General features: G+C 32.4%; 3 protein-coding genes across 3 annotated transcripts; all 3 read right to left on the bottom strand.

Moving 5' to 3' along the window:
- Window positions 1-3,417: 3,417 nt before the first annotated feature.
- On the bottom strand, window positions 3,418-11,079 carry LOC118201389 (protein lethal(3)malignant blood neoplasm 1-like). The gene is made up of 3 exons (XM_035373493.2): window positions 11,030-11,079; window positions 8,109-8,174; window positions 3,418-4,346 (listed from the first exon to the last, which is right to left on the bottom strand). Exons 1-3 carry the CDS (start codon window positions 11,039-11,041, stop codon window positions 3,780-3,782), a joined length of 645 nt encoding a protein of 214 aa, XP_035229384.1. The 5' UTR covers window positions 11,042-11,079; the 3' UTR covers window positions 3,418-3,779.
- An 11,127-nt stretch (window positions 11,080-22,206) lies between these two features.
- LOC118201386 (uncharacterized) lies at window positions 22,207-33,022 on the bottom strand. Its single transcript, XM_085817583.1, has 3 exons — window positions 32,947-33,022; window positions 30,475-30,540; window positions 22,207-26,884 (listed from the first exon to the last, which is right to left on the bottom strand). The coding sequence occupies exons 1-3, from the start codon at window positions 32,956-32,958 to the stop codon at window positions 26,090-26,092; spliced, it is 873 nt and encodes a 290-aa protein (XP_085673709.1). The 5' UTR covers window positions 32,959-33,022; the 3' UTR covers window positions 22,207-26,089.
- A 10,259-nt stretch (window positions 33,023-43,281) lies between these two features.
- Window positions 43,282-50,169, bottom strand: LOC118188214 (uncharacterized). Its single transcript, XM_035358594.2, has 3 exons — window positions 50,101-50,169; window positions 46,144-46,209; window positions 43,282-44,437 (listed from the first exon to the last, which is right to left on the bottom strand). The coding sequence occupies exons 1-3, from the start codon at window positions 50,110-50,112 to the stop codon at window positions 43,700-43,702; spliced, it is 816 nt and encodes a 271-aa protein (XP_035214485.1). The 5' UTR covers window positions 50,113-50,169; the 3' UTR covers window positions 43,282-43,699.
- Window positions 50,170-59,271: the final 9,102 nt, after the last annotated feature.

Consider the following 59,271-nt stretch of genomic DNA (forward strand, 5'->3'; position numbering starts at 1 on the left):
ATTAAAAATGGATGATAGACGGAGAGATTATTTGGTAAAAATAATATGGAATATTGGCATTCTAAGAAAAGTTTATCCTTACAACTCAGAAACAATAAAAAATTGATAGTGATTCCACCATCTCAAAGTCTTGAGGACAATCAATGTGGCATCAATTATCGAAATTTATTGAAAATCATTAAAAACAGTCCAATAAAGAGATGTAATCAGTGAACGATCCACTAAAGCAATATGAGGAAATTTTCCCTCAAGTTAATACATAATTGCGACTCTATTCATTTCATTCTAAAGTTCGTATGTAATTGATATATGTCGATTGAATATGCTATCGCAAATAAGCCCGATGTTAACGATTTTGCCAGAAGTCTTAGAAAATGTCTTAAATTCCTGTACCAAAATTGAAAGCGAGATTTTTATTTTATTTATATAGACGTGTTTATTAAAAATATGAAAATGCATAAAATTATTTATCGTAACTTTTATTTTCTATAATTCAAATTTCGTTCAAAACCTCTGTTATTGATTTATTGTTGGAAAGTTCGTTCGTACATCGCAGATGCATATTCAACTCATTTTGATGGTTACAGCCGAAAACATCGCGGCAAAAACATCGCGAACTAAAACGTCGCGGAGAAAACAACGCAAGGCGAAAACGTCGTGCTACAAAACATCGTGGGAGAAAATATCGCAAAGAGAAAACATCGCAGTTCTAAAACATCGTGGTAAAAAATATCGTCGTCGAAAATAAAGCGGTTCAAAAACTTCGCAGTTTAAAAACATCGTTGTCGAAAATATCGCGGTAAAAAATGAAGTATCGACAAATCATCGCAGGTCGATAACCCGGACATGCTTTTTTCAGGCTTTAGTAACTGTAAATGGATATTTTCATAATGATTTATGAGCGCAAGATGGAAAGAAAGATAATTTTTACTTTTATATTTTTATTAACTAATAATTTTTTGCTGGAAAAGTAAGAAGGAAATTTAAGCATAGAAAATTAAGGCAACTTATAGCACCTAATTAGAATTTTAAACTGACATAGTTAACTAACAAAAGTCATTAATAAATCATTTTTGATAAAGTTTTTACTGGTAATTTTTCATTAAAAGTATAATCTAAAAAAGATTAGAAAAAGGAAGATAAGTAATTGCATGATCTTATCTATTAAAAAATTGCGAAGTTAATTATGAGATTATTTTTTTCACTTTTGTTAAATCTAATAATCTTATAATGAAAATTATTTCTTGTTCTGCTTCAGTTTATTCTTAAGTTTCCTTCTTCGATTTTCAGCAAAATTTATTAGTTAATCAAAAATGTGAAAGTAAAAATCTTTCTTTCCATCTTGCGCTCACAAATCATTATGCGAATATCCATTTACAATTATTAAAGACTGAAAAAAGCATGTCTGCGATGTTATATCGTCCTGCGATAATTTGTTGACATTTTACTTTTTACCGCGATATTGTCAACAACGATGTTTTAAAACTGCGAAGTTTTTGAACCGCTTTATTTTCGACGACGATATTTTGTACCACGATGGTTTAGAACTGCGATGTTTTCTTTTTGCGATGTTCTCTCCCACGATGTATTGGACGTTTTCGTTCGCGATGTTTTTGCCGCGATGTTATCGGCGGACACCCATTTTGATAGTTGTTTACTTACTATTTGGGAAATAAACATGCTATTACTATTTGGGAAATAATGATACCATTTTGGCTCTTTTTTGACTGAAGCTATTCTCAGGAAAGTACTTTAGAGTTCTATTGACGTTTACGCATGCCATGCAATAATTTATAAAAAAAAATTATAAGAATTCCGTAATAATGTTAAAAGTTTGCAGATGTGTGAAGCTACGTTAAACTAAGGTGACTCGTAGAATATTTCTGGATTATAAAATCCTCGCCGTACACTTCACGTATACAGGAGAAAAGCTTCAGTCATATTGTTACTTTTGCGAATGTATAAATTAAATAATATCTAAAACGATCTTCATTGCTTATGAAATTTAATTCCTATGTAGGGATTTTAGGAAAATTAGCACTGTTAGTATTCTTTTATATCATAGCTAAGGTGCCCAACTAGTATTCTTTGATAGCATATATCTAAAAGAATTTGGCTGCCTTATTTAACTGATTATTACATTAAGTAATTAAATAAATCTTTACTCTAAAATGGCTTCATGTGCGTGTGTGTGTGATTATGGCAAAGCCTCGAGAGCTATCTGCCTAAGGGGAGGTACGTCTTTGTGAAGGACTTTCTAAGGGAAATTGGCTCGTATACACGTTATACATGGGGAAAACTACGAAAACGCCCATGCAGCCAGCCCGTTCGCGGGATTCGAACCTCAGACCGAATACCAGTGTTCAGCGACCGCTCGGCCGCTGGTGGGCAAATGGCTTCATGAAAAACTAGCTTTGAGAGCTTTCGTACTCACAGAATAATTTAATTATTTGTCTTATAGAAACAGCTCAGCTTCCAGAACTGGCAACAATGCTTAGGAAAGAATTCGCTGTTTCCAGATTTGGTATCTGGTCATCAGGCAGTTTGTTCTTTGAAAGCGTTTAGAGTTTGTTATCACTACATATGTTAAAATTCTTGTATGCCCACTAAAATACATATAACAAATGCAGATGAAACTTAACACTCATAATTAAGTTTATAAACGTAGTTTTCTAGACATTATTTTGCCTGTTTTCCCTCTCATTAATTCGTTAAGAAGAACTGTAAATATACCAAGTTTTGCATGTCGTTTGGAAAAGCTGAAAGCTTGTTCATATAAATTGTGTCGAAAATTAAACTAAGTTTTATATTAATCATAATTTCATATTTAATATAATATTAATATTTCAAATAGCCATTATCTTGATTTGTTATCAAGTGTTATTAGTAAGTGCTATTATGTTTTTAAAATAGACATCAAATTTTACCGAAATTTCTGATTCATTGAAAGATAATGTGAAAGAATATATTGTTTTTAACTTCGCATACAAAAGAGTGCATGAATGTCGTAATTCTAACACATACTAGAGGAAGAAATTAACAATATTCGAATGGCTTCGAGATAGAAGATAACTTTCTTGTCTTCCGAAACATACTTTCCATGCGTTATTCCCCCTTCTTTGTAAAAGTGCCTAATTCCTCCCTTTCTTCCTATTCAATTATTTCTGCTGCAGAAGTTTTAAACTCTCAAACTGCATTCTTGTTCATATTTCTGACCCCGATATTACATCAGATAGTGTTGGTATTAAACTTCTTTATTTTACTCTTTGTTTTTGATATTTGGTAATAAGATGTATTATATTTTAGATATGAAGTAGCAAGCTTATTAAAAATTTACTGTATAATCAATCTGGGTTTATTGAAATTTCTTTGTTTCTTTTTTCTGTTAGGAATACATTAATCAATGAATCAAGCAAATACGATAGCATCAAACATCTTTATTCATATTCAAAGGTTAAAGCAAAATCAGCGCATAGAAAAAGATAAACAGAAATTTCATGAACTTATAGCTCAGAATAGAAGTAACTGCTTTAGAACGTTGATGATAGTCTTTTCAGTATTGAGCTGATATGTATTTCTATATATATTTGCAACGTAAAGAACTTTCAAACTCTTTAAATGTGAAGGCATTGTTTTCGCTTCAGAGAAAGCAAGCTATTGAGCAGAAAAGCGGCAGGAAAAGAGTTATTTACAAAAATGTAACTTGCAAATCCACCAGAGAAGAGAATGTCCAGCGAAACAAGACACCAGGTTATGCAAAAATTTTAGAAATAGGATAATTATAAATAACGTCTGTCATAGTAGCCTTGAATGGATCCACCAGCCAATGGTATACCATAAACGATCGTTCCATCATTCAGGTAATTAGCGTATGATGGGCCACCAAGAATAACGTTACTTAACCCTAATCCTCCGTTTATTACATTATTGTAATTAAGACCTCCGTTCAATAAATCGGCGTTTAAGATTCTAGTATTAATACCTCTGTTCAAGATTTGATTATTCAATACTTGACTTCTAACGGCTCCAAGACCGACGGTGGGATGAACCTGTACGAAGCGAGGAGTAACAACAGGTTTTATCACTTTAGTGACCACAGGGGTATTGGATATAAGTTCGACATTAGCAGGATTTTGGTTCGCTGTGCCAGGTTCATTGGTCTTGACTTGAGCTCTAAACCCAGCATCGTCAGCAACATAGTTGACTTGTCTTTGTATACCATTAGCATCCGTGAAACCGTAACTTCCAGTCACGATACCAGCTCCATTACCAGCTTCTTCTCGATATTGTTGACTGTCCAGATCCTTGATATCATACCCGAATTTGTAGGGCTGTGGGTGGGAAATCTGCAAATGTAATAAATTGTTCTGTGAAGACAGTAATAAGAATCAAATCAATTGTATAAATAAATAAAATACCATAGATGTCAAATAGGAAATAGCGAAGGTCTCTTTCAGGTTTTTGGAGATAAATTCACTATGTTGGACTCTGTCTAAAATCTGAAGGAGACTTTGGCTAACTGCTAATTGGTGGTAATATTTTTGAGTAAGTTTTTAACTTCATTAGACATGTAGCCAAGTAAAATTGTGAACAAAATAAATGTTGCCATTCATCAATGATGAAACCACTCTACTTAAAATTTATGATTTACAAAGTCATAAAAAATTGTAAGTTAAAAACAGAAAATGCTGATATAATTTTAATGAAATTTGGAAGTAACTGGAATTTATGGATTTATCTTCCATCCTCTCAGAATAATTCTTGACTTTTGACTTTTTTCAGTAACTAAAATCGACTACATAGAGTCTTGCTTCGTAAATTAAACTTGTGCAAATGGCCTATCGCGGTTGTGAATAAGAAATGATATCCCTTGGTATCAACACCCTCATGCGGTACTAAAAGATTAGTATTGATTTAGAATAACTGCAAAAATAGCGCAATCATACTATATTCTCAACATGGCATGAGCAGGCATTCTGAGTGATAGCAATAAGTAGGCATAATATTACGAGCAGTCAGTTGCATAAAGCATATCATCAAGCGCAATCGTAACTTAACATAGCATAACCAGGTAATCAGCAATACAGGCATATATTCGTAAAGTTCGATAAGCAATCTAAAAGCATGCGATCAGAGATGAAAATGGCAAAGCATAATCTAAGAATGAAAGACAAGTTGCCGCAGTCCTACTCCGATGGAGTCGTAGCTCAGAATGAGCATACAAGCTTTACGCTGGAATTTTAAGATGAGGAACCCAGATAGTTATGTGGATGCTATTTAAATACACCTGCAAATAAAGCCTAGTTACTTTATTAATGATGTCTGGAATAATGCACGTAGCAACAACACAACAACAGTACAACATTTTTATAAGTTATACTTTGATAAATGGGAAGTGCATAAAAAAAGGACACCATATAACTTCCTTGAAAGACTTATTAAATTATGCATATTTTTTACTGGACTTAATTTAAACTTATTTCCTTGAAATATTCTAACTTAATTAATTAACGGAACCCACAAGGTAAGTTTATAAGGTATTTCTCCCACTTCCCTAGCGTGCCTTCGTGGTGTAACGGTAGCACACTGGGCCGGCATTCCAGAGGTCCGTGTTTCGATTCCCGGCGAAGGCGGTTGCATATTTTTCATCTTTTCTGCTTCCAATTAACCTAATGTCTCTACAAGTTGAAAGTAACATAAGAAATTGCAAACTTTGAAATTAAATATCCCACTCAATTTTTTCCTTGCGCGAGTCAAACTTCCTATAATTTTATTTTTCATATCGAGTATAAAACTTTTTCAGATATTAGTATAAGGATAGGAAGGTCGCGTTAAAAGTTAGATTTCGTTATGGGTCGAAAATTAATTTTTTTTCTAAATTTTATATTGCCAAAACTTCAATATTTTCATCATTTGGAACATGTATTTGGAAGTATATGACTTCGACCGGCGACTGCGAAAATAAAGGCCAGGTAAACTGGGTGTACGTACAGATGTCATGCAATCATTCGTCAAAATGGATTAGGAAACGGTTAAAATGAATATTTCCGTTGAAATATGATATCCGATTTTTTTTTGCGATTGCAGTACTTCCTTTACATCGTAGAAGGAAGTACAAATATCACATTGAGCATGGAAAACTATAAGGACTGACAAAGAGTAGAGTTTCGAATGCTGAATAAAAATGAATCTTGGATTCCCTAATGTATAGTTAGATAGAAGTTCTGTATTGATTAATAGACAAATGTAATATATAATGCAATTTTGATTTACATACGCTCTTATGATTATACAGTGGTGGTTTTTATATACTTTATTCTGGATTTGCGTAATAAGCAGATATTATTATTTCCTAGAATTATAAAATTTAAACACTGGAAAATCCCCCCTCCCCCAAAAACTTTTCTTGAAATTAGTATTACAAATACTATTTTTATACGATGCAGATATTTGATCATTTCAGTGGGGAAACGTTTATAGGAGATCACAGAGTTTTGTTCAGTTTTCATCGTTGAAGTTGAGATAATGTGATTATTAGCAAATTCTGTCAATTGCTCTTGAAAGAAATTTTTTAAACAAGAATTAAAATAACTGTCCTCTCATTAATATCACAAATAAAAGAATTAATTTTATTAAGAAAATGATTTCCTTCAACTGCATAACCTGGAACCAGTAACTAATAGCTGTATGATAACATCTCTGAATAGGATAAGTAAATAAAATTTAGATTATCATAGATGAAACAATTGTACAAATGTTTCGAGTGCAATTCATAACCGCAGGGAAATGATAATTGAACAAATTTGCAATCAATAGATATTTTTAGTTTACACAAATATATTTAAACATCCACTACATGTTATTATCATGACATTTCATCATCTGTTATTACATATAAATGCTGGAAGACGTAAAACTTTTAAATGCTCGAGTGCTTGTTTTTGAATTTTGTTTTTGATAATACGATGAAGTAAATAGAAAAGTCTTGAAATATTATTAAAAGTTACGTATTCGTTTTATAGGGTTATTCTAATTTCGCAATAAATGTTCAGCTGTAATTTCAAAAATAAATTAAAGGATTTATGATGCGTCGATTGGTAAAAGTTTTGCATTTCATGTCCTCCGATGATACCCGAGGAAAAAGAGCTTTTAATGATTCTTTTAAGATTAAAAAATTTGGTGAAAAGACTTTTATGAGATTTTTGAAGTTTTGAGCATTAGATGTTTTCTAATTGATGCAATTTAATATTTTTAAAATGATAATTTTCCATACTTTAGTACACTTTAAAAACTGACGACACGCAGTCATTTGGTTTTTAAACAAAATTAAACTTACATTTCAGAAATTTAAAACGTATTATTTCCCATTTGCAAATAAATAGCTGATTTTGACTAGAATTAAAACTTGTTATATGATATTAACGGAGAAAAATCTAAAAAGTATCTGGAAAAGTACTAATTTTTTTATTAATATAACAACAACTTTCATGACCAGTTACTATATCTAATAAAGTAATTCTTAAAATTAATAATTTTAAGATTTATTTTATTGGATATAATAGCTTTTTTAAATTTTATTTGTTTTAAACTGCTGAGTTTTTCGATTAAATTTTAAATACAAAAAGCTTTCACCTTACGAGAGTCAACATATTTCTTTCAAATCGATGAAATTCATAATTAAATTTTAACTATGAATATCTTGCGTTTCGTGTGGTGGCAACAGATTGCTATTGAACTGCTGAATTTTTTTATCAGATTGTTATTAAATGCTCGCAAGATATGAATTAAATAAAAAACGAATTCAAAATTCTACATTTTGAGGGCACATATTCGACGGGAAGACTTAAGTGTGTTCAAAATGTGGTGGCTGTAGGCGTGTGGTTACACAATGCGAGGGACATACGTACATATATTCGTCCATCCATACATACATATTTACATACATACAGATTCCTCATTATTTAATAATACGGATTAGGATGAAGTTTGAATCTACTGACTCTTTTGAACAAAATAACAAAATCATGATCTATTTATATGTAATGATGATGATCCATTTGTAGGTTACCTAATTATTGCATCTCAGAAATCAAATACATGATACTTACAGGTGCAACCTGAACAAATGAGCCATGTACGCAAGCCAAACTTGCGACAGCGATCAGAAGAATAACCTGAAATGAATAATTACAAAAAATTAATTAACAAAAATAAACTAGCACTCGCAGGTTATGAAACAAATAAAGCACAATTTTTTTCCATAATTTGATAATGCAGGTAAACGCAGTTAGCTTTAAAAGTAATTATTTTCAAATTTTTCATAATCATTACTTTTTTTAAGGGTAAAAAAATTCTGAAAGATACGTGGCATCGCCAAGTTATTACAATGCCACTTGATTAAGAAGGAATGTTAAAAATGTATTACTTAAAATCGTATATATGATCTTTTATTGCTGTTAAAAAGGGAGATGACATATATGTAGCTGTAACTGTAATGGGAGCATATAAGTGTAACTATGGTACAGAATAGTACCTAAAAGTGTAGAATAAACTATGTTCAACTGAGCTTGTGTAATACTATTTTTCACTTATTAATAAACCATAAATATATGTTTTAAAAAATGTCGGTCCAGTCAATAAATACTTTTAACTAAAAGAATTTTTCTTTTTTCGATAATTCTGGATTTAAATTGGTTGCATTCTCAAATGCGTTATAAAATTTCAGCCGCAAACTGATATTGGCAGATAATGTTTCACTTGGAAGTTTCAGTAGTTCTTTCAGCTACATTATCTAAACTACCATTATTTAAACTCGGTTATTGATTCTTATGCCTACAAAATTTTGTTTATCTGCTACAATTTTAAACAATTTGCTATTTTATAACAGATAATTGTTTTCGCTACGTTCTTCAGAGGAACTCCCTTCATGCTCATAAGATTTTTTGCTCATAATTACAACACTGATCTCTAATTTCAGTTTATTAAAAGGTTTCTTTTTTTTTCAACTAATTGCTTCTTGGTAATTTTCAGGAGCGTAGCTTCATTCTCTGTAGTCTGCGATTCCGGTAATACAGACGCTTTTGTACAAATACGAGATAAACTGCCTAACATTTCTTATTAAGCTGATTAAGGCATCCATATTTGGTAGATAAATTCAAAGAGACTAACACATTTGAAACAAAATACGCCTATAGATTTGGCACTTAATTTTAACGTCTTTTTATGAGCAAACCTTTTAACTTTAAGTCGTCTTTTCTTGGTATGAGACACCAGAAAAGGGAGGGTCCACGACCTAAATTTTACATTTAGTAATCACTTCAACAATAAGACGAGGATCTTCATTTTATGAATGCATCATCTTTTCCACAAATCTTTGTAACATTTCAGTATTGTCACGACAGTAAATCCAGCATACAAAAACGTCCTTATCTATATTGTACGTTTACCGTTACGTATTACATCTTTTAGTTTTGGCGAACAATGTCTTTTTCAATTTATTTGTCATTACCAGGTGACTGTAACTCGTAGCAGCTTAAACTGATGACCCACAAACAACACTGCTAAATGCAATTCTAAGAAATTTCTTAATATTTCTTTCACAAACTTTTCAAGCAGTGCTGCTGTCTCTTTCATTCATATTATTACTAAGGTTTACTTTGAAGCTAATAATGTTTAAAATACCAAAGAATATTAAAAAAAAAGGAGTCTTGATTTGTTATAAATAATTTTTGCCATTAAACTAGTAAGCCAGGTGTTAGTCAATTTTTTGGTATTTTATATAGTCTTGTATTCTTTGGTAACATAAGCTCACAAGCTGTAGAAAGACTGTAGAGGAATTATCCTCTGATATTAACAGCAGACAAAAAAAGTCACAAAGATCACAAAGAGTTCATAGTCGATCTCACATGGGCTAACATAAGCCAACATATCAGACTTAACTTAAACAAGTAATGTTGAACTTAAAGTAAAATGTAATTAAACCAGCATAACAGCTCACAGGATAATTCAAACGCGCAGGAAGACTTTGGCTCGTAGAAAACGACGGGACAAGCCTAATGTAAGCCTAATGTAAGCACTGAAAGCCACAGAATCAAATAGCTATAAAGTCAAGATAACAACGTGGCCTTTAAGCAGGCATAACACGCTCTAAACTCAGCTTCCGAAACTTTCGCTTAAATAGTACTTCTTTCTACCTTAATCTGAATAAACGCGCGCTATCTAATTTACATTCTGGCAGGAAAGCGCAGGTGAAAACAAAAGCGAGAGGAAAGTTGTTTTATCTAAAAATTAATTATTATTCAAAATAAACAAATAATTCCACATAACTTATAATACTACAGTACTAAATATATTATTATTTATTCAGCAAACCGTCAGTTTTTTAAATTAATTATTTGACTTTTCATAAATTAATTGAAGAGTATTTGAGAGATTTACTACTTAATAGCTTTCGATTTGATTTTAATAGAGGAAGAAATGTAATTCCTTCCGTAGCATGGCATTTTTCCCGCTCTCATTAGCCCATTTCTTATTAAGAAAAGTATTATTTCAGTTGAAAAATAATGAATGGGATTTAAAGAAATTGAATAATTTCATCAAAAAATAATGATATTTTCAGGCAGGAAAACCTTGAAGTATTAAATGCCAAGTTTAATCAACTCAGAGAGATAATTAAATGCGTGATATTCTAAGTATTAATTATGAAATAAAGCAAGAAACAAAAGTAAAAAATTATAAGAAATAGGTTTATTGACATGACAATATTACAACTGTCTTTTATACTTTACAAAAAAGTTTTATTTCAAAATATAAACCTAACACGTTTTGCTCGAAGTTAAACTGTAATTGTTATTGATAATAACTAATTAATTGAATTAAATTTTATCCATAAGGACATTTGACATGAAAACTTCAAATTAGATTTTTTACTATCTAATTAATATGTTCTACCAATTAAAATATTAAAGAAATAATTTTCTTTCTTTTTCTATTAGAATTAAATTATTTAAAGGAAAACCACTGCACTTACCTTGAGAGACATTATTACCGTAGAATGGCTTAGAAGAATATGCCAAGTTACGGCAAAATTCCTCCTTTATATCATTCTTAAAGGAGGTTAGAAAACTAATGAAATCCGCATAATCCATGAAAGAATTTCATTTACTATTCTGGATCACAATCATTCCAACTGTTATCTTGACTTCCAAAGCACTTTCAAACGAAACGAATATCTTACTAGACATCAACATTAATAAACATTTCAATGTTATTTAAATTAATAATGGAATTTGATTATGGCTATGGTTCGGTTGGTCAGCCTAGGAATTCTACAGATTATGTCACTCAAAAGTGTTTCTAAAGTCTGAGATCTTATCTTCTGTATAGTTCGAAAATCTCGTTCTCTTGTCATTTCACGTGGAATATGAACTTCCACTTAAACGTTTTAAGATGCATCAATACATTTTTTAGCAATATAAAAAACCCAGGGATTTTTATATTTTTCAATAATATAAAATTTTATGAACAGTAATCTCATTAATATAATTTAAACAAAATGTTTCTAAACCGTATATTTTGTATTGGGTTGGCCCTGGTGTTTTTTAAGTGAAACGTATGCTTGAAAGTAAAATGTTTTGGCAATGTGTTTCATATTATTCTCTAGAAAATTATGTACTGTACAAATTATTGCGTTTAGTTTTTTAATACTAATATACATTTTATTCTTTTCATGTTATTAAAATGAACTGTCAAATCGATAAAAAAAATTGCATTTTCGACACTTTCTGCTTTTTGAATTTAATCAAGGCGACAAAGCCATAGAATCTGTTTGAGAGATTTGTGAAGTGGATGGCAAAAAAAGCGATGTCTATTAGAGCGGCTCAAAATTGGTTTAAGTTGTTCAAACATAGTGATTTCTACCGTTGAGGCAATGAATAGCTTGTTGAATGTTGGGGAGAAATTGTAAAGACAAAAGGCGAATGCATTATTGATTGATTTGTTGTTAATTTATTTTTACTTCCTTGTACGAAGTAAAAAGGAAGTATTGTAACCGAGAAAAATTTCGGGTGTCCTATTTCAACGAAAATATCCATTTTGACCGATATCGAAATAAATTTAACGACATTTTTGCATGACATCTGTACATAAAGACAGAATTAAGGGCTCTTTTTCCCCCAAAAATTAAAATGAATTCTGAAGAGATTTTTTCGTGGCCACATACGCACGTATGTTTGTATGTATATATGTATATATGTGTGCATGTATGTAAGTATGCGACATACATCTCGCATAGCTCAAAAAAGATTAGCCTCAGAACGTTGAAATTTTGTAAATGGGACTAGTATAACATGTAAATGAGCACTTCCGTATTTTGGTTGCAATCGGCCGCACCAAAGGTATATAAATATATGTATATATGTATATCTACTCTGTCACTCGGCTCAGTGAGCTCAGTTCCCTTATTGTTATATGTTTCTAAATTGTGCATTTTTTGCTTTAAAATGATTGAATTATGTTGTTCTTATCTTCCGGTTAAAGTTTTTATGCCTTTAATTAACCTGCATGCAATAGTTGTGGAAATATCAACAATTTAAAAGTTTTTTAGGTGCTGCTACGCCTAATTTTTGTTTAGTATGCAGCCATATTTGTTTACATTTGAAACTTAGCAAAATTGTGGATTTGTTGCCAATCTAGAGAAACTAAGATTGCAAAGATATAATGGAGTTTGTTCAAGAATTGGAAATGCATAGTGAAGTGAATGGGATAGAAAGCATGTGCACCCATTCGACGTGTTGGACATGAACAGAGATTGTAGTATCTGGCGACTTTAATTATACGCTTTAAAATTATTTTAATAAATGTTCTGTTTCGTTTTGTCAAATGGTGCCTTTTTTTAATAGCAAAGCCATTACAACGGGCTCTTAAATACTGAACAGAAGGAAAACGGAAGTGGAACCGCCTCACATTTGAAAGAAGTTCGCCTTACTGAATCGAAACAAGCAGCATAAGTAATAATATGCAGAATCGAAACAAGAAGCATAAGGATCAAGAAATATTACATTCTGAAGTTTGAAAAATTAAAAAAAAAAAAAAAAATGTTCAAAAGTTTGAAGAAAGAGGATTTGGTAAATGTTTTATTGGAAACTGACGGAGAAGCAACTACAGATTTCAAACTGGCAGAACTTAAACACACATCACAGAATAGTACGGAATACATCAAATATGCTGATTTCTGTTCTTGTAGTTGTTGCTAGTCCTCAAGTAGAGCTTCTGCTAGACGAGATCCACGAGTTTATTCTCCTTCAATAAGTCATAGACTAGCATAGGAAACTTAACCAGGTCACCGTAGGACAAACCCAGACACCTAAGAATATGTGCCGGAGAAGCCTGCTTATTGCTACATTTCGGACAAATTGGGTGTGTTTTTTGACCTCTCTGGAAGGCAAGGCTTCTTAAAGGACCACTAAGAAAGCGGGAAAGTGCCGTCTGGGTGCATCTGCCACAGTTCATAGCGAGGGATCCACCAGGGGATTCAACCCGGTACCAAGAGTGTGCCGTAGGGACAAGCCAGGTCACTTTGTTAGTATGTTTTCTGGTAGAATACAGCTGAAGGTAAGTCAGACAATTAGAAACAGCCAGAGCCTTCTCGGCACCCTTCTTTGTCAGAGCGTCTGCCTCTTCCTTTCTCCAAATGTCCACATGTGAGGAAATCCACTGAATGTGCACATCACAAGAAGACGAGACTTGTTTTAACTTAGTGAGAATTGAAGTTCCAATTTTGACGCCAGCGTTACATTAGTTTGACAAATGTTGGATGGCACTACGACTATCAGTCATAATCCAGATGGCTTTAGTGTCTAAAAATGACATTATGTAGCTCAGTTCCTCATCGATATACTGACTTCTACAGTAGAGAACAGGAAAAGAAAGGAAGAAATGAAAAATGGAAAAAGAAGAGAAGAAATCGAAGGAATATGAATGGAAGAAGAGAGATGTGAATAGAAAGAGAGCACGAAATTGAATAAGCGAAGATTCGAGCAACACGAAATGGAGGAAGTAGAAGCCCGACACCTTCATTCCAAAACACCGGCCGAAGAAACCGAAAAATTTCCCTCGGCAAGCTTATCAAAGGAGTAGAAACATTATCTATACCAGAACCAAAGAGGGCGAACCAAAAAGCATGGAATATATTTTTAGACTCTATCGAAAGAACATTTAAGCACAAGAAAGTTCAAAGAGAATTCAAAATGGAAATAATCTTGAAACTATTTGTAGAAAAAGAAAATGTCCTCGTCTGCTATGAAAAAGTGAAAACACTTATTCTAAAGAAATATCAACACACTCGTCGAGACTACTTAGAAAATTTTAGAACAGCTTAACGTTATTCCGGTGAAACGCCTATCCAGTTTGCTTCACAATTGACAGACACATGAGACATGTAAATCAAGAGAAGAAGATTTCGAAACGCTCAAGGAAATAATTATTTCTGATAAATTGTTTCAAGCTTTGAGTGAAGAAACAGCATCACATGTCGCAATACGCCATGGTAATAAGTGGTTGAAATCGCACGAACCAACTAAAAAATGTGATATCCAAAATCTTTCGACTAATCAGCCAAACTAAAATCTTTCGACAAAGTCTGAAATGAAACTAAACGATCCCCGAGAGTCACGGATACAATAAATATATACAAGATAAATATATTCCCCATTCTTCCCGACAATTTATTGTCTTGATTGTTCTCACAAGAAGAGAACACTAAAGACAAGAAGGATTTTCCTCAAGGAGAAAGAATGTTATATTTGCGGAAGCTATCAACACGTTGCAAGGTATTGCGCAGCCAAAATAAGAAAGAACGAAGTTGCAGAAAAGAAGAAGGATAAATATAATCCCAGAATTCCTAGAAATTCAAATGGAACACCAAGAGAAGGAGCCGTAGTAGCTAAAGTAGGCTCCTCCCGTCTACCACCAGAATTCGAAGAAAGTATCGTCCAATCGTTGCAAAAAGTAGATATTTTTATTAACTCAGAGAAACTCGAAGCCATCGTAAACTTCAGAACTTAGATAACGATCTTCATCATTTATTCCAGGTTTAGAAACACAAGGAAGGAAGTAAAGTCACGCTAATCTCTGCTTTCGGACATCCGACTGAAGCAAAAATGTGCCGCGTACCTATTTATTATAAGAAATATGGAATTTATTTATTTGATTTTGTGGATACATTAATTGCAGTGACTGATGAGCTATTTAATAACTCTAGAAATACACGAACTGTTGATTAATCCTGTAAGAAAAGATTCAAACGTCGACATTTTAGAAAGAAGAAATAATTCCGAAGAAGAAAATTTGCTGTGTCTTTTCGCCGAAATGCAAACAAAAGAGAATGTAGAAACTCCCCCACCACCACCACCACCAACGTTTGCACAAGCTTTCAGATTTTTTTGAACATCCTGCCAGCATTTTCAGGATTTTGCATAAAAATAACTTAGTTTTTTTATGTGCAATTAATACGAGGACTGACATAAAAAGTAGCTCTAAATAATCTATTTAATTCTTTAGATACGCACTAGATTATCAGTTATATTTCGCTTCGTCTAAGGATAAGGAATCTGAATTCGCAGACCCTCCGGATTTTCAAAAAGCTTTGAATTTTAAAAACTTCAGGTTTAGAGATTTTCTTGATTGAAATCTATCGAATCCCAACCTAAGATATCGACAAAATGTTTAGCTCAAAGCTTTGGAGAGATTAGTTTTCTTGACGCTCAAAGCTTTCACTAAAAAAGAATACTTTTGTACTGTATATTCAATACTATCTGAAACATTAAGACCCTCTCTGTACAACCTTGAGAGCTATACTGTTTCAGAACGGCATCTAACGAAATCTTCTAGAATTTTCAATTAATCGATGTGCTTTCTCGAAAATTCTTGAAATGCTACGATAATTTTAGTGTAGGTAAAGAAATGCAAATACAGTTTGACATCTGACAATATAATCGTACTTTCAAAATTTTATAAATTATGTCTCATTTCAATGTTATATAGAATTAAAACCTTTTGCTTTTTTAAAATAACAGATTTGTTTTGTAGGTTATAAAAGGAAAAATAACTCATAAAATGCCCAATTAACTAATTGCTTGCTTTAAAGTTTTGGCATTGAAAACGCTATGTAGCAATTTTACATTTCATTTATATTTTAAATAATATCGCTTGTAAGCATAATAATTACTCATTATAAAATTATTGCACTGCGTAATAAAAGATTATCTTGCTATCAAATTGCTCTGAAGTTTTTCGCCGTTAGACGGTTAGGAAATTTATTAATTTACGCAACTTAACTAGAGATTTGGAAGATGGGAACAGAAATGCATGACCAAGGAAAAGTATGATACGAAATTTCTGAACTATTATATGTTTGTCTTCAAAGATCTTCTGATAATTGTGAAGATTTGAAGTGCCAGATAATTATTGCACTGTGTAATGAAGGGTTATCTTGCCATCAGATTGCTATAAAATCTCACTGGTCACTGTTTGACAGTTAGAAAATTCATTAATTCGTTCAATTTAACTAGAGACTTGGAAGATGGGAACGTAATGGGACGGCCAAAGAAAAGTATGGTACCAAACGGCCAAGCCCACCAGCGGCCGAGCGGTAAAGTCGCTGAATACTGGTAGTTCGGTTCGAGGTTCGAATCTTGCGAACAGGCTGGCTGCATGTGTGGGTTCGTGGTTTTCCCCATGTGTAACGTGTATACGAGCCAGTTTCCCTTAGAAAGTCCTCCACGAAGGCATCCGTCCCCTTAGGCAGATAGCTGTCGAGGCTTTGCCGTAATTAAATACCCTAACCAAACGGCCAAAGTCTTATTTTAAAAGGTCTTCTGATAGTTGTTAAAATTTGAGACAAATGTGCCAGGTAAGTTCTAAAGTGAATTATAAGTCAGATAATGAAAACAATAAGGTTTTAAGAGCCGCATAATTCCTGTGGAATTGCTTGCCTTTCGTTCAATGGTCACGTTATAATGTAGAATGGACTATGGATCAATGGCGTAAAATTGTCTGGAACAATGAAATAACGCTTTCTTTGATACATAGCAGAGAAGATACATTTGGGCAATGCTATTATAAGGGAAGATTTAAACCATCTTGGAATACAGCAATAATAAAGTATTCTACTGAAGGTGTGATATAAATTGTCCGTCAGCTTGTGGAGTGGGTTGACTTCACTGGTAGCAGGAAAAATGAATGCGGCTAAAATGCATTAATATGCCTTAAAGAAAAATGGTTCCTACAATTTATCAACATATATCAACTTAAGTGAGATCTTACAGGATGATAAGGCACCCACTATGTGATTGAGCATGAACACTAGGTTTTCTTCTAAATCATGTCAAGAACTGCATTCCAGTGTGTCAGATCTGAAGCTAGTTGAAATTATTTGGATAACACTGAAATCAGTTTAAAGTATCCAATCAATAATAACCAGAATGAAATTATTTGGATGATACTAGACTGAATGTCAGTTTTAAACATCAAACAATAATGTAAAGTAAACCGAAGCTGTGATTTCATGCTGGCGTAATCTAATTTCAATGAATGGCTTTAAGAAATTCTGGTGGATTATTAATAGACATATCAGACAGAGTGCGGTAAGATTTGATTTCACTCTGTTAAATTTAAACGAAACGAACAAATTCTATTCATCGGAGAGAAATTATGGTATTTAATGACCGGTATTTAAAAATTTTAGGATAGTAATAATATTTAGGATAGTAATAGTTACTTCAGAAATATTAGCCTTCCTTGTATTTCTCAGGATCTTAATAATGAGGAAGTTGTTACTTCCTTGCTTATAAATTATATTTTTGAACAACAAGTTAAAATTAAGATATTTAAAAAATTCTTGATTCATAATGAATGGAATTATTTTGCAATGGCCAATGAGGAATTGAGTGCCGCTTTGTACAGAAATAATTTATAAAATTCTCTGCGGCATTTTACTTCCTTACTTGACTGCTCTCAGGAAATAAGGAAATAATTTGGTAAACGAGTGAAAAAAACTTAATATCTTATAAGGAAGTTCTGTTAGTTATGTAAGTATAGTATTAAAATGTCAACGTGAACTGTGATAAAGGAATTTCTAGCAATGCAAGATATTTTTTAGTGATATTGAACAGAAAAAAAGAGAATATAGAACATGGATTTACTAAGAAAAATAACAGTGATTTTTGGAATTTATTGGTTACAAAATTGTTTCTGAAAAACCGAGAGATTTCTAACCACTGAGATTTTAATGTTTTAGTAAACTATCAAGTTTTTATAATGCTTCCTGAATTAACCTCATGACCTTCGTTTCAAATTCAGTTTCAATCAGAACTACTATTTAAATGTCTAATATTTTAGTAGCAGGGATTATGGTGACATGTTCTGACTGTAATTTCTAAAAATAAATTTTAATTAAGAAGCAAAAAAGAAAAAAAAAAGTGCTTAATCTCTCACGTTAAATTTTAATTTAGAAGCAAAAATTGTTTAAACATTCGCTCTATCGTAATATATTTTTATCTTCTTTTTGCTTAACATATTTTTATTAAATACCAATTATAAATTTAGAAGGCTTAGTTACAGTTGCTTTAAAAAAAAACGGAAGTAATGATCAATACTCAGATACTTCCTTTTGTGGCGAATATGTACGGATCTGTCTCAGATGTCACAGATACCTGTGACTCTGTTGCTTTATAATTCGAAATCTATTTAATGGACGCAATTAAAATTTGTATCCTCTGAATTTACTTTTTAAATCTATTTTTTAGAGACATTAAGAAATCCTCCGGATTCTCAAACAGATTTAGGTAAGGAAATCTAGCCAGCTAATTCCTGCATTAAAGCAATTAATAATAAGTAACAGGAATTAGTTGTTTGCAATACTTAGTTTCGAAGCCTAATAGGACCTTCTTACTCGGCCTCAGTTTTTGTGTATTCAAAGATATGTTTCCACAAAATAAATGGTTATTTCATGCAGTTTTTAGCGAAAGTTCAGATTTAAGTAATGACCTAAATGCGAGAAGCAATTACTATTATTTTACACATAAAAAGATTCTGAGCGTTCCTATAACCTTTTTTTCGAAAGATCGAACTTCTAAAACTGAAAAAATAACAGTAATGATATGGGAACACGTAAAGTTGAAATAATATGGAATTGATGACAGTGTTTTCAATCGTCGGAGGTTTAGATTTATTAACTTAAGGCAAAGCACAAAGCTGTCTGAATAACTGGAGGGATGACTTCTTAAGGATAAAAATATCGTATAAATGTCGCCCATTCCTCTGGAAATTAGTCGTGGAAGAACACAATGTCAGAAGCTCAGGCGAAACAAAATAAGGATTAGTAACAATAAGATTATTATACATGTTTCAGTGCTTTGTCTGAACCAATGTTGAAAGTCGATATTTTCTCTTCTCGTTCTGTTGTGAAACCTGTACTTGTGAATATGCTTGGTTTCTAAATTTCACATATCCCTCCCCCCCTCTACCGTATAGTTCTTCACAGATAAACAAAACAACTTGAAGATATTAAGTTGTATATTTTCAAGTTAAAAACAACAGTAGTTTATTATACAAATTACTTAAACTAGTATGTTGTATAACAAACTGTAGAGATTTATATTTATTTTAACTAACATGTTAAAGTTTTAATTTTAAACTTTCCTACAAGCCTTCATTCTACTAATTGTCAGTGCCAGAATATTTAAATGTTATAGCGCGCGTAAAAGAATGCAAATTTCTAATTTTCAGGAAGTATTTAAAAGCCGAGTTTCGGTAGGAGAAAAGGGAGAGTTAAGTTCTAGCCGCCAACCTCTGCCGTAGGTACGTTTGCTTATTCCTGGTTCAAGTGGCTTAATTGCAGCCGTTGGTTATGAAGGGGGTTTACGTTACGGGATCTCGGCGAGCCCTATAGTTTAGGTCTATCGTTTGTTAATATCTTCAACTTTTAGTTTCACTATCTGACTTTGATTTACCGCCCAAGCAGAGGCGAAGTTTGTTAGCGTCGAGTTGACGCATTGTAAGTTTTAAAGAGTTAATAAAGGACACTTTAACCCTTCTCTTGTGTGGTTTCCTGCTACTCTAGTTTTCAGACGGAAGTTCATCTACTGGGCCCTACAAAACTATGTCATACATTTCTGTATTCAGTACATAAAAGTTGCTTAACTATTGTTTCGCTTTTCGTTTTTCTTTATAAAAGCAAAAATCCTCTTCGAATTTTCTTTTAACCAAAATAAGTACTAATTTAAGTCTTTTCTTAAAATTAAAATTTTGTGAAGCAAGGGGAAACCTGCATTAACAGCTTCTAAACTGTAATTTTTGGGTCTCTAAGCTTTTATTCGTTCATTTAACCCCTTCGCGCCGACTGTCACGTATACGTGCCAGCAACGAACACACTTATCTACCGGCCGACACGCAGGCGTGCCAGAGCATTGTTGCATTCTCTACCGACTGTCACGTATTTGTGCCAGTACCTTGGAACGTTTTTCAAACTATAATTTCTGCCACAAGATGGCACTGTATGTCCATATGGTTTCAGATACATGTGCATTAGACCTTCTACTTGAAATGAGAGAAGCATGACTCACATACACGTGTTTTTGATTATATAAACAAACGGGGAACTAAATGTTTCCGAATGGCGTGATTTATGACGTCTCTTTAAATCGCACTTTATTCGCACGTGGTAGTTGTTTATTGTAAGTAGAAGTTTTATATGCGCTAAAGCGTTGAGTATTTCCGTTTACAGTTCAGTTTTTAGAAAATAATTTGATCTTTTTAGATGTGAATTCTTTCTGTTTTTACCGTTTCAATGTCGAAGCGTCGAAAATGTTTAACAGAGCATGAAATAGCAGAAATGATGCAAAATATTTCTGATATTGATTCTGAAATTCTGATATTCTGATATTGATTCTGAAAGATTAACTGAAAGACATTTTCCAAAACTTTGTTCAAAAGAGACTGATAAGAAAATGAGACGACAATGCTTCGTTTGTTCACATTCCCGGAAAAATCCTCCAAAACGGCAAATGAGTTATTACGAGTTCAAGGAATGTAACGTAGGACTGTGTGTAGATCCTTGTTTTAAAATTTTTCATACGAAAAGAGAATTTTAAGTAATATATTTAGTTTTCAGATTATAATGTTAAAAGTCATAAAATGGTGAGTAATTAAAATAAAATGTGTAAAATATGCATTTAAACAAGAAATAAGGTAATTAAAGTATATATATATAAATATCTATAAAGCATAAGCCGTTTAAATACTCTATAGAGCATTATTAAACAATGCGTTGATACTTCGGAAATTTCATGGATTTAGGCTTAGTAGCAAAGAAGCCCCCGGCCCTGGAGAGACGCTCGCGGAAGACACTGCCGGCCTCCGCGATAAGCGCGCGTTTTCGCTACCCGGCTCGAAGGGGTTAAAATCGAAATTTGTATAGAAACGCCACCCCTCCTCTTTCACTCTGAAGCTTGTGATGCACACAAGCAAAACCCAATATATAACGCACGAGAACGAGGTGACTGCAAATTTAGCTTAATATTTCCAATTTAAGTACTGGCATGGAATGAACAAAATGCATTATTCTATATAAAAACAAGTTTTCTGTAAATTAATCATGGGAGTAATATTTAATGTATTAGCTATGATAAGAATAACGTAACAATTTAAGTTGTTTTATAAAATTAAGTTTGTGGCTGCCGTTTAACAATTTATGATAATTGAATTGAATTTTATTTTAAATTTATATTTAATAAAAAGATTTCAAAGTTTAAGCTTTTAGCTTCATTTGCGGGACAAAACGTCACATTATGTTCGTATTGCATATGAAGAATGAATAAATTGCTTAAGAGTCTAGCTGTAAACTGTGAGCTAGAGAAACTTCATTAACTTTTTAAGTATATATCATTGCGTCTTTATTACTCATCTCATCTTCATTTGTCTTTATTACTCATCAAAATTTTTAAGCACTAGAAATCCCACACTTATTTTCTTGGTATTATGTCATTTGTTATTCGTTTTTAGTACTTGATAATGAGATATGCCTTACAAGCTGTATGTGAAGTAGAAAAGCTTAATTTTTTTTTGTTATAATTTTTTAAATGATTTATAAAATTTCATATTTTTTTTTTTTTTTCATTTGTGAAGTTTCAAATCAATGATTCATATAACTTAAACGATATAAACAAAACTTTATTGAAGATCAATGGGTAACAAAATCCTCGCAAAAGATGAGAAGAGAATTCACGCAAAATTTGTTAGAAAAGATGCAGTTTGATGGCAGTCATCTTTATATGAAGTCGTATTTTTTTCATGGACAAGCAGCACATATCTATCAAACACTTAAATTTTTAAGACATTTTTTGTTTTCGCGAAGGACACATTATTAAGCAGAGTAAGAAAGGAAGCTGCTGTTCGATTCCCGGCGAAGGCGTTGCTCATTTTTCACATCTGCTGCTTCCAAAATACCTAATGTCTCTACAGTGGCGATCGAACTAAAAGGGTGGTGGTTGATGATTCTCCATACCCAAGATTTGGCGATTGGGTCCCGTAAAAACCCCAGTCGCCCTTTAAAAGGGGAGTATATAAGGTTTGTCTCCCGCCTTCTTAGCGTGCCTTCGTGTAGTAATCTGCATGCTGGACGCGTATTCCAGAGGTCCGTGGTTCGATTTCCGAAGAAGGCATTGCTCATTTTTTACATATCCTGCTTCCAAATTACATAATGTCTCTAAAACATCCACTACCAAAAGCACGAACAGAACCACCAGACGATGGTGGTGAGAGTAAGTAAGTGACCGTTCCATCATTCAGGTAATAAGAGATTGCGGCCCACCCAGAAGAGAAATACTGTAACCTACTCTTTTGTTCAATATGTCATTATCATTGAGGTTTAAGTTTTCATTAAGAGTCCAGTATTCAAGACTCCATTACTCCTAATCCTCGCTTTGGTATATTAATTAGCTGGAGGTCAAAATAATTCATCTCCAGCTTAGATTTCATTACTGTGTAGATTCCTCACTCTTTTTGTCTAAAATGAACGTCTTGGAAACTAGTAAACTGTGTAGCGACTTATCTCTGAGTTCAAACATCGAGATTACAACAAAGCTTCCACTTCGTGTTTTAACGCAGAGCAAGAAATAACAAAACTAAACTATAACTTACTTAAGAAGACTTAGACGAAGGCTAAACACAAGTATCTAACGTAGTTGGCTTTTAATTTAAACTAGCCGGTGAATATAAAACGTTACGTAATAGACGGCCGGGCGTAACAGCTTCAAGAGACAGTTTCTTGTATTGCACGAAAGGCAAACATGTGCTATTTAGGATTCCTAGCCCTCTCTCACAAAGTAAGTTGAACCTTCCTTAAATACTACTTCTAACTCATTTACATTCAACGTGATTCTAAAAACTCATTAGGGTAGAGAGTTGTAAGTGAAAACTACAAGGGCTCTAGTGTAGAATTGGTTGCTCCTTCAATGAGCGACAATTTTATTTTTTTTTTTTTAATTTTGGCGATGAAACCTTCGACTTCTTATTTTGGTTTTGTGTAGCGGCCATCTTGAAATTGTGCCCTACGAGCGACGATCTTGGCGTCAAAAAAAGAATCGCCAAGAAACAAGGGGCAGCCAATTGTAAACTTTTACGAAAACAAGAATCGATAAGAAAGATTTTTCCAAATTAAAATAACTGTTATAAAATTAAAATATAACTTAACAACTGAACAATCTACTGTCCATGCTTCTACTATTCAAAAATATGTTACTTAAAAGCCCATTACCTAAGATTTTATTACTCAAAAATCCACTGTTCAAGACATTGTTGGTTAAGATATTCTTGTTTATATAACAGCTCAAAGTGGCACTGTTCAAGAGTTGCTTATTCAAGTCTTAACGTTTGATGGTTTCAAGAGCAATGTTTGGACTGGCAAAATATATGGCTTTTTTGAAATATGAAGGGAACAACAGCCACGATGCTTCTTCATCACCTTTCTAAATTGTGAAAGAGCTCTGTCTATCAACAATGGGACAACATTTCTGGCCATGTTGAGAGACATCAAGACACGCATCAGTATTTGTATGAATGAAATATAAGGATGGTTGTCAGTGCAGTTTTACATCTGACTACAGTAGCAAAATGATGATTATTGACAAATATGAACTAGGACTGCTTCGACTGACAAATGCGAAATAGAACCGCCGGAAATGATTTTTTAATATTTTTAAAATACAGTGAAGACCATCACGAGATACTATTATTGTACAATATTGTACAATTTAAAACAAAAATACGCAATATAATATATTTTCTAGTAAAGTAATAAAAGTAAGTATGTATTTCTTTGTATTTATTTATATACTGCTACTCTCTTGGTATGGCTAGTACGATAATTTTATGAGTTTCTTCGGCTTTAATGATGGTTTACGGCAGTAGGTCACCTTTTGGAAGAATACAGAATTTGATTATAATTAACTTCATAGATCTGACTGCAGTATTTTTTAAGGAGAATGTCGTGTGAATATGTCCTTGGCATAAAAAGGTTATATAAAGAAAATATTTTTTATGTCTTTGTTGTGTCCTATGTATAAGTTACGAGATCGAGCGCAATACGTCTTCTCGATTCGCATATGGCATTTATTTATTTAAAAGGAAAGCAAAAGTAAGAATGCATTTCATTTATTCAGAATGAAATTTAATTTATAACACATTGTATTTATGAAAATTAAATACAAAAATCAGGGAAATATGAAATCAAAAAATCGAAATTTGCCATTAAGCAGGAGCAATGAATCTGTCAGATCAAATTCAAAAGGAAATACATAATTAATGAAACTCAACAGTAAAATTATACTTACAATTTATTTCTAAAATATCTGGAAAGGTGGCATTATATAAAAAATTTTAAGAACGTAAAAGTAAATTTTATATAGTTTTGTATTTTTTGAAGCAAATCCTTAGAAAAAATTTGCATTTGGTGACTAAATTTAATTAATTTTATATTTCTTTAATTTTGTTCCATGTACAGGAATTTATCAGTTAATTTTATAAATATCATTACGTTTTGCAACTATATTCTCGCTACCAAACTCAGCCAGTTTTTAAATATGTACAGATCGCAATTTCATTGAAAAACTGATTAAAAGTTTTCGATAAATACTGAAAATATTAAAAATTCAGCAATGCATGAAAAACTGCTCATTTAGAAATACGTAATATTTTATCAAATTCAGTGTTAATACTAAATCGAAAATATAGAAGAATATAAGAGATATTTGGAGATGCTGCGTTTTTTAAGAGATTTCATGAAATTTTAAAATTTTCTCAGAACGCTTGGCATTGGTGTTCAAATTCGTCAAGAAAATTCACCACTGACGATTGAAAAATCCTGTTTTAACATTTTTTTCCTGATTTTCCATAGCATATTAGGAGCTAACATTTTTACTCTTATGTATTTCTAGATGAGTAGAAATCATATATAATTTTATTTTGAGAAAAATTGGCGATTCGAGGTTTGAAGACTTTCTTTGCGGGTACAAAGTCGCAAGCCAGTTTAGTCTTAATAAATAATATGTATATTAAGTAAATGCATTGCAAGTTATTTTTTTTTTCAAATATTTAACTCGTGACACATATGTTACATCATAAAATAATTTTATTCAGATTGAAATACTAAAATCTTGTTTCAGCATCATAAAGGATGACAAGAAAATTTATGAAAGCTACGAAGAAAAAGAAGCTGCTGTTTTAACAAGTTGATTTCGTCTTTTCGGCATAAGATTATACGTACTTAGTACTTAGATACGGCATAAGATTATACGTACTTAGATGTGAAACTGAAATATAAGAAGCTCATATAAGCATTTAAATTCTCAAGATATATTTTTCCTCTCGAGAAAGAGAGATTATTGAACAGTAAACAGAGAAGCTGCAAGAAAAGAAAAAAAAGAGAGAAAAGGGATTTTCCCCTAAAAAAAAATTTGGGAATCAACCCATGTAAATATTTCTCTTCATGATAAACGTCAACGAAGATCAAGTGCTCAGGAAATTATTTATGAAATTATACATTACTTCTACCGTAGTAACCTCGAAGGGCACCACCAGCCAATGGTATTCCATAAACGACTGTTCCGTCATTCAAGAAATCAGCAGAAGAGGGGCCACCCAGAAGGAAGTTACTGTATCCTAATGCTCCGTTTAATATATTCGCATTAACATTCAATCCTCTATTTAACAGACCAGTATTTAAGATTCCATTATTTAAAACATTGCTATTCAAAAATCCTGTGTTCAAGATTCCATTAGTGAACAATCCATTATTTAAAATATTGCTGTTCAAGACTCCATTAGCCAATAATCCATTATTTAAAACATTATTGTTCAAAAGTCGCGTGTTCAAGACTCCATTATTCAAGAGTTCTCTGTTCAGCAATCTGTTATTCAAGAGTCCATTGTTCAGTAGACCATTGTTTAAGATTCTAGTGTTAATGTCGCTGTTTAAGAGTTGGTTACTCAGCACTTGATTTCTAATGGCTCCAAGACTGACGGTAGGATTGACCTTCACTAATTGTGGGCCAACAACAGGTTTTATTAATTTGGTAGTCACAGGGGTGTTAGATATAACTTCAACATCAGCTGGATTTTGGTTCGCTGTGCCAGGTTCGTTGGTCTTGACTTGGGCTCTAAACCCAGCAGCATCAGCAATATAGTTGACTTGCCTCTGTATACCATTAGCATCTGTGAAGCCATAACTTCCAGTAACGACACCAGCTCCATTGCCGGCTTCTTCCCTGTATTGTTGACTGCTCACATCCTTAATAGAGTATCCAAATTTATAAGGTTGTGGCTGGGGAAGCTGTAAATAAATAAATTTGCACCGTGAACAAAAAGATATCTTGTATTTCGGAACAAAAATATAAGATAAAATAAGAGTTATCTGCTATTTTAGATTTAAAAATGTCTATATATTGAGGAAAACTTTAATTAGTTGAAGCTTAATGGAATTTTAGAACAAATTTTAATTTCAACAAAAATGATGCCAAGTTGAAAATGTATTGCTGTCATTAATAATGAAGAATGATGAAATAATGAAGGTTTTTTTGCTTAAAATTTTTAGTTAATTTTAGTTTGAGGATAAGAATTTTACGTTTAAAACAAATCATACTGCAAAATGCTTAGTGAAATTTAATACGAACAGAAATTCTATAATTACTGGCATAAATTTTTCATTTTCCTCGTCTTGTTTTCCTTTTGAAAATCCATGGAGGGAAACTATGCGGTGTATACTAATTCTGATCAGGTAGTTGAAGGAACTTAAAAATGGTTAAAAATGTATACGAAGCAGATACAATGTTATTAGATACTGCATTAGTATTATATTAGATATTGCTTCAGTGCTATTTTTTATGTTTACATTTATTACTCACAACTCAGGTTACTGGTGAAAGCAAAATTTCTGATTAAGCTCCATAGTCTTGTTAGTCTGGAGATTCGAATTTCTGGTAAATCCTGTAAAAATAAATTTTAAAAGGATTTGACAAAAGAGAAAACTTAGAGTGTATCTTTACTGCCTAAGTATTTTACTGTAAATAAGCGTTGAAAGTAAACTCTAGGGAGAAAAACAACGAAGTGATATCCGACCTTTTCTCTTATTTTTTACTTTCCAGAAGAGGAAAGATATCAGTTCCCATTGATTATCAACTTTCCAGACTTTCCAGTCAACTTGCTATTTATCGTGCTACTTAAAGTCGCCTTCATGGGTGGTATCTTTATAATTGTGAGCATTTTGTTTCCCTGTTTATTTTCAGAGCACTTTAGGCCTTTTTCGCTCAGGCGAACTAGAAATTCGAAACTATTTTCTACATATTTGATGGAATTTCTTAAAGCTGCAAATTTTCGATCTCACAGAAATCTAATGGTTCTTTTATGTCTAAAGATACCTGCAGTTCTGCCCTTCTTTCGCCGGCATTTCTTCTAATTCTGTGTACGTTACCCATTCTGAAATTTCTGTATCTTCTGCGCACTTACTGTCGCTTTCACGTTCACTATCTGTCACCCTGATATTACTCTTTGTTATACCTCTACTTCATCGCTATTGTCATCGTTGCTTTCATCCTCTTTATCATCAGATAGACGTAATTTCGCTCTTCATCAACGAAAAATTTAACTAATCTTCATTTGAACTGATTCCTTCATTGTATTCCAGGCTTATTGGGCTTAGTAATTAAAAAAAATAATATTCCTACTTTTACGACTGTCGAGTTCAAACTAATGCCGAAGACGCATATAAAGCGATAAATTTGAAACACATTTATGATTAAAGATTGGCAACCTCATGAAACGATAACGATAACCTTCCCTAATCTTATTCACTACGAACCTTTTCAATGGGAAATACTTTTTCCTACATCGTCACGTTTACTATGCTATTACAAAAAAAAAAAAAAAAAAAAAAAAAAATATGTTTACCATCAACATGTCGCCCCCCTGGATGAGGCTTAACTATTCCCGTGTAATCAATATGCCAGCGAAGGATAACACCCAAACCAAACCTAAATAAACATCATTACCGCATGAGTTATCATGTCAACTGAGTAGTAATCGAAAGTCACCGCGTGAAATCAAGTGGTGACCGAGAGTTACCCCTCGAGTGCATAGGATTAAGTAGGAAATTTAAGGAGTTAAATGATATATGAGATATGAGACTTACTCCTTTTTACATTAAAAAAAGTAACATCCTTAAAAGAAATTTTTCTATGCTGCGTCAATTGAAAATAATATATCATATGTTTCTTATATAACATTAATGACAGAGAATCCATATATTGCACAACTTTTCATCCAGTAATAATGCTAAAATTTCAAACTGAAACCTAAATAAACCAATGGAAATAAAATCAAACCAAACTTCTGATCGAATATTTATGGTAAAAATTTCGCATTTCCCTTCTCTTATCTCTACCGGTAATTGGGTTTCCATTGCTGGTATTTCTTCCTTCAAATAATTTAGAAAAATACAAAAAATAGCAGTATAATAATTCAAAAATTGGTGCGCCTTTTGAGCCAGGCTAGTTGTGTCTCTATCAGAAATATTGTATCAAGAATAAAAGAAGGATTCGGCCAGCTAACGATTGCAATTATGTCTTTAATTATTATCTTATGAATCGGCTTTCATCGTTAAAAAAGGTTTCCATGTCATCTTCAAAAGTGATTCATTACACATATGCTTATACGATCACATTTAGTTGTGTTGTGTACTTCGTTCCATACTTATTTATTTGTCCACTGAAATGCATTAAAGGGATTTTATAATTTTACTGTTGTAAGTAACATTCCCTTAAGATGCGTAAATATTTCAAATAAAAGTAGCTGAATATTAGTATAGTATAGATAGTATCTGAATTTCAAAAGCTAGAATACTGCATCGGACTATAGAAGAAATGAAAAATACCAAATTAATATTGAAAAATAAACATTGATTTTAGAAAACTTTTTTTGTTACATGGCTAAATAAAATATAACGCTGTAGTTTCCTTTTCTGTGTTTTGGATATGAAATATAAGCGAATCCAAGCAAAATAATATCTGAAAATATTTTTCGTATATTTTAATATTTAAGGAAATATTTTCGAGTTAGATTACGATCTGATAAATTTGGTAAAATATAGATGAAGTTATTTTCAGATAACTTCAAAAGCTATCAAATAAATTTATAAATATCAAATAATTTATAAATATTAAATATATTTTTTGATAATAAATATCAAAAATATTTCTAGAAAAGAAATAAACAGTTGATATTGATTGGGATTCGATAACATTATGCGATTTAAAAACCAGGATATTTTGAAAATGCCCCAAAACTGCTTTTTATATTATTTCAACATTTTTATTCTTGCCCAGGTACATTCTGCAAAAAATATTCCCTTTTGAAAGGGATTGCATTTTCAACTTAACTTTTAGCATTTAATTATTTTCCACTATTTTTTTTTTAATGTATGGAGAGTTTCTTCTGTTCATTTATTGTTTATAGAGTTAAGAAATACGTAGTAGATTGAGTTTTTAAAAACTAAAAGAATTTTTCGAGAACTGGAATCGTTTTAGAGGCGAATCATTTCAAATATTGAATTTCCATAAAAGTTTTATTTTCCTTCTTTTTAAAATGTCTCCAGTTTCTACATATGACACTACTAAATGGTTATTAGTTTTAACTGTGTATTTGGCTTGTATTTGTGAATTATTGCATCATGAAAATAATATGTTGTTGAATATAGTGCTTAATTTTATTTAAATGGAATATATGCATTCACTGTGGAAAGAAATTCCAACTCCATTTCAGTACTTCCTATTAAAATTTCTTTTGTACTTCCGGTTCTTAAAAATATTAATATTTTCGAAAGTAATATCGAAATTAAGCATGATTGTTAATGTGCTGCATCATACTTACAGGTTCAACCTTAACAATTGAGCCCTGCACGGAGGCAAAGCATGCAACAGCGGCCAGGAGAACGATCTAAAATGAATAACAGAAAGATAAATTACATTCCAAGTGCATTAAAAGAGATTTTCTGTAATGAAATGTAGAATTTGGAATAAAGATAAATATAAAATATTTGAATAAATTTAATTAAATATAACTAAATTTGAAAGGCCATATCGTCAGATTTAACTAAATTGCAGAATTAATGCTTACTTATTCCTTAATAATTTAAATAGCATTTGAGACCTATATAATATGTGTTTATATATTATGTATGTTTTAAGATGTGTATATTATGTAGGTTTTAAGACATATAAATTCATGTAAATGAATTTTCTAAGACGTATATAACACGTATGTTTTAAGATGTATTATATATGTAAGATATGTATATAATACGTGTATAATAACGTATATATCACGTATGTTTTAAGATGTACATAATATGTGCGTTTTAAGACGTATATATTCAGGTAAATGAATTCTCTGAATATGTTTTTGACGTTCGTAGTATATACTGCCAAAAGCAAATTGATGAAATATTTGTGCTTCATATTTTATTACAGTTAAGCTTCGTTTGTAAAGAACTATTTATTAATCTCATATTTAAGTACTTAATGAATTCAGGAAATTTACTCTGACTTCAACGATTCAGATGTACCGATTCGTAATGCGCGGAAAATTTATTATTAAGATTTGAAGTATTGCGTAAATTGTAAAGAAAATGAATGATGAATGTCAAATATAGAACTCTTCGGCCATGGAATGCATAATAAATAAAATTACTGATGTGACTTAATAACTTCTGACTTACTAATTATTGCTTGTGACTACTAACATCTGTTCTTAAAATTTACGAATGCCTTAATATGTTGTTACTTATATGTTGTTACGTTATTACTTTGTTGGTTGTGTTGTAGAAAGTTAACTGTGATTGAGTAGTTACGACTAGTGAAGTGGGGAAATCGTCGGAACTTCGAGTCCCGATAAAAGATCTGTTTGAAATAGGATTTTCATGGCTTTCCGTGACTGATATGAATACAAAGCAGTTTCTGTTAAAAAGTCTTCCGTGAAGGCATTTGTACTTCTGAGGATTGCATTTGCACACATTACCGCAATCGTACCTTGGATACATTAACGTTATCTTTGCCTAGATATAGAAGTTTCGAATGGTATCACTATTGCACAATGTAAGTTTACATCTTAGAATTTTTATGAATTAATAGCCCAGTAAATCGCAGTTTTTAAAGTTCTCTTATAGTACAATTGAGACAGTATATTTTAAGCAGTCACATGCTTCAGTATTATTTCAAATAATGCACATTTCAAGTACTACTAATATATTTTCTCTTCTTCTCCTTATTATTTTATGGTTTTATTTTAAACTACTACATTTAGATAATTTTCTGAAGAGTTTGATCAGAATTTAGACTTTTTTTAAATCAGAGTTTCAATAAAAACGAAGTTACAGTCAGCTAAAAATAGTTATGTAGACAGGAAATAAGTAAGTATTTAAACATACGAGAAACTCAAAGGAATCCTGAAGCAGACCCATTTTTCAATGAAGTAATTAACTGAGTTTTCAATGAAATAATTAACCGAGTCTTAAGTGAATTATTTAATATATTTTTGGGCCATATATTGGTTGATCATTTATATATTAATAATTGACTTTTATGACTTTTAAAATATTTATTTTATTTTACTTTATTTTAACCTAGGTGAAAACAATTGTTTGTAATAAATCAATTTCCCTAATTCTAACCTTTTTATCAACAATACCTTTTATCTAAACGTTTTCTATTGGAAAATATTTATGCATAGTTAAATGAAATTTAAATTAATCATGGTTTCAGTTTTTTTTATGAGCAAATAATGATGCTTTCCAATGCGTAAAGTCTTGCAGAAATCCAGAGAAGTAAGCACCTATTAGCGGTAATTAATTAGTGACTCATTGTTTAGGTGATTATTAGTCACTTATATGTTGTTACGTTATTACTTTGTTGGTTGTTTTTGAATTAAAAAAAATAGAGGAAACGTTATTCAGGGAAATAAATGGTATTATGCTATGGCAACATAACATCGCTCTTTTATCTCTTCAAAAAGGTTTTTAAATTTCTATCGGCAAAGATTTTCTGAGGATAAATCATAACATTCAATTACTACTAATCTCATATATCCTTTCTTAACAGGTTTTGGTGTTTAAGTTTTATACACAATTGCCTCCATTTCAACAGTTTTGATATGTGAGAAAAAATATAGCTAATTACATTTGTTTAAAACTTTTCATAAGTATAGTTTAATATTTTTTAATCCAAATACCTTTCCAATCTCGAAAAAACAATTCAGTTTTCCTTTAGGATAATTAGTATTTTTTTAAAGAAGGAATCGTTTTTGATTTCTATTCATTTGATGGATTAAGAAAAAAGGTGAACTTACCTTTGGAACCATTATTCCTTAGAAAACCTAACTCAAATAAGAATGCGTGATAAAATGGGGAAAATGCTCCGTTATATAGTGTACTGGAAGTAGATTAGAGTAAAAATTAAATGCGTGCTTAATCCTTTCAAACATTTCATTTTGTATTCCGGATCATAATCTTTCCAACCTTTATTCTTGACCTTTTCAAATCGCGTAGAAAGAGATATCTTAACTGGGAATTAAGATTAAAAAATGGTACAACGAGATTTAAATTAATACCGAAATTCACGTATAATATTGCGTCAGCCACAAATATTTTCAGATTTTTTTAGGGAAATTCTGGAAGTTATGCTCTCAAAGAATGCCTTAATATCTGAAAGAAGTGCTGTTTCACGGAAGAACATATTTGACAGTTTGCAAAATTCATAATTTTCCCAGGTTTTTCCTTGTAATTTATTACAAGGAACACGTAATTTATTCCTTGTAATTTATTACAAGGAATCCCCCAACACGTTTTTACTATTTTTAAAATGATGTCTATCTTCCTGTGTAGGTGTATGTGCATGACAATTTTTTTCGTAAATGACGATGTCGCTGTTGTGAATTTTCTCACTTGTGTCACAGTAACATCAGAACTAACCCACGAAATTCATACTGGCAAGGAGTGCAAGATTGCGTCTGTAGTTGGCAATAGCCTTTATAAGGCGTTTCTCCCGCCTTCTTAGCATGCCATCGTGGTGTAATGGTCATCACACTCGGCACGTGTCCGAGGTTAGAGTCCTGGCGACGGCACTGCTCATTTTTTATGTCTCCTGCTTCGAAATAACCTAATGTCTCTACAGGGGTACCCGAACTAGAAAAAAAAGCACGGTGGATGATGATTCTTCACCACCAGTATCTGGTGACTGGTCCTCTAATCCCCTGTCGCCCTTTAAAAAGGGAGAGTATATAAGATATTTCTCTCGCCTTTCTTAGCATTGGTGTAATGGCAGCACACTCGGCGCGTATTCGAGAGGTCCGTGGTTCGAGTCCCGGCTAGGGTCTCGGCTCATTTTTTATATATCCTGATTCAAAAAATCCTAATGACTCTACATCATACAGGTGACAGCACGACTTTGCCCCCAAATTTTATGGAGAGCACTCTGGGGGGGGGAGGGACGGGCACGAGTTTTTTCCACCGCTCTTTCCCCACCAACAACTTCTTGAGTAGATTTTCGGCTCGTCGCATATTTAGAGTGCTCCAATGCCGCACAAACACTATACATTTACAAATATCCCCGCTTTCTCCGGGATTCGAACCAGAGTCCTTTGGTAAAACAGTCACCGTCACTAACCACTCTACCGTTTGGGCGGCATTTATACTTGTTGATACAAGATAGATAACAATGACAGCTGACTAAACTAAGTGACTAAGTGGCGCAAACAGCCCTAATGGGCCAAGACCTGTAGTGCCCCAAAATCTGCTTTCTTGACCGTGTGCCCAGGGGTGCGTAAGCATATGTCCTGAACAAATGTTCAGCTTGTTGCAGGATCCCCAGTGTTTAGTCCCCATGCGAACTTGGTATCCATTTTATCGATCCAAGAGATAGCAATTAAGGAATGAAGAGCTGAGTCGACCTCGCCCAGCCCGGGGTTCGAACCTCGGACCTGCGGTGTTGCTGCACGATGCGCTAGTCACTGCGCCACCGAGCCTCAAGTATAAAGAAAAGAAAGGCTAAATATTTAAGCTTTCCTTGTGGTTTGTATTTCAGCTAAGGTCCGCTCATAGAATCCTTAATTAGTAGTTAGTTTAGGTATCATACGTGTTTGAAATGAATGCGAATATGTACGTTTCCTTAAAAAATAGTTTATTTTTGAATTTTTTTAATGAATTCTTTATCAGATTAGAAACATTTTTTTAAAGACTTTTTAGAGACATTTTAGAAACGTCTCCTTTTTATAAATTTTAGAATGTCAAAAAGTTTGGAAAAACTCTGATAGGATTACGTGCGTTACGTTACGCTATGCTATCGAATAGTTATAGCTACTACAATGGAAACAACTGCCATTGCAACAGCTTTGCACTATCTATGCCAGTGAAAGATTACCAGATTACCAAAAAGCAGTGTCCTTGACAGTCACAGGTGACTACGGATTTGACGGTCATTGACGTTCTTCCGTTACGGTTGACGGTTCGTTCGACTTCAATTAATTTTAACAATTTTATCTGAATTTTCGGTATTTCTTATTCTTCCTGAATTATATAATCTTCAGATTTGAATTGCGTCAGTATCTTCTCCTCCAACAGAAAATTTAAACAGTTCTAGTACTTTTCTTAAAAGAATGCAGATAATGTGACCAGCAAAATATAAACTAATAGCTAGAGATATCAGTGCCCACAGCATAAACTGGAGCTAGTCATGTACAAGTCTTAATTGAAAATATTTAGAGGATTACCTTTATTTATTTATTTATTTATTTATTTATTTATTTATTTTTTTTGTTATTGATGCTGTAGCCACATTTTTTTTAAAGTTTGCTTTTCATGGTATACCCACATAATATTTTGTCTCTTGATGCTATACCCACATTTCAAACTGCTCTTGATATTCTATCCACATTTATTTTCTTTAAATTTTGCTCTCGATGCAATGCCCACATTTTTATTTTAAATTTTTCTCTTGATGCTATACCTAAATTTTAAACTGCCAATGGTAAAGATTTACAAGCTTAATTTTCACCTCTACGCATGCTACTGGCCTCATTCAGGACTGGAAAATGTGAGATGAAATAAACGTCTCTGATCATATGTAGATCAGCCATTTTCTAAATAAAACTTCGGATACTGTAGTCTATTATAGTACTACTAGGAATATCACTTTCAATAGGATTATCTCTGCTGTTTGGCCAAACTGTAACACCATGATAGCTTACGCGGAGGATATAGTATGTGTTGTTAAAAGTAACACTGCTGAGCAACTTGAAAGTCATTACAATACTATTATGCTAATTTATTCGATACACTCTGTTACAAATACCAGTTTGTCATCTCAGGAAATAAATCTTCTGCTCTGATACCAATAAACCCGGGTAAAAAAAAGCGTTACCCTATTTTCAAATTCACTAGTTAGTTAATTAAACGTGTTAAACAATTAAAGTATTTAGGTTTAATGTGGGATGAAAAGCTCAGTTGGATACCATATATGCAAAATTTAAAATTAAAAATGTAATGTATTTCAGGGCATATATAGAGATGTACATATATCGAGTACATATATAGAGATGGAGAACATTGAAAGAAAAGACTGTTATGCAGCTGCTGTTTGACCTTTAGAAGAAATATTAAACATCTACTAACCATTTAGCGCCCATCTGACCCTTACAGTTGACAAGACTTACCTTACTACTTCAACTGCTACAACTATTATTGTTGGAGGTTTAGTTTCATATACGTTTACAACATGAAGCATGAAGCATGTACAGCATGTCTGAAGAAGCAAGTACAGCATGAAGCCATTATCATGCTATGCTTTTTACGTTCTAAGGCAAGCATACTTACCTTAAAAGGCAAGTAAGCTGTGCCGAAAAAGCATTTAACCCACTTTATTATGAAAATGCCACAACTTCAGGTAACATTTATCCACACATAAGGAGGCACCTAAAAGAATTTTCTTAACAAAATAATAAAAAGACACAACCTGAATATTTATTGCATTACAATGGAATGTGCATTGCAATTTCGATAATACGGGATGCATATTTGTTCTACTGGAGGCTTTATTCTTCTGTACATTTCTTTTAACTTCTAACTAAAAAGAGTGTAAACAAAAATATTGTTCATTCAAATATCCATACTGGGAAAATGTCAGTACTTCTTGTAGTTTCAAATTATTCACGGAAATCAACATTAATTCATAATATTCAACATATAATAAGAAACAGAAATACTATTTACTGCTAATATTCGTTGGTTAAATGCTCATTCGAATCACATGGCAATGTGTTGGTGGAGCAGTTGGCAAGAGACAGCACCGAAAATCATAATGCGAAATATACTGCCAATTTCTTGACTTCATCTTATCTTAAAAATATCTCTTGCCAATCTCAATAAAAAGTTGGCAAGAAGATTGGAATATCTGTTCCAATCTTCTTGCCAACTTCTTCCAAGAGAGGACGCGCATCGAATTATTTTCCAACAGTTGATGTAAATCACAAAATTTCGATTCCACTGCTATCAAGATACATAAAAGGACATGATCACATCGCAACGTTTTGCAATAATTATGAATTTACCAAAACTGACCATTGAATCTGTGGAAACGTAGCATCTCCAGATTATTTTTTATAATGAAATGTTCCTTAAAGAAGCAAAACCATATTAAATTTTCTGAAACTAACGCAATTTCTCTCAAAAGATTCATTATTAAACAAAGGCATCTTGTTCTTTAACTTTTATCTTTATTAATATGCAATACTTTCTGCAATACAAACTCAAGCATAGTAACTTTCTTTTACGAGCATAAGATGTAAAGGTCTAATATTAGAGCATTACGACTTTTTTATTATGACGTTTGATTTTAATGAATGAATTACCAAATTTTATGGGCGCCATGAACTGTGGAATTTATGAAATTTATTTTCAATGCAATTGCATTTAATTTTAATTTTAATTTTTAATCGTGTTTCATACATGCGGGTTTCAAAACGTATACATTTAAATTACGTAGGAAAATGTAAAAAATGCTGCTATTATAAATGATGTTATTATAATTAAAGAAATTAACTAATGATGAATGTGGAACAATACCTCTTGATAATTGCTTCTAAAGACCATATTCAGGTGTTCCCAAACTGACCATATCGGCTAACCGCCTGTAACCATAACTCGTCAATGACACATGTATTGGTCATCACAGACCAGTACCTTTAATGGACACCAGTGTCCTTCGGTTTTATTTTAATTTAAAAATGTATTCCATTGCTCCACAATGATCCAAGCCTCAATGGGTTGTAGTGTGTCTGATGTGATTTTCCTTTTGACTTAAGGATTTATTTGAATTTAATACATTGAACGATACTGGTGAGCCACTGGTTATTAGTGTGAGGCTGTGACTCATTTTACGCCGTTGGAGAATGACCATAAACGTGTATGTAACCTGCAATCAACAGGTATTTTGGGTAAAATTATGCTTCCATGTGATTTTGATTTAAAATTCTGCCAAAATTAACTGCTTCACGTTTCTGCGTCCGTCGCACATTTTCATTAAAAGATTTTGGTGCCCCATATAAGAAGCATAGAACATCTAAACAAAAGAGAGAGCCCTTACATAAAATTTTAAATAAAATCCAGTTAAAATTCGATTTTAAAAATGATATAAAAATAGCAGATAATGCACTACATTACAGAATAACAAATGAAGTACAGTAAAAACAAACTCGATGGAGACCAATTTTTCTCGAAGAGAACAAGGGTTGCTGGACAGTGTCTGGCGTCAAACAAAATAGGGCCGGAATCGACCAACTTGCACCCAAACTGCTTATGTAGATTCAAAAGCTTGCAAATCGTTTATATTTTAAAACGTTTATATTTTGCATAGCCCAGGTGTTGAGTGTTAATATGACAGCTTTGAAGTAATTAGCGTAATTATGAAAATTTTAGGAAGATTTCAGGAGTCGAAATTCAAATTTAATTTGGGATAAATTTTATACGTTAGACATGTTTAATAAAAGGGAGGCATTTCCACATATCGAAATCTTAATTTAAAAAAAAAATTTTTTTTTGTTCTGTTGGGAAATTTACATTCCTCCCTTGGCGGTTGCACTGATCAGAAAAGGGCAAAGTATATAATCCCGCAGAAGAATCCACAAGCGATGGTGGAGAAGACTGTGTGCCTTATTGACGTGGCATAGACTGTATGTGGAGTCAGAATAACCAAAACATTTTACGAAATGTGAGGGGAAGTACATTCGTGATCCTGCCTCGTCACCTTTCTAAATTGTGGCGGAGTTCTGTCTGTCAACAAAGGGGACAAATTTTCAACCATGTTCAGAGACATTAGGACAGCATTCCTCTGAATGAAATATAGGTATGGTTATCAGTTCTACTATACATCTGTTTAGAGTAGCAAAATAATGACGACTGGCAAATGTGAAATAGAATTATTTGAACTGACAGATGCCAAACAGGATCGCCAGAACTGATTTTTTTTTAAGTGTTTAAAGTACTATGACAACCATCACAAGATACGATGCGTCTTCGTTAGGACCACATCAGTACATTGTTTTGGTAATACTGAATAATAAAAAAACAAATGGTGATGTAAAAAATTTTCTAGTAATGTAATAAAAGTAAGTACGTATTTCTTCATAGTTATTTATTTATGTTTGTTATTTAGCTGCTCCTTTTGTATGGTTTAGTACGGTAATATTATGAGTTTCTTTGGCTTTGATCATGATTCACGGCTGTAGGTAACTTATTGAGAAAATATATAATTTGATTATAATTAGCTTCATAGATCAAATTTCCGTGTTTTAGGAAAACGTCATGTAAATAGTTTTTTGCCATACAAAGGTTGCTGAGTAATTATGTTATTTTGAATCAGGAGATGTGAAAAATGTGCAATGCCTTCGCCGGGACTCGAGCCCGGATCTCTCGAATATGCACTGAGTCTGCTGCCCTTATACCATGATGGCATGCTGGAAGGAGGGATAAAATACCTTGTAAGGTTATACAAAAGAATGTCTCATCTGTCAATTATGAGCAATATAAAAGTTACGAGATTAAGCGCAACGCATCAACTCTATTCGCATATGACATTTATTTATTTAAATGGAAAACAACGAGAAAGAATGCATTTCATTTATTCAGAAGGAAATTTCATTCACAATACATTGTGTTTATTACAAAAGTTAAACATAAAAATCAGAGAAACATGAAATCTCTAAATCTAAATAATATTTGCTACTGAACAGGCGTAATGATTTTGTTAGATTAAATGTAAATTAAAATACCTTATTATAAACTTCAGCAGTAAAATTATATTTATAATTTATTCTTGGAATGCCTGAAAATATAACATTATACAAAAATATTCTTTTGAAAAAATAAAAGTACATATTATATAGCTTTTTTTTTTAAAAAAAATATTTTACGGGGATCCTTAGAAAAAGTTTGGCCACTAAAACTCTCATTTCCTTTTTAGTTCTCTATTTTTAGTTCCATATACAGGAATTTATCAGTTAATATCATCGCTTTCTTCTTGTAGTTGTAAAATTAATTATATTCTCTCCCTTCCCAAATTCAGTTGGATTTTATTGAAAAACTGGTTAAATTGTAAATACTAAAAATTCAGCAATGGCCAGAAAATGAATAATTTGGAAGGACATAATATTATAAAAAATTAACTGCTAAATCAAGTAAATCGAAAATATACAGATTTATAATATAAGGAGATGTTGTGTTTGGTAATAGATTTTAAAATTTTGTCAGAAAGTCTGTGACTGGTGATTAAAAAAAATCCTGTTTAATTTTTTTTCTGATTTTCTACAGAACATTATCAGTTAAATATTTACTATTATTTATGTCTAGATAAGTAGCTTTATACTGTTACGCATTTGGTATTTAAATAGCTTATGTTAGTTGAATTGTAAATTAAATGGTTTTATTTCCTGCGCAGTGCAGCGCATGATGAATATTAAAAGAAAGCTAAGCCTGAAAATTGAAAATCCAAGAGCGCGTGCATGTAACATTTAATAAATATCTCTTTTTGATTTCGAGAAAGTACTAGAAAATTCTCGCGCGCGATTTTAAAATCTTATAAAAGGAGGAAAACCTCTCAGTTTGTGGTGGTAGAGATTTAACGTATTTGCGTCCTACTGATTATTATTGAGTTTTCTATTGCGTCTCTGAGCGTGAAGGTGCTCTGTACCCTGGCTCTTACATTTTGATTACTTTGCGTTTTGCATTTTACTATCTGATTTTATTTGTACTAAAAAAAAAAAAAAAAAAAAAAAGGTTGGCATTCGTTGAACTATGTTCATCAGTTTTCCGTAAAAAGGCCTTGCGACGTACTGTTTTATTTTCACAAATGGGTCGATTTTTCGACTTCATAGATTCGGAAATCACGAACCTACAGATGATTCAGGAAGATAGAGGCTATCTGACTGAAAGAGAAGCTCGTGACCTGGCCCTGTTCTGCAAATTTAGGGCGCTTGCCAATGATGAATGCAGACCACTAAAAGATGACAAACCAGAGGATGGTTCTAATGATTCTCCTGCTACTGCTGCGGTTCCCCCATCAGCAAACAGCATGAAAAATGATTTTCCTCCCCGTCCTAATATTAAAGCTAATGTCAGAAGAGCGGAGAGCCCAGGAAAGTCTGAAGAAGATTTTACGAAATATAAAGCACTAGATGCCAGTTCGGACTCTGACGACTGCGCTCCCAGAGGAGATACCACCCGGAGACCCCGAAAGCAACCAATCAGAAAGCCGGCACCACTCCAAGCTGCCGCAACGAACCCTAATTCGCCCATAGATGATCCCAGCACTGCTGAACCAGAATCCATGGAAACAGCACCCATTGATGATAGAAAAATAGATGAAATTCCACCGGAATCAGTAAATCCTAACAAGAATGGCGGACGGCTTCCGCCCTTCATTGTAAGAGATATCAACTTCAACTGGAATAAAGCTAGAGTGCTCTTAAAGAAGCATGGACTGTACTCTGAAAGTGACTACTTCGGTCAGCAAATCCAGGACGGATTCAAGATATTGGTAAAAATACCAACTATTTTTAAACAAGTCCAGAAAATTCTGAGAGATGAAAAGGTGAGTTTCCACTGTTTTGAGCTACCTGCACCTAAACATTTAAAAGTAGTAATCCGGCATTTACCAGCTTACGTGGACATTAATGAAATTGCTGAAGAATTAGTCGCTAAAAATTATGACGTCATCTGTGTCAACCAATTGAAAAGACGAAGAAATGGTGACGTAATCAACCTCCCCCCTCTCTCTCATTACTCTTAAGAGAAATGACAAAAATAAGAGAATCCATCAAGAATCTTTCCTTATGGGAATGAAAATCAAAGCTGAGGATTACAAGGGCAGAGCAGGACCCTTGCAGTGTTATCGCTGCCAAGGGTTCCACCAGTCGCAAGCGAGCTGCAATCACGAGCCGCGTTGTGTTCGTTGCGCTGAGGGGCACGAAACTTTCAATTGTTCAAAGGATAAATCTGAACCTCCGAAATGTGCCAACTGTTTGCAAGTTACTATAGAGGACTATAGAGGATGTGAGAAAACTATAGAGTAGTTTTCTCACATCCTCTATAGTCCTATAGGATAGGATATAGAGGATGTGAGAAATTTCCACAGCAGAAAGTGACTCCCAAAGCTAAAACGTTCAATGAACGTATAATGACGAATAAATCATATGCTCAGGCATTAACTACGGGACTCGCTCCGGAAGCTATGAAAATGATGACAGAGGCCAAACAAATGTTCCAACAACTAAGTAAGTTGGTGACCTTCATTAAAGAATCTGGAATTCCTTTTCTGTGCAAGAAATTAATTGATGAAAACTCAACTACACATCAGGAACGAAATCCGGACTCCCAAATTCATGGATAATTACACCAGACGGCTGACAACTATCCGTAATTTAGAAGACTGATTTTTGAAATTAATTTCACTATTTCTACTTTCATATATGTTTTGTACTGTATTTAATTGCAATTTTAGCGAGGTATTTCTCAGAAGACCCGTAACCAATGATAAGTCAGCTTGCAGCCCACATAACAACTGGTCAAGCCCCTTCGCCATTAGCTTCTGCCCTTCTGGACTCACACTTCGAACTTATTCTCTTTTCAGCGCCCAAAAAGCAAACATCTGATCACAGCCGGAACACATCAAGCAGAATGCTTGATAATCTCTGCATAAGTGTAACTTGGAACTTGGAAGTTCGTGGTAGTTACTTAGTTTGTTGTTGTTTAGAAAACTGCTCTTGTTGACTGTAGCAAATTCGCGGATTAGCTTTCTCTAGCTGTTTTGAGTTAAGTTCTCTTGAACGTTTGAGTACTTAAAAGATAACTACTGTGAGATATTGTAATACTGCACGAATATTTTAGGAAATTTAAGCATATTTGTTGTGATAATAATAAATTTTTGTTCATTTTTCATCGGATTTGTGCATTCATTTCGTAACGAACCCGTACGCAGGCAACAATACGTATTTTTTTGAAAAATGGGAAAGTTTTGAAGACTATTCTTATGGGTACAATGTAGCAAGGCAGTTTTAATTCATTAAATAATCTGAATATATGAATGTATTGCAAGTTATTTTTTTCAGTTATTTGATTCGTTGAAAGAATTACACAACTTTCGCAGCATTAAATAATTTTATTTACACTGAAACACTAAAAACACATAACAGCATCTTAAAAGATGAGAAGAAAATTTATGGAAAAACGAAAAAAAAAAAAAAAAAAACTGTTGTTTTAACAAGTTGATTTGGTCTTTTCGGCATACGCTGATTCGCACTTAGATGTAAAACTAAGATATCAGAACTCATAATTTAACAAAAGTCTTAACTTCTCATGATATATTGTTCTTTTCGATAAAGAGTGATTATTGAATAATATGCAAGAACAATAAGCAAGCTGTGGAACGAAAAAAACATTACAGGCCTTTTTTTTTTTCCTAAAACTGAATTTGGGTGTCAGCCCCTGTAAATACTTTCCTTCATAATAAATGATTCCTTCATAATAAAGATCAAATGCTCAGAAAGTTATTGCTAATTATGCATTACTTCTACCATCATAACCTCGAAGGGCACCACCAGCCAATGGTATTCCATAAACGACTGTTCCATCATTCAAGTAACTAGCCGAAGAAGGGTCACCCAGAAGAACGTTACCGTATCCTAATCCTCCGTTTAATATATTATTAGCATTAACATTTAACCCTCTATTCAAAAGTCCAGTATTCAAGATTCCATTAGTCAATAATCCATTATTTAAACCATTACTATTCAAAAGTCCTGTGCTCAAGACTCCATTGTTCAAGAGATCTCTATTCAGAATGCCATTATTCAAGAGTCCTCTGTTCAGCAGCCTGTTATTCAAGAGTCCACTGTTCAGAAGACCATTGTTTAAGATTCTTGTGCCAATGCCCCTGTTTAAGAGTTGGTTATTCAAGATCTGACTTCTAATGGCTCCAAGACCGACGGTAGGATTGATTTGCACTAATTCAGGAGTAACAGCAGGTGTTACCAATTTAGAGACCACAGGGGTTTTGGATATGACTTCGACAGCAGCAGGATTTTGGTTTGCTGACCCAGGTTCATTGGTTTGGACCTGTGCTCTAAATCCTTTATTGTCAGCAATATAGTTGACTTGTCTTTGTATACCCTTAGCATCTTTGAATCCATAACTTCCAGTTACGATACCAACTCCATCAGCGACTTCTTCCCTGTATTGTTGACTACTCTGGTCTTTAACAGAATACCCATACTTGTAAGGCTGGGGCTGAGAAACCTGTAGATAAAGCAAATTAAAATGTGAACACAAGAAGCAATGTTTGAAATAAATGAATAAAGAAATTAGAAAAAAAATTCAACTAGCTGTTTCAGATTCAAACTTAATCTCTCAAACCGAGTTTTGTTTGTTCACTTGAGATTAATGTCTTGATGCACTTTTCGACTTCATCAAAATCGTTATTAGTTACAAAATCGTTACATAAAATACTGAGGACTTTTAAAATGTGGAGAATCTGCTTAAAATTTATATAAGAACTAATAAAATTTAGAACAATAACAGTACAAATTGTATAGTAAAGCAGAATACATATAGCAAAAGTATATTTTTACTGAAAATTATGCCAATAGTTACATGAACCATTTTGAAAATGACGTTAAAATATAAAAATAAAATTTATTTTAATTTCAAACATTTCTGGCTGTCAGCATTTCATTTTTAAAGCCAAACTGCGGATAGAAGAAAGTGCCAAAATAAAATAGGTTTCCACATTGCCTAGATCAATGTTTCCCAACCTTTTTTTCCTCGCCAACCGAAAGAAAGGTCCAAAAACATTTGACGAAACCCCTATGTAGTCGTTAATGACAGGTAAAAAAAAAGCAATAAAATTTGATAGAATATATATTTTTCATATTGCAGAATAATTGATTATATTAATCGTGAAACATTTAAATAAAGCATTAATAAGACTAAAATGATGGCTATAAAAGTGTAAAACAAGATAAATTTAACAGGTTCTTATGTTTTACATTTGGAAAAACTCTTAATGGGATATTTGTGGCTGTTTTACAGAACAAAGCAGTTCAAAGTTAAGCTCAATATCTGACAATTTCAGTCTTAGATCAGGTTCTGCATTTAACTTGTTTCTTTATTTAGCTTTCAGATAAGTATATGTTGAAAATCCTTTCTCGCATAGATATGTTGTGCAAAATGGTGATAGAACTTCAATGGCTTTTTTTGACAGAACAGGATATTCATTTTGTATACCGAGCCAAAAGTCAATTAAAGATTGATCTTTAAAAATTGCTTCTAGAGAGCTGTCATAAGATAACTCTATGAGGTTTTCTTTTTCCAGTATATTTAGAGAGGTTTCTGAACTTACATTTCCTTGAAATGGATTACGTATCCAGTTGTTTGAGATGGATATGTTGCATCTGTTGGGAAAATAATCATCGAAAGTTAATCGAAGATAGGTCAGATGTTCCCATATACTCTTTTTAATGTTGTCGTCAAGTTTAATTGAATTTTCTGATAAAAATGTGCTGACAGAATCCAAACATCCATACTCATTCATCTGCATGCATTGAATCCAAAAATTGATTCTTTTAAACATAGCCTCAATTCTATCATGCACACTGAAAATGGTGACACCCTTGCCTTGTAAAGGCATATCTAATTCATTCAGTTTAAAGATTTTTTGTTATTTATAATTTTTCTTCTTTCAAATATTTTTCGTTTCTTCGATCGATTAGTAGTTTAAACGTTAATTTAGTTTCAGCTTCGTCAATAACTGTTATTCTACATATATTTAATATGCGCATGGAAAATTAGAATTCCACCTTTTGATACTGTTTTCTTATTGTTGGATATATTAATAATTTTAACAAAATAACAAAGTTTGAGCATTTTAGTTACTTTTGTTAAAATTTTAGGAAAACAATTTAGTGTATACTTTATATGTTTTAATTCAGAAATAAAATACTTACAGTTGCAACTTTGACATCTGATCCTTTCACACAGATCAGGCAAGCAAAAGCTGCCAGAAGAGTGATCTAAAATTAGTAAATAAGATAAATTAAACAGTAAATATTATCACAATACAGAAATTTAAATAAAGTCCAAAATTTTGATTCGTATAATAACTTGAATTATAAAATTCTACTGTTTGCTATGCGTATCACACAACAAACAACGTATTCTGTGATTGACGATATACAGTAACCTCAAGCAAACACTAAAACAAAACGAAACTAAAACAAACTTGAAACACCTAAAATAAAAACTTGGAACTCTGTCTTGAGAATAGCTGAGTTTAATTACAGTTGCATCATGTTACATAATCAAGATGATAGCTGGTGAATAGAAACATCCTTTAGCAACGTATCAATTACAGTAATATAGAAAATACCAAAACTTTGCATTCAATTTTACTAAGCTAAAGAATGCATTACTCATTTTCAACTGAACTTTTTAAACAATACTGCTGTTATTATTTTTATTAAGGCTTTAATGCTATAACATTACTAAGAGAGTTTTAACTTTCTAAACGAAAATTAAAACATTCTTTGGTAGCATAAACTAAATTAGAGACTTGAGCTGAGCTTAAACGACTTATCGCTATGTCCAGTAATCAGACAGAGAACGCAAGAAGGATGTAAAAGATTCTTTTATTGAAACTCGGTAATTTAACAGAAGACACTTCTGGCACAAAACCTGCCAGCATTAATGGTGTAACTCGAAAGGTAATGAATTCTACTTTAAAACAAAACTAAGTCATCGTAAGTTAGTCAAAGGCTACATAGAATAAATAACTCACAAGTTGGTTCAAGCCTAGGCCGATGTGACAGGCCTAATGGCAAGAATAACGCAATGCTGCAGACTGACAACCATTTAAAAGATTCAACTAGTAACGTGGCCTTCAGCAGGAGGAATATGCTCTGATTCAACAATTTAAACCCTTCCTTTAAATACTGTCTTTTTCTGCCTCCCTTGAATATGCGAGAGGTAAAATTTGAATCCTGGCAAGAAAACGGAAAAGAGAAAGACAATAAAGCTAATTAACATAAAATAATTGGTTAAAAAAAGTAAATAAACCCTTATAAGATAAAATGAAATAAAATTATTATCTTAAAATTATAGTCTAACTCCTCGAAGAATTTCAGTTAAAATTCCAAAAAAATTAAACAGTTTAGATATACTAGCTAAATTTTTATACTCAAAATGGACTGTTGAAGATAACGAAGACAACTGGTAGTAAAAATGCTTTTATGGTATTATTTCATTGCAAATCGAAGATTCTTCTTTATAAACATTTTACATTCATTTCCGTTGTAAAATTTCATTGAAAACATAGAGACGAACGTTGTACACTTATTCAATAAAGAAAAGGCTTAATTATTCAGGATATAGCTGTGCATTTACTTCACTGAATCGTTAACACGCGAACATTGCGACAAATATTTCCCTCATGTGGCAATAATTTCTACTTTCCAGGCTAATAAATATGTTGACTGAAAACTTAGAAATATCTGAAAGAGTTTTACTTCGAGGTATTATTTAACAAAAAATTTTAAAATATTTAAAGTACAGTATAATAATTTTAATGATAAATATTTTAATGTATAAAAGTAAAAATCTGCTTAAAAGTTTCATAAAACCTTTATACATCTATTTTGTAAAGGATTTGTAACTTTAAGAACTGAAGGCAGAAACAGAGGAAATCACAAGGGATATAAGTAAAATATTACTTTTAAAGACCTATTTGGAAGAAAAATATACCAGTGTAAGCTTCTTGATTTAATAAATTAGATTCCCTTGTAGTCATGTGTAACGTGTATACGAGCCAGTTTCCATTAGAACGTCCTCCACGAAGGCCTCCCTCCCCTTAGGCAGATAGCCCTAGTGTGCTTTGCCATAATTAAATAAACCAAACCAAACTCTTATAGTTTTTAATGTTTATAAAATTTTATTTTCTCTTGTTAATGATATTTATGCCAATCCAGTTCTCTCCGAGTTCCCTTTCAATATTTTAATATCTTAACTTTTTTCATTTCATTACTACTTTAGTAGACAGATCATTTTTGCTTTGCTCTGTTCATTGATTTCTATACAAAATATGTGTCGATTCTCCCAGCTTAGAAAAAATATATTCATCCTAAAGAAGAGGGAACTATATCTGATTCTCTTTGAAAATGATAAAATTTTGTTCAAAATATACGTAAATCTAAGGTTGTTTTTGGTGCACTTTTGAAATATTAATAATTTGGTAAAAACTTCAGAAATGTCTGCTAGGAATTGATGTGATGGCGTTTTGTACTGAGTGGGGATACGTATACCGCAAATTATTGGCAAAAATAATTGTTATTGCATTTCAAGTTGCCTTTTCCTAAATTCTAAATTTAGTGTAATTGAAGAACAAAGAAACGCAACTTAATAAGTTCAGCAAGAATAATTTCTGTATTAATAAAATGCTTAAATGAAACCAGCATCCAAAAAAAAAAATTAAAAACATTTATAGAAAAATTTAAGTAGGTTGTTAGAATTTACGTTCTTTAAAAGCTGTGCATGTAGGAGCGAGCAATTGTAACAAAAAATAACATCATCCTCATCTAGAAAATTGGCACAAATGAATTTGCACTCGAATCAGTTTTTCAGTATTTTCAGTTACTTATTTTTAATCATTAAATCATATTCTGTTATGTTAAGAAACTTTTTTCTATTCAATGCAAATGTTTCATAATTTAATTATGATACTTTTTCAGAAATGAACTTAAAATATGTTATTAATGCTCGTATTTTAATTTTATTTAAAAGTAAAACATACTTGATTTTAATAGGTTGGCATTTTTTAGCAAAAAGGGGCAATTTGCCCAGAAGGACTATTCAAGTTTTGGCATTTTGCGTTGATTTTCTATAAGTTTTGATTCCCTTTTTAAATTGTTGCCACCAAATATTATCGCCCTGTATTATATTTGAAGAAATGAAATAATCAAGAATCTGCATAAATGTACGTATGTTTCCGCATTGTGATAAAGCAACGGTACCTAGAGCCATCAAATTTTGAATTTTGAATTTGTTTCATTATCGATTTCATATTTTGAAGTTTTGATTAACAAACTAAAGGACTTCATAGCGAGCAATGGCAACGTTGTACAGAAAAAATATTTTTATGTCCAGCGCGCGAGACTGCGTATCGGAAAGTCTAAAGATATGCTTATTTTAAAATTATTTTGCGATATTGCTGTTAAACTGAATTTAACGGTTTAAATGCGAAGAACATGATATTTAATAAATAAAGCTAACACACAAAATGTTAAAAAAAGGCCCCTTTGGACGTAGTTTAAAATCTGAAACCTTGCAGATTTCCTTTTTCTTTTTTCGTTTTTGGTCTTTTCCTCTTTTTCCAATGATATTTTCACTCGAGAAGCTACTTAAGGAAATAGATATCAAGTCGGTTAAGTTTCTTTAATAAAATGATGACATTTTTAAAAAGAAATATCTTAAAAAAATCCGAAACAATAGTCTCTGGGTACCTCATCAACATTACTGTAAGCATTCGTCTTTGATGAAGGCTAAGATGGTAAAGAGGTTTGCATGAAATAAATTCTGTACTTCAAAATCAAGAAATCTAGTTAAATGATCTAAATGCAACAATCTAATGTAGGTTACTATGTTACGCTTTTCAACTTAAAAAAGTTATATATTTTAATGTAAATATTAAGAGATAAGTGATAAAAATATTCCAATATATTTCTTAATTTACATACTAAGCTGAGAATTAAAACGTATGGATGTGCATTTTAATGTAAAAAACATTCCTGACAGTAGTATGTTCTATCATTTAAAAGTATTTTCGATTTTTGCATGAAGATAAATATTTGCTTTTTAAATAGAAAGAATTAACTTCCTCTAATTAAACAACTAAGATAAAATTCTAAACTTACCTTGAAGACCATTATTCCCTTAGAATGTTTTCACAGAATGTACTAAACAGTTTTGAAATTTTCCCTTTATATAATAATCCGAAAATAGCTTAGAATAAAAACAAAACCTACATAATCCTTTAAAACATTTCATTCTTCAACCTGAATCACAATCTGTTTGGGCTTTAATTTTGACCTTCGGAGAGCTTTCAGAAGGAGGCGTATATCTTATCGGAAATCAGGATTAATAAACCGTTTAAAACGATTTGAATCAATTGTGGAATTCGTGTATATTATTGCATCATTCATATAGTTGTTCAGTATTTTTTGCAATGAGAGAACTAGAAGTTGTGCTACTGAAAAATTTTTTTAATATATGAAAGAAGTGTCGAAATCCTCAATAAGGGAAAATGATTTCATCCTAAAAAAAATTAATCTGGGTTTTTTTCAGAGAAATTTCGTTGAAAGTTACCTAAGCTAAATTCGAATTAAACGTCTCTAAAGAATAATTAAAGGGACAACGGACAACGATTTAGTATTGATTTTCGGTGTCCCCCCCTTTTTTTTTGCTAATTTGGAAAACTGATATCAGTTCTGTTAGCACTGGAGTTATATTGAGCTACATCGAGTTAGCGTTATATCGACAACTTATGTAATAACAACTTGCTTCACGCAGACATATTTTGTGAAAAAAAGCTGCATATTTTAGTATGCTGATGCATTCACTCACAAATCAAGCAACACAGAATACTAGATTCATCAGTAATATTCCTTAAAAAACATTTCTTGGGCTCCAATTTTTCTATGATTTGAATCTCATGTAATATCTGTGCAATAACTTTTTCCTTGTTTATTGCAAAGCTAAAAGCAATTCAAGCATAGGATGACATTTCTCTTGAAATCTTGGTACGCTTATTTCAATATTATTTGCGTAGATTTAGAGTATATTATAATTTTGTGCTCTCTGTAATTTTTCTTCCGCATAATCTTATGTAAATACAAATGAAAGTTTAATAGATTTGTGAAATAAAGATTTAATTTTTGGTTCTGTTTGATGGTTATTACATTGTAGGGACATTAGAAGATTTTTGAAATTAGAAATTGAAGAAATGTGAGCAATGCCCTCGGACCTCTCGAATACGCGTCGAGCGTGCTGAGCACTACACTACGAAGGCATGCTAAGAAGGCGGGAGAAATATCTTATATACTCCCCCTTTTAAAGGGCGGATGGGGTTTTGGACACCCAATCGCCAAATCCTGGTGGGGAAGAATCATCATTCACCACCTTTTAGTTCGGGCGCCACTGTAGAGACATTATGTAATTTTTTTTAAATCAGGAAATTGAACAAATGTGAGCAATGTCCTCGCCGGGACTCAAACCACGGACCTCTCGAATACGCTTCGAGCGTGCTGACCACTACACTACGAAGGCATGATAAGAAGGCGAGACAAATACCTTATAGCATTTTATAAATTTATTGCGAATATTTTGATTTTAATTAATTCATTTCTCAAATTTTTGCTTCAGAAAGTGTTGCTAGATAACTGATCTAAGGAATACTTTGAGTTTAACAGTACCGAGGGTTATCCGTAAGAATATAAAGACCTTCTTCAACAAAGTTTGGCTGCATGACATTTAGCCATAACTAGGTGCTATTACCGAACACTTGCAGTTACTTCTGAATAACATGCTCATAAATTCGTCAGATAACATTCCTGTTGGATATATGTAAGCCAGATTGTCGGTGTACCCAGTCATTGGGAAAACAGATGTTTGGATTGTACTATAATTCGAATTTCACAAGAAAATTACAATAAAATTTAATTTTATTGTATCTTGAATTTTGCAAGATATAAAAAATACTTGCTCGAAGAAAAATATTTTGCAGAAGTGCCGATTCTTTAGAATGTTCGTTTTTTATATTCCAGGATTCCTGTGCCTAGATAAAAATTTTTAGAATTTTCACTTTTTTCAAATTCTAGTTTCCCAACTTCTTATTTCCTTCAAAATCAGGCAAATGAATCCCAGTGAATTCATTATGGCAATAACTCGGTTTTTTTTTTGTAATGAAACAGAAGAAGAATATAGAAAAGTTTGAACACTGTGATTCACTGATTTAAAAAAAACACCAAGAAGGAGAAGAAAAGAAAGAGTTAGAATATTACAACAGACTATTAATGAATGGTGATCTCATTTCTAAGATGGAGAGCTGTAAAAAATCTGCTGTCGAAAGTTGAAATTATATTTCAGATATCTACCACTTTTTGTATTACATAAATATATCATATATATATTAGAGAGTTTGAGTACCTTGTATATTGCCATGGGATTTTATCATGGCCGTAATATCTCATTTTGATTTCCGATGCATACGATAGTGCGCATATAAAAAAATCAGAGGAAACCTGGCAACAGAAATACAGAGCGTATGAATGTAGAATTAGGATATGTTAAAAAATGCGGTATTTTGCGAAAGCCAAAACGTAGTTTCGGAAGGAATTTGGTTATCGAATGAATTAGTATCTTGTTACCTAAGAGCATACATGTTGAAGGATTATAATTAATGCATGAAATGTTTGGATAGTTTCTGCAGCTGTTAGTGCATGTTGCGCACATGTAAGAAAAGAAATATTTTATTAGCTTTTGAGTTCTACTTTTGAGTCCTAACCATTCTTTTTGTGTAAGATGTATAAATAAAAGAATAAATAGAATATATTTTATTATTTTTCTATCTTAATTTTTTTCAGGATTTTGTTTCCTTCTGAAAGAGATTTTTTTAACTGAAAATTAGTGCTAGATCTTCCGATTCTCGTGATTTGGGGAATAGGAATCTCGAATCTTGAAATTTGAACTAAAACCTAATTCATGAATTCTCGAATAGCAAACAAGAAAAACCTTCGATAAAGCATAATGTCCACACTCACAAGAAATAACACAAGCAATTATAACACAATTATACCAAAAAGCAGTTATACAAAGGATAAAAAGCATAACACATCGCAGTTTGTACTATGTCATCGCACTTCATCTTGAATTTACAATACCTCGTTTTGTCCTATCATAGTAAACATCGTTTCTATACTTCCCCATAACCTAATATCAGGAAGTATAAAAATAAAAAAAGAATTACCTACACACTAAATCTGAAATATTAAATATTTATAAAAGCGACTGAAGTATCGTATTCATCTCCGTCTGTTGGCTATTGTCTAAAAGTAGCGTCAGAAAAGGCCCACGAAATTCATCGTGACAAGGAGTGCAAGATTGCGCCTATCTTTGGTAAGAGCAGCCCACCAGCGGCCGAGCAATAAAGTCGCTGAACATTGGTAGTTCGGTCCGGGGTTCGAAACCCGCGAATGGGCTCACTGCATGGGGGTTTTCGGGATTTTCCCCATGTGTAACGTGTATACGAGTCAGTTTCCCTTAGAAAGTCCTCCACGAAGGCATACCTCTCCTTAGGCAGATAGCCCTCGAGGCTTTGCCATAATTACACACACACAGTTAGTAAGAGCCTTGAGCACCATACTGTAGACAATACAACTTCACGCAGTTCCACCATGTAATTTTTAAGGAGACCGTCTCGGGAGAACGCGTCCCAAGTTCTCCCACCCCTCTTCTCCTACCAACAACCTCTCGAGAAGACTTTCGGATATTTAGAGTGCCCCCATGCCTTCTCCGGGATTCGAACCCGGAACCTTCAGTACCGCAGTAGGATTCCCTAACCAGTATAACGTCTGGGAGGTCAATGTTGGGAACTTCAGTGACATTAGAACGTATTCGAAGATTTAAACTCACTCATAGAATGAAAAATGCAAATTGTTTTTTAGTCTCTGAGATACATAATCACATTTTTGAGGCAGCAGCAATTCGGCAGCAGCAATTTAGTTGGAGTTTCGTATAATTGAGATGCGGATAATCAACATTCGACTATATTTGGAGTTACTTATATAATTTTCCACCACGTCGTTGTTTTCATGGATACCTTTTAGAGGTTCCAAGTAAAATTTAAAATAATTAAAATCATTCACGTATTTAACTTTGGTCTGTGAAATCCGCTTGTTTATTGCTAGAAATTCAGTGAGTCATTTCGTTTAAAGTCCAATGAAAACAAAGATTAAATTTTTCCAGCATTATAATTCAAGACAAAGAGCAACTCTTATGATTTTATTTAAATTATGAAATTTGTTTATTTCAATGAAAGATGTGATAAATACAAAATGTGGGTTCAAAGCTAACAACTTTGTTTGAAGATGATTGTTTATGTATGATATGCATGAATTGCGTTGAAAGCAATGGCTGAACAATCTTTTGCTAAAGGACACATTTTGTCCTAAAAAAGCAATAAGCGTGCAAATATTTCATTGCAATACCTTTTATCCATATTACACTGAACATTAAGACAATCATTTAACACTTGTTTTTGTATAAAATAAAAATTTGTTTCTAATTAGTTAAGTTCATAAATTAGTAAAGTCAATAAATTAGTAAAGCTGTGGTAGAAATTGCAGAAATTCGTGCTGCAATAAAATTAATGGTTTAATGGAGAGCATAAACTCTGTAACACTGACAGACATTAATTGAAAAAAAGTAGTGCTGTAAAATTTCATTACATAACAGTATATTTTTTACAGTATTGTGTGACAAACTATAATCGATTGCACAATCTATTTTATTTGATTGCGGCGCAATCGAATACAATTCTTAAATTATAATGCAATTTTAGTTCTGCTAATGCTATTTCTTTTCATGAAACTCTATCAAAACTTTTCACATAAAAAAATTAAGCACCAGTTCTGGAATTTTATATTTCATGTCCAAATGGGTCAGCATTTTCCAGTTATTTCCTTTTAAGTAAAAAAAAAAAAAATGTTACATGTAAAGAAAGTATCTCCCTTTTTGTCAATAAAGAGATTAATAAAGATAATAATAAATTTTATTGTCGAAAAATAATAAAAGTTCTCTTTTATTCTCTAATGGGTAAAAGTAATTTTCCGATTAAGGATGTTATAATTTGTGTAATGAGCGAATATATTCTTTTTTAAATAAAACTGCGAGAGGTTTTAAGAATTTTTCTCTAGAATCTGCATTCCTGAAATATAAAAAATAACAGTTCTTGAGAATAGAAGTTGAGACTTTCATTTTAATCTTTAGATTTTCCGTGACCAGCTTCTCTAGCAAATAGTTCTAACTGGTAAGCTGTTTGGAGGAGAAATTGAGGGTCCATTGTAGAAACATTAGGATTTTTGGAAGCCAGAGAGATGAAAAATGAGCAAACCCCTTCGGCGGGAATCGAACCACGGACCTCTGGAATACCGGCCCAGTATGCAAAACCACTACACCACGAAGGCACGCTAGGAAGGTGGGAGAAATACTTTATAGTATATCTGGTGAGATGGTAACACTTACCAGGTCACGTAGATTATGGCAGCGTATCGTAACGTAACGCAATAGCCAAAATATTCTAGAAAGACTCTCATAAATATGTTTCTAGTATCAAAGAACCGAACACAAAAATTATGTCTATGAATTTAAATACAGATAAATTTAATTAATCGGATTTTGCAAATACATATTTTGATACTCTGTAAAGAATATGTTAATTTTATTAACAGTTAAATTTTAAGTTCCTTTCCTGTCGATTCTTAACTTCAATTTACTACTTCCGGTCAGAACGTATTTTTAGAATCACGTCTGAATACATAATGAGGAAGAGCGGTATTGAGCCGAGCCGCGAATTTCTTCGGTCTTAGGGAGAGAAAGATACCATGTTTCTGGCTGCACGCGTCCGCCTTTTTAGGCTACTCTCTCGTAAGCTATTACTACGCTCATCCGTATTTTAGGCTCTTGATAGTTTTGCAGTCAATTAACGTTAAGGGGCCAACTCAGTTAGGATCTTGATAGCTTCGGCTATATCTCTTTTTTAGTTTAGATTAACTTTAGTTTAATTCTTAGTCTCTTAAGTTCAAGCCCAAGTGTCGGCTTTTATTGTACATTCCAAGACTGGGTTCTGTTAAATCTTAATTGAATAATAAAGGGTTATTTTTTCTTCCATCTTGTTGTTTCCTGTCACGTGAACGCAAGCTATTATTCGCTTATCAGTTCTTAAGATTCCTCACGTTCAACAGTAACTCACCATTAACACTGTGAGGAATCCCACAACTCACACTAACTTTCTTACATTTCAATTTAGTTCCATATTTTTTGTTTCCAATTAAAATCCCCATTATTATTTGTAAAAAATTTTAGTCCAACAGAAATTATGTTTAACAAATATCGATTTTATGTCACATAATTTAGTTCCAAATAATAAAATAATGTTTCATATTGTTACGAAATGTCCAGTCGCGGTAAGATAGCTTCCCCGCAAAGCAGGTTTAGGGTTGCCAGAAAATGACAAGGAAAGGCAGGAAAAGGCTTTGGGAAAAAAACCCGATTTATTAAAAAATTGTTTTGTATTGTTATTATTTTTAATTTTTCAAATGTACGTACGTCTTGAGAAACAAACATATCTTCGAATTGCAAAAAAATTCGATTTTAGTAATATAATGGCTGCACTTGATGTATTGATGCAATTTTTTTAATGTTTGGCATAAAATGTCTTAATTTACGTCTTAAATCACATCGTTCCAAAATATTCACCCCGTTTCTTGTTTTCTATAGTAAATTATTGACTTGACTAAAGCTTGCTTCCAGTAGGAAAACTCAATCATACTGGTTCCCTAATAACTTTTATTTCGAGATTATTCTTTCGGATGACTTTTAAATTTTAAAAGTTAACGTACCAGTGTGTTTCGACTAGGAATATGCTTGAACTTATTGGTAAACAATTATGATCAATTTTATTAATAATTTTTTTAATCAAAGAGATCTTGATTATGTCAATGCCTATTCGGCTTTCGAACCCCAATAGAAAACTTCAAGATTCCTAATTCCCTTTAAAATTTCCTCCACCCCCAGGGAGTTAATATCAACCTCATTGGGAACCGTTGGTCTAATATCGCAGACTTTCTCTTTTTAATTTAACTACTTATTGTTTACTCCTATATTTTTAAAGTGTTTTTAGTGAAAACTTTTTAAAATGTGCGTGATTCTACTTCGCACTATGCGTATTTATATAACAAACATTAGAAAATGCTTCTTATATTTAGAAAGTTTTTTCCACAGTCGAAGATGACAAAAGTTTGTTTTACTAGAAATATCCAATTGCCTCGTATGTTTTTAAAGTTTGACGCGTATTGTTCTATCGAAGAAAAGATCCGGATATTTAAATTTGTTCTCATGCTGAGCAGTTCCACGATTTGAATTCTAGCTAAAATATATTTCTACAACAATTAACACACAATATTAGAGATTAAAAATTTCAGCCTTAGCAGTGAACGCATTCAGGAGGGAAAATTATCTTTTCAGCATAGGCGAACTCACAAAAGTATACTCTCTCTCTACTTCTCTATGAGGACAACAGGCCCGCTATCATGCTTAAACTGCTGCTGTGCCCTCTGAAGAAGGAAATCTCTCAGATGTGTACCGAAACCAAGAGCCGGGAGGGCTAAACAAGCAACATTACTTAAACATAAGTCGTTGAATTACATAGACATATAAAGACCTTGAAACAAATACATTGGAATCCTGTGTTGCTGCACGTGAACTATCATAAACGTAAAATTCATACTGCAGTTATTACAGAATTCTTTACATAAGTTTCATAAAAACTAATTAAGTCAGACAATACATGAAGTGTTTTACAGAATATATGAAAATAATAGCATAATAATGTATCGAAATGTTTATATAACATTTACAAGATCGCGAATTAGATAAGGTTTAAAAACTTACAGTTTACGAAGTAGACATGATTGTACCGGTGACTTAAAATATGAATGAATAAGAAATACGATGAAGATTAAACAGTATATAAGACTAAGTATGTAGTATATTGTTTTACCTTAATTTAAGTATTTGATCAAACTCAGACGCTTGCTATGATGCTTGCTTGCCGGCACGTTCTTCCGAATTATTATTGATTCTGCAATGAGAAATGTATTGCGTTGATTGCTATCGTTCTTCAGGAATGTTTTCGCCGCCAGACGACTGAAATGTCTTACGCTTCTGCTGTGCTGCCTGTTATTAGTTACAGTGCTTCTCACGCAGACTTCTCGATTTGATTGACTTCATGGCTTGAGAAAGTGCTTAGGCATTTTTTCTCAACTTTTTTGCGATTTTTAGATTATCCATACTAAAAGCTATGTAAAATATTTCCACGCTGTTCGAATAAGGATGGGAAGATCTCGCAGAAGCCTGCACACAGTGACCCTGCTCACATTAGCCAGTGCATTGACCCTAATATCTTTGTTTGATTTGACCGAAAACTATATTAATGAAATCATTTTATGTTTCTTCCTTCCTTTAGAATCTAAGAGTTGAGCTTTCTGAATATATTATAGAGACATTAGGTATTTAGAGGCAGGTGAGATGAAAGATGAGCAATGCCCTCGCCGGGAGTCGAACCACGGATTTCTCGAGCGTGCTGACCACTACATTACGAAGGCAGGCTAAGAACTCGAAAAATACTTTATAATGTGAAAACAAAATATGAAATAAATAACACCAAATTTATAAATATAATATAACTAATTACTACTCATGCTCACATGAATATAACTCATTAAATTAAGGATTACTGTTTTAAAATAATTCACTCTTTTATTAAAAGCATTTCATTTTTGCGGAAAAAGAAATCTGTCTCACGAACAAATCTTATGATGCTGTGTTTTTATAATATATGACAAAACACTTTCTGTTAATTTCGTTTTAAACGGAATTTGAAATTTCTGTGACAAACGTAAGAGATTAAAAAAAAACTTATTTTGTTTCCAGTTTTTGAAATTATATGTTTGGACGTGAAAGCTTTTACTGTGTTGAAGAAAGATTTATTATCCTTATTAGAATGCAAACATATTCCTAATAATTATTTCATGAAATTATATCTCTCAGTCATAACATTATTGTCTTGAAAGGGTAAAAATAAAATCTGCACCTAAAATAATGTGTAACCTCATTAGATTTTATGCACACCTTTGAGCAAAAACAGTTAAGAAGATTTTGTTAAAGGAATGCAGAAACAAGTGCAATATTATATGAGAACATTGAGTAAGAATGGTCTTGTCAGGGAAGGGAAAATTACATTATATATT

Source organism: Stegodyphus dumicola, chromosome 5 (genome assembly GCF_044657685.1).
Source record: "Stegodyphus dumicola isolate Sdum_Otavi_A_Nest chromosome 5, ASM4465768v1".
NCBI lineage: Eukaryota > Metazoa > Arthropoda > Arachnida > Araneae > Eresidae > Stegodyphus > Stegodyphus dumicola.

Coding starts and splice junctions, on each gene's coding strand:
- LOC118188214 (XM_035358594.2), bottom strand. Junction 44,438..46,143: donor CAGATGTCAAAGTTGCAACT/GTAAGTATTTTA, acceptor CTTTATCTACAG/GTTTCTCAGCCCCAGCCTTA.
- LOC118201386 (XM_085817583.1), bottom strand. Junction 26,885..30,474: donor CAATTGTTAAGGTTGAACCT/GTAAGTATGATG, acceptor ATTTATTTACAG/CTTCCCCAGCCACAACCTTA.
- LOC118201389 (XM_035373493.2), bottom strand. Junction 4,347..8,108: donor CATTTGTTCAGGTTGCACCT/GTAAGTATCATG, acceptor TTACATTTGCAG/ATTTCCCACCCACAGCCCTA.